General features: G+C 37.0%; 2 protein-coding genes and 1 pseudogene across 4 annotated transcripts; all 3 read left to right on the forward strand.

The window, feature by feature from the left end:
• Window positions 1–15,576: 15,576 nt before the first annotated feature.
• On the forward strand, window positions 15,577–15,675 carry LOC133813171 (small nucleolar RNA R71; annotated as a pseudogene).
• Window positions 15,676–35,817: 20,142 nt separating this feature from the next.
• LOC133794294 (zinc finger CCCH domain-containing protein 32) lies at window positions 35,818–39,463 on the forward strand. The gene is made up of 7 exons (XM_062231497.1): window positions 35,818–36,257; window positions 36,451–36,605; window positions 36,973–37,035; window positions 37,142–37,261; window positions 37,391–37,681; window positions 37,762–38,079; window positions 38,627–39,463. Exons 1-7 carry the CDS (start codon window positions 36,164–36,166, stop codon window positions 39,020–39,022), a joined length of 1,437 nt encoding a protein of 478 aa, XP_062087481.1. The 5' UTR covers window positions 35,818–36,163; the 3' UTR covers window positions 39,023–39,463.
• Window positions 39,464–49,570: 10,107 nt separating this feature from the next.
• LOC133794301 (BTB/POZ domain-containing protein At1g03010) lies at window positions 49,571–53,813 on the forward strand. Of its 3 annotated transcripts, none has more exons than XM_062231504.1 (4): window positions 49,571–50,057; window positions 51,385–51,451; window positions 51,861–53,057; window positions 53,151–53,813. In XM_062231504.1, exons 1-4 carry the CDS (start codon window positions 49,966–49,968, stop codon window positions 53,688–53,690), a joined length of 1,896 nt encoding a protein of 631 aa, XP_062087488.1. In that variant the 5' UTR covers window positions 49,571–49,965; the 3' UTR covers window positions 53,691–53,813. The 3 variants fall into 3 exon arrangements, with proteins under 3 accessions (XP_062087488.1, XP_062087506.1, XP_062087496.1); XM_062231522.1 differs by lacking the exon at window positions 49,571–50,057 and adding an exon at window positions 50,690–51,012; XM_062231512.1 differs by lacking the exon at window positions 49,571–50,057 and adding an exon at window positions 51,044–51,296.
• The last annotated feature ends 18,276 nt before the right edge of the window (window positions 53,814–72,089 follow it).

The raw sequence follows: 72,089 nt of genomic DNA on the forward strand, positions 1-72,089 counted from the left end.
AGGTGCTTACATGAGTCTCTAGAGCAATCATCGATAAAGGTGACAAAATACTCATAACCACCCCTCGCTTGAACATTCATTTTTCCCCAGACATTTGAACATACTAGCCCTAGTGGTTCTTTAGCTCTATCTCCTATCATAGAGAATGGATGCTTTGTCATTCTACCCTCGAGACTAGATTCACAGACAGGTAGGTCACCCTAGGTGAGTTCCCTCAAAAGCCCAACCTTTGTTAGTCTTTGAATCCTATCATAGCAAAAATGACCAAAGCAATGATGCCAAAGGTACGTCATTTCTAACATTGTTGACCTTTTGTCATTTAATGGTCCTAGACTTAGCTATCTTAAACAACTCATTATTTAGAACATAGGGTTCGTTTAGTTGTAATAGGTATAGCCCATTTTTCATACATCCACCCCACAATTCACATCTATTTAAAGAAATAGGATTTTATTACTTGTGAAAGTAACTACAAATTGTTGTTGATGTAATAAGAAAAACTAAAATTAAAATTTACACAATAAAGGGTAATATTTGGAAGTTACAAATTTGTAGCTGAATTTGTAATACCAAATATTTTACATATTTAGATATTTCTCATATATCTAAATCTTGTAACTCTCTATGATATGTTACAATATGTGATACTCTTTGTCACATTTATTTAATCTAAAATATTATATTATAAAATAATATAATATTACATTATATTGTAAAATAATATAACATTATCAACAATCATGTATGTCACATAATAGGTGCAATTTTCTTACCTCAAGCTCTTAGTGGTAACATCATGTATGTCACATATTGTAAAATAGATAAAGAATGACCCTTGATCACGATCCTGTCCTTGAGCCCTTAGTGGTAACCTAATCATAACCAAATATGAAATCCCATCACTAATGAGTAATTAAAAGGTTTCCGGACCAAGTCCTAGCCCCTCGGGACCTCGAATTCTACCAAACTGGGTAGTAGATTCGATCCTGAGCCTTAATGTTTAAAAACCCGCTCTTAAAACCATGCCTGGCCAAAAAGAAGCAGGTGGGTCGTGATCTGGCCCCAAGGGTCGCGACGTGCCTCCCAGATAGAAAGCCCCCTGTCTGGGTGCCAGGAGCAGGTCGCGACTTGTCCTTGAGGGTCGCGGCACGCTATACAGACAGAGCCTCATCAAGGCTCTGGGGTTCGCTCAGGTCGTGGCACCCAATAACACAGCCGCGACTTGACCCCGCGAACCCAGCTCCCCTGCATTTCCTTCAATCCAAACTCAACCAAAAACACTACCAAACAATCCCAAAATCAATACCAAACCTTAACACAACATTATCACCAAACCAGCAACAAAACCCAAGCTTAGAAACCCTCAAAACACTATCAAAAACCCAATTCCATGATCAAACTTCAAAGCTTATAAACAACATAAAAATAGAGGAAAACTTAAAGTTTAAGCTTAGAACCATTACCTCAACTATGAATTGAATCCCTCTAGTTGTTGCAATTAAATTCTAAACCTCAAGCTCTAGAATTCCAAGCTTGAATCCTTAACCATAGCCTCCAAAAATCCCACCGAGAGAGAGAGAGAGAGAAAGGGAATGGTCGAGAGAGATGAAAGAGAGTGCCCTGTTCTGATTTGCTTGGTTCTTTCTATAGCTTTCCCCTGGCTAAATCTATCTAATAACCTAAAATGACATAAATGCCCCTAGGGAAAACCTACTTCCTCTAAGCCACCCAAGGGCAATTTGGTCATTACTACCTACCCCGTTAATCATAATTAACGTCACATAATTCCTGTTACTCCCAATATCCTCAAATAATTACCTAATCATTTCCCATTACCCGTTCAATCCCGGTAATGTACTAAGCACCAAATTACCCCTAGGCTCACCCCAAGCCCGGTAATTAACCCCATTATGACTAAACCACTAACTTGCTTTCTAGGATCGTCTCATGCAAATATATCCACATAATAATGTGGTCTTACCCATATATCACATACACGCACATAAATATACAAATACAATCATATAATAATACAACCCACATAATCGTGCATATAATCGCATAATCACACATTAAACAAATTATTGCCCTGCTGGCCTCTTAATCCAGGCACTAAGCCATATTAAGGGATTTGGGATGTTACAGCCTCAACTGCAACATTACCCACATTACCCAAATTTCCTTGATTAACATTGTTGTTGGCACCATTATTCGCATTCTGAGCCATTCTCTCCAACCTTTTTTAGTTTTCTATTCCTCTTACAAGTATTCTCAATCTCAGGATCAATAGGCACTAGTGACACCAATCTTTAACGTCACATACACAAATTAACCCTGAAATCACGAGGCAAGCAAGGAAATATATTAACTAAAATGTCAAAGATAAGCCAAATTAGAACAAGAATCAATTATTTGATATTGATCAAATAATCCCCGGCAACGGCACCAAAAACTTGATAATGAAAATATAATGTGCAAGTATACACAATCGATTCAAGTGATATAGATAGTAAATAAGAATCGTTCTCACGGAGACTATCAATCAAGTACCAATAACCAATTCTATCTTTCTATTTGGCTGTCGAAAATAGAGTGATTTTTTAAACTAAGACTTAAAATTGAAATAAAATTTGCAATAATTAAGATTGATTCAATAATTAAAACCTAGGGTATTAACTTCATCAACTTTTCATTCTATTAGCGGGTTAACAAAAATAGATTCCTATTCTTTTTCAAGATATAAGATCTCAACATATATGTAGGTTTTCTACATCTCTGTGATAAACTTAAACACATAGCAGGCATTAAGAATGGTAACCTTATTACTACACAAGTCATACAGGTACTCTCGTCCAATATTGTGACGCCCCACATCACTATGGCTGCTTTCTGGAATGACGACTGGCCCTACAAACCAAGACAAGTCTTTCCAGTGTGCTTTGTCCTCACTTGCACACTTCTTGGGAAAACTTCCCAGGAGGTCACCCATCCCTAGATTACTCCAGGCCAAGCACGCTTAACCATGGAGTTCTCAAGTGATGGGCTACCGAAAAGAAGATGCACCTTCTTGATATAGGTAGTACCCATCAATCCATTTAAGCCCTCTTCAACTGTGTAGTCCCATACCTACACAGTCTTAGAATCATTACACTTGACCTTCCCCAGGCGGTGTGGGATTGCACAACTTACCCGGTCTTTCCCCTTACGGATCACGGGATTTTGACTGTCACAAATATGTACCCTATGTCTATATAACGATAGCATATTCAATTCGCATCTTTCGAATTTTGAATCAAAATCATAAATCAAGCAAATATTGATCAAGTATTTACTAGCATTAGACAAGCATCATATAGATTAGAATAAAGAAGAAGAATTAATAGAACATCATAATAAAATTAAATTGAAATTCAAGCGACTACATTAACCCCTAGATAGAGGATTTAGTTCATATCAAACATGACTACAATCATAAAATAATTATCCATACTCATACAATCCAAAAGCTTGAAGAAGAAATAAAAATATGAAATTGCAGAAAATAATGTCTCAGAATAAGAATTATCTCCAAATTCTTAAAAAAAAATCTGACCTAATTCCCTTTTTAAAACCTAAAGTCTGAATTTATATATAAAAAAACGAATTCCTCTATGTTGGCAAAGGCGGGCCGCGACTTGGCCTTTCTTAGGTCGCAGCCCGTGTCTTTTTTAAGGCACTTCAGCATTCGTTAGGATCTTAAGGCACCGCGGCCCTCTTCACCCAGGTCGTGGCCCGTGTCTCCATGCACCTCCTGGAATTGCCTCTATTTCTTCTAGTGTCGCGACTCTCTTGACCAAGTCGCGACCCTAATTCCTTTTAGCAAGTTATGCAACCTCTAACTTTGCTAAAGTCGTGACCCTTAAGCCCATGTCGCGACTCTAATTCTATTTTTTTTTCCAAAATTTGACCAATTGAAATCCCTCCATCAAAAACTTCTTGTAATTCCTCCTTAATGCCAATTTTACTCAAACAACAACCAAAAACTCCATTTTTTCACCATTTCTTCTTCTTTTCTTGTTTATCTCATGATTCATAGCGCCGACCTACAACAAAGACAAACACAAGCGTAATCTTGCACAAAACAAACAAAAAGACTCAAGATTACCACAAAAATACATCCTAAAACAACACTAAAATGGAGTTATCAAGGATTAAGATTATAGGGAACAAATTTAAACAGTTCACAGTAAAACAAAGTTATATGGAATATTTGGATTAAATAATGTAAGTACGGTTCACTAGTATTATGAATACATATAATCCAAATCTGGATTATTGATGTAGTAAGACATCTTAGTGGAGGTAGTTTGTATAAAGTGGTTATACATGAACGGGACCCGATATGTTATTAATACTTAATTATACTATTTACTTTATAAGTATTAATTAAACATATCAACAAGATGATCTTAATCCTGAAGTTATTATGAACTCCTGTTTATGTCATATGAGTTCTTTGATTCACTAGCTACGGTTTGTCAAAATGATCAGGCTGAAAACTTTTGTTTTGGAAACTCGTTGATGTAAATGCCTGGGGACATAATATATAAATATAGTATCTATATCTTTCCAAGAGGAATTGAATAATTTTTCTCTTGAAGGTTGACTTTTGGAATTGAAGGTTATTAAGCTCAAATTCATAAATCAGTTTATTAATTAACCTTCACTAGTAAAGTTAATGGTACTTAAGGAAACAATATATAATTAAAGAGGTTAATTCCTCTTTAATTATGAACCATTAATAGATGATTTAATTGTATGTAGTGATTAAATCGATGAACATTTTTTATACTTAAAAGTACTCAATAAATAAATGTCTATAATTACAAGAGTGCAGTCTCATATTTTTAGTTGAATAATATTTAGATTAATAAATTAAGGTTATTATATTAAAGAGTTTTAATTAATAATCTAAATTTATTATAGCTTAAAATTAAGTAGTCCTTGAAGACCCTATTCATCAAGTCCATAAACGCGGTTGGTGCGTTGGTAAAACCGAAAGACATAACTAAGAACTTGTAATGCCCATAACGAGTTCTAAAAGTTGCCTTAGGAATATCTTCTCCCCGCACCTTGAGCTGATGGTACCCGGACCATGAATCAATCTTTGAAAATACGGTCGCACCTCGGAGTTGATCAAACAAATCGTCAATCCGGGGTAGCGGGTACTTATTCTTGATTGTTACCTTATTCAGCTCGCGGTAGTCTATGCACATCTGCATAGTTCCGTCCTTTTTCTTCACAAATAGAATCAGTGCTCCCCATGGCGAATGGCTTGGCCTAATAAAACCCAAGTCTAGGAGTTCTTGCAGCTGCGTCTTTAACTCCTTGAGTTTTGTAGGTGCCATCCGGTATGGTGCCTTGGAGATAGGCTCGGTGTCCGGTACTAATTCTATTATGAAGTCAATTTCCCGAGTCGGCGGCAATCCTAGTAAATCATCGGGAAATACTTCTGGGAATTCTCTTACAATGCGGACGTCTCCAACCTTAAGCGGTGTTTCCTTTACTACATCTGTGATGTTGGCTAAGAATGCTTGACACCCTTTTTCTATCATCCTTTGAGCTTTGAGAGATGATATTAGCAGTGTACGTAGTCCGAAAACTTGTCCTATGAAGCATAATTTATGGCTGTTAGGAGTCTTGAACATCACCTTCTTGCATTTGTAGTCGATGGTTGCACCATGCTTTGCTAGCCAGTCCATGCTCAGTATCACGTTGAAGTCCTTGATCTCCAATTCTATCAAGTCTCCTTCTAGTTCTATGTCCTCAATCTTGATTGATACGCCCCGTACTATCCGTGATGATAGAACTACTTTGCCCGAAGGCAACTCGGTTACAAACCTAGTTCTAAATATTTCACAAGGTTTGTCTAGTTTTTCTATCATTCCTAACGAGATATACGAATGAGTGGCTCCCGAATCAAATAATACAGAACATATATTATTGAGGATAGAAACCCGACCTGTGACCACCTTATTGCTGGCATCAGCCTCTCCTTGGGTTAAGGCAAAAACCCTGGCAGGAACCATCTTATCTTCCTTTTTCCCCTCTGACTTGAGCTGAGGACATTCTTTCTTTCGGTGTCCCTCTTGACCATAGTTGTAACATCCTTTGGTGTTTGCCCGGCATTCCCCAGGATGTTTCCTTTGGCACTTAGCACATGGCGGGTATTCTACATAACCCGACCTACTACCTCCATTATTTGTCTGTGCCCTTTTATCGCTGTCGAACTGCTTATTGTCAGGATGCCTTCTTTTCTTACCGTTGTTGTTGTTGTTGCTGGACTGATTGTTGTTGTTGTTATGGTTGTTGTTTTGACTTGTATGAGATTAACCCTGCTGTCTAGGCTCAGGCTTACTGGCTTCTTCTTTACTAACATTAGCCTGCAGCCTTTCTACTTCTATTGTCGTCTCTAGAACATCGGCATAAGTAGTGTTTCCTGGGTTTGCTAACTTAACCCCTAGCTCAATCTTCGGTCGAAGTCCTCTAACGAACTTAGACACCCTTAGATAGTCAGTTGGAACCATTTCCGGTGCGAACTTAGCCAAACGGTTGAACTACCAAGCATACTCTGCCACTGATAAACTTCCTTGCTTCAGGCCAGCGAACTCCTCAACTCTTGAAGCGAGTACAGTCGAATTATAGTTGTTGATCCCAAAAGAAGGTATGTTTTAATAATTAAACTCGCAAGTGCACGAATCGTTTCAGAATATAATATTCATGTAAGTACGAGGTCGAACCCATGGGAGTTGACTAACATCAAAAGAAACTATTTCAAACAAAGCAAGAATATTCTAACCTAGTTCCAAATATTTGGTGAGATTTTGTTTTAGAAAAATAAAAGACAAGTAATAAAAAGATGTAAGATTAAATAGAAATATATTTTTCAAATGAGATATGTAAAATAAGATTATTAAGATATTAGAATCCACAAAATGCAAGTTCAATAGTATTTATAAGTATATTGATTCCCAAGTTTAGATATAGTTGAAATAAATCACACTATACTTTTTTTTCAAAATACATTTTCTATTCAAGCACAAGTTACTTTAAAAAAGGTAGGATTTTTCTTCACTTATAAAAGATATAATTTCTAAGCATTAGTTGTGTTACAACCTAATGAAACTACAAAAAATCAAAGAGATTATGTTTAGGCAAAATATGATACTTATGCTCTAAGAATTAGATGTGAACAATTTAATGAAAAACATTTAATCAAAGAATATCATATTTTTGCATAATGAAGAACTAAGTGTAATATGCTTTAACAATCAACACTAGATGAAAAATGCATATCTTTGATAGAAAAATCCATAAACAATGTTGTACAAATGGGAAATCAACATACAACAAAAAAAAATACTATCTAGTTACATTTTGCTTCATCATCATCTTAATAACCTTTGAAAAAGATTAGAAGCTCATAACTAGATTGAAATAAAAATTACAAAATAACATACTTGACATGCTCTTCAAAAGATGAAAATGGTAGAGAAAATAGTGAAAAGAAGAGAGAAAAATATGTGTAGAAGATGTTGAAAATATGAAGAAGAAGAGCTCCCCAAATGGTCTTACAAGACTCTATTTATAGGCAAAATATGGAGATTAAATTAATCAAATTAAAATAAATAAATTGATTAATTTAATTGTGTTGGGAAGTGGTAGGATAAATAGAGTAAGTGTAAGAGTATTGGAAATATGAAATGTTTGGTTGGGTAAAATATTAGTGAAAAGCTAGGGTAAAAAAATGAATTAGGAATGTTTATTTAGGTAAGAAAAATAGGAAAAAGTAAATTGATATTTGAGTGAAAAATATTGGGAATGATTTTTTGGTCTTATTTTTGTGGCTGTGGCAGCTTGGTTGACTTGGGCCATTTGGACTATTGAAGCTGATGGGAGAAAGACTTGGGCTGGCAGATGAGCTTCAGGCCCACAGCTGGCATGCGTGATGGGGCAGCAACTGAATGAGGGAGTGTTTCCTTGCATATCAATATAATTCTGTTGCATATCAATATAATTCTGTTGTGGGAAGGCAGCTGGTGAAGTGTCGTGGCTGATGATGCTATATGCTGAAGAGGAGAGCTGGACAGGTGGCGGCATGACATGAGGCTGGAGTTGATGCATGGCTGGTCAGGCGTGGGAGTGCTTCAGGAGGCGGGTGGGCTTTGGTGGGCTGGGGCAGCTGTTGAGCCATTGAGCAAATACCATTTTCCTTTGTTTCTTTCTCGAAAATGCCACATTTTACCTTTCTTTTTTTCAGCTTTAAAACTTTTCTAACACCAATCAAATAACATACTCCCTACAAAATAAATCATAAACTAAATCATAATAAAATATTTTCAATTATAAAATAAATAATTTTATTTTTTGAAAATATTAATTATAACTTAATTTATATTTTACAATTAAGTTCAATAATACAACATTTTTTACCACTAACTTAACAATAATAATTCAATTAACATTTTACAACAAAATACTTATAAAAACACACAAAATTATATAAAATCATGATAGGACTACTAACTTCAAAATTACTTAAAAACTTAATAAATCAATTAAAAACTCAAGAATTAAGCAACAATTAGCACATAAAAAGTGGTAAAATAACTCTATTTTGTAGAGTTATCAATAGTACTTTTTGTGGAACAACTCCACAAATCGAATCCAAGTCATGGTGGCAACATCATGCGTCTGCTGGACTAAGTCCCACCATATCCTGGCATCTTTCTTGAGTAAAGACGAAACGCAGGATATGTGGTCCGCGTTGCTGAGGTTCATGTGTGTCAGAATTGGCTCCACGTTTCTCAGCCACTCTTCTGCCTCGAAGGGGTCTGTAGTCCCTTCAAAGTTCGGAGCGTGTTGCTTATGGAACCGCTCATAAACTGGCTCCATGTGATGTACTAGATATGGCGCATAATTCGCCACTGGCCATCCCCCATATGGACCAACTTGTTGGGGTGCTGAGGCCATTTGCTGTGGCTGTGGCTGCGGCGGAGGCTGAGTCTGAAGCTGAGCCTGTTGTCATTGTTGCTGCAATAGTTCCTCGACTTACTATCGCAATCTGGCGATCTCCGCAGTGTTGTCAGCTAGTGGCGGCGGCGCGTTGCGGTTAGCAGTAGCACGCACTCCCCTTCTGCGAACTGGAGGGGCTTCATTGTTCACCGGAGCAGCGTTGGAGGCGTTTCCATTGGTGCGAGCAGATCTTCGGAGCGACATCACAGCAGATTTCTAATATTTGAGAGAAACATGTCAGAACTTTTCCCTAATAGGCTCTAAGGCAAAAACTTAATCTAAACAAACATAACTCGGACCTATTAATTATGACTTCTTATGAAAATTATATAAGCCTTCTTTATTATTAGAGTGGGTTTCTATACTTAGAAAAATAAGCCATCTTTATTATTTTCTAAGTTTGTTTCTAACCATCCTATATGACTTAATTCTCAGGCTCGAAACCCATCTTTGTTCAAAAGTTAACCATATTGAGGGAGGGCTGGGATCAGTAAAATCGTTCCCACTACTATGGCCCCCTAACTCTCAACATAGAAACTTGGTTCATTGATTTGTATCCACCCTCACCGAACTTAGTCATTATTTATTTTTTTTATTATTTATTATGATTGCAAAAGAAAATCAAACGCATATATGATAACAAAATAATCATGATATTAATTTGTAAAAAGAAAGTTTTTCACTATTTACAACCATAAAAGAAAACAAATAATAAGTTAAAACAAACAATGAAACTAATTATTCTAAAAATCTGGATCTTCTATATCTGATCCTTCATCTAGCATATCATCATTTAACTTCTCATAGTCCTCATTATCATGTGCCTCAAAATGCCCTCAAGGAAGGTTCGTAAAAATTCTATGCTTTTGCTCATTTGTAAAATGAAATTCCATTATTGAAGTGAACCTAATTAAGAGAAAATAATATCTCATTGCTACCGACAATTCATCTTCATCATCCATTGATTCCCATATTTCCTCTAAGGCTGCAATTACAGTATGATAATATCTAAATAGTCTAATTACTAAAACATATTGCTCTGTTGCTCTCATCATGATCTGCTTAGATTCTTGGAGGTGACCTATTTCTCTGTGGAACAAAAGCAATCTCCGAGTGATTCTTTCTAGCACTCCTACGGTGTTTCTCAATTCTCTAATTCTTTTTAAAGCCTTAATGGCTCGGATATCCTCATAATTTAATGCTCCGTTCATTCTTAACTAAAACATAAAGGCTAAAATCGTTAGTTATACATATAAACATAATAACTATAATCATAAACAGTTGGCGGTCAGATTCGGAGCTTTGAGTGTGTGTGTATCGAGGAGAACTTCATGCGAATGAACCGTTTCTCTGATTCCAACTGTAACGACCCAACTTATTCTAGACCTTGGACCATTAATAACTACTATATACAGACACTAATCTTAAGAAAACATACATATGAAATAATCATAACTTTATTATAAACTATAAAGCAAATGTTAAATACATGAAAATTCATTTAGGATATGGGATCCCATTGTTTTGAAAATATTAAAATAATCATAACTTTAAATCTTAAAATTCGTTACAAAACAAAGTGCGAAAAATACATGTAAAGCATAATTTTTAAATGACTTAGAAACAACTTCATCCTCGAATCGTTCACACAATCCACCGAATCCATTCTCCCTCAATACACATTCCCAAGCTGCCAAGAACCTTCTCGCTGCCATAACTATTTTCCTGCATATATAAAACATAAAGGAATGAGCCTAATGCCCAGCAAGGAAAATCTACTACAAGCATGAAACATAATCATACACATAAACTATGAACATATATCATATACTATAACACATATATCATAATTCTAACCCATGTACATGGTGACTATTGGGGTTTGCTATGTAAGCAACTATAAGCCCCAACTACAATGAGGTTTGCTAGTTATGCAACTATAAGCCCCAAAAACATAAAAGTGTTGGGGTTTGCTATATAGCAACTATAAGCCCCAAAACATAAAAGTGATAGGGTTTGCTATATAACAACTATAAGCCCCAAAACATGCATATATCATAACACATAAAATCATACTATAGCATAATCATAACACTTTTATATAAACATAGCACATATCACATAAGAACTATCCTATTTTCCTTACCAAAATACCGGGATGATGAGAACAAGGTCGGGATTTTGGAACACTCCTAAAAAACATTAATAGAGAGGTGAGTATTCTAAAAGAAAAGAGATGAAAAGAATGAACTAAACCATCGGGAAGATACTTACCAACAAGAACCTCAAGTTCAAAGAACTTAGATGCCTAACCAAGAATAAAGAATACTGAGTTAGGATTTGAGTAGAGAAAAACTATAAAAACTAATGAAACAATACTGAAAGGAACTAAGAATAGGAATACCTTTGAATGCTTCTATGACCGAACTACACCTCAAAACCGAAATACACTATAATTCTTACTTACCAAGTGTTTGATAAGCTTATAATGATAAATCTTATAACCCCAACCCAAGTGTTTAGCACTCCAAAGTAAACCTAGCAGCTTGTAGACTCTGAGCTCAGCTTGATGAATGAATAAATGGCTGGGTACTAGGTCCTATTTATAGAGTTCAAGAATGAAAATATCTTCATTTAACTTGAATAAAATAATTACTTTTTAATTGAAAAACATTTGAATAATCGTTCAGCAGAGGCTGAAGACTCGGTCAAAAAGATTTTGGACTTATCAAGAGGTTAAGGATTAAAATGAGCTTGGTTTCAAAATCATTTGAAAATGCAGCCCTAGAGCTGATATATCGCCTACCATAGGCGATATATCGCCTGGGCTCATATTCTCGAGGCTCGTCGAAATGGTCGTGCGAAGTTACGTATTTTCCGTATTCCCGTATGACGATATATCGCCCCCTAGAGCTGTGATATATCGGCATACGCTGAAATATTATACACGTAATTACACTTTTTTAGCCTAATTTGAATTGAGTAAACAACCTTGACTAAGTCCTTTAACGATTTCAAAGCTGCTGGCAGACTCTAGGATTTTTAAACATTGTTCTTAATAAACTATTCCTCAAAAATACTTAATTTCTCATTAAACATACACATGACAAGTGTTATTATCTTATTGGGTCTATCTAAACCTTATAGTATAATAAATATCATCTTCATAATCAGTCATATTAATAAAACCTTAGGTTATAATTAATATTCTTAAACTATAGGTTAAACTTGTAAATTCTACAAATGTTGCTACGAGTGTCCAACTAAGTCCCGGCTTGAACCAAAATCCACAGTAATAAACATACTATAACTACTACTAGATATTACTATTACTACTGTAGCGATCCAAATTTGCTAATAAGGCTTGGAGCCTAGATTAGTGTGCCTGGAGGGCAATAATTGTTATACTGTGTTAATTTATGTGAATTTAATGATCATGTGATTAGAATGCATGTTTAGGTGGAATAAATATGTATGTGGGCCTCGTTTGATTGTTAGGGGTAAATTGGTAATTTTAGCCAGCTGAGGGCATAAATGTAATATATATGGGAAATTTATGATATAATGGTGATATAACTGTGATGCATGTTCCGAGACGATCCTAGGGAGCTAATTAGTTTAAAAGTCACAACGGGATTAAATACCTGGCTCGGGAGGAGCCTAGGGGTATTTTGGGAATATTATAACTTGAGATTGGGAATTTGTAAGTATTAGTTAATGGTATTTTAGTGGTTTGAGTAACCATTGGTAACCAGTGAGGATAACTACCCTAAGTGATAAAATGGTATATTTGTAAGGGATGTGAAATGTCTAGGATGGCCTTGAGGTTTAGTTTGAAAAGGGAATTAGATGAAAGGGGTAAAATGGTCTTTTGGCAAGGGTTTAGATAACTTCATCTGAGAAGAGAAGTCATTCACGTTTTACACTTAGATGCTCTTGTTCTTGCTGGAAGTTGGAGGAGAACCTAGAAGGAAAGGAGGAAAAAGGAAGGGAGCTGGAACTGTGAAACTTAGGAGGAGAACTAAGTTGGTTTGAGGCAGCCAAAACCAAGTGTAGGCCAAGATTTATTCAGAGGTAAGAATTTATCTCTATTTTTTTAAGTTTCTAAGCTTGATTTTTAGAATGTGAGCATGAAAATTGAAAGTTGGTTTGTGGCTGGTTTGTGTGGGAATTCAGTTTGAGAAACAAGAGGATTTAGCTTGAAGCTGGAATTGAAGGAAGCTTAAGGTCGAATTTTCCACTTGAGGTAAGAATTCTATGCAATTTTGAGGTTTGTTTCTAGTGTGGTTTAAGAATTTTGAAGCATGGTTTAAGTTTCTGGTTTACTGGTTTAAAACTTCTGAAATTTGAAACCAAAGTGTGAATTATGGGTGTGATTATGTGTTTGTGCTTGTTGTTGGTGTTTATAGGTTGCTAGATGGTTTATTTGAGGTTTTGGATTGATTTTGGGGTTTAGGTATGCATTGGGGTTGAATTGGGAGTGTTATGGCTTGGGGAAAATGTAGGGGAAAACCTAGAATTCTGGGTTCACGTAGGGGCGTCGCGACTCTGTTCTTTGGTGCCACGGTGCAAGGCAGCATCAGGCATCAGGAGCCCTTCTGGGCGCCGCGGCCCTCAATGGGTAGTGCCGCAGCGCTAGGCTATTTTTGGGCAGGGGAAATTTTCCATTTTAGGGCTTTTTCCCAGGGGGCTCGGGGGATGTTTCCTCTACTTTGTTTTGGAAAATTGGAGGTCCCAAGAGTACGGGAAATGGTTTTGGATTGGTTAGTATTAAAGAATGTTTTAAATGTGTTGTGACTAGGTTTTCGGAGAGGCTCGGGTTAGGGGACCGTGCTCGTGACTTTGGTGCATAAGAAGCTCGAGACACAGGTAAGAAACTACTGTTTCCCGTAGAGCATGAGTTGCAGGGCTCGGCCCTATATGACTGTGTTGTGGTGTTTTACCCTTTGATTGAATTTATGTATGTTTAGCTTGTTGATTAGCTTTATCATATGTGAATGTGTTGATTGTACAGCATGAGCCATGAACGGTGAAGACCGATAACGGCAATGGGCCGGGAACGGCGATAGGCACGTGGAGTGCAAGGTCGTGTGCAACAAGGTGCCAGGGCCGGAAGCAGCGTTTAGCATGCAGGGTGCGAGTTGCTAGGATAGATACTAAAGGATACCTGGGATATCCTCATGGTATAGACCGCGAGTCCCGGGCATGGTAAGGCGCCTGGGACGGCGTGGCCGTATGTGTTTAGCCAGTTGATGGCATGTTTAACTGATAAGTGTTTGATATGCATATGTTGTCTGTTTGTGAGTTTTCTTGCTAGGCTTCGGCTCACGGGTGCTCTGTGGTGCCGGTAAGGGCAAGGAGAAAGTCAACCAATCATGAGTATGGCGAGCGTGAGGTGGCGTGTACATGTTTGGTCAGCGTGACTGCCACGGTCAGGGGCATTTTGGGAGATAAATGTATAAACCGGGTTTTGTCGTTTAGTCGACTGTGATTATACTTTGAGTTGTAAATATTTCTAAACTACACTTTGGGATCCCAAATGTTAAACTCTTATAATTTTCAATGAAATGAGGTTATTTTCAAAGATTATGACTTTGACTTTAGCTTAGTCACACTTTTGTTCCAAAACCTCGATTAGCAAGTTAAATGCACGTTTTAAACTCACTTAATAACGACTCTAAGGTAGTAGGGCGTTATAACTACTATCTAACTAGCTAAGTAAAGTTCTTTGACTCTACATGACTAGACTTTCCTATCTCATATTGACCTTTTGGATTAGGGATAGGTTGACTAGGGAATGTTCCTTTTTCTCTATCAGCTAAAGCAGTGGCGAGTTGTCTTACTTGGGTCTCGAGTTTGGTAATTGATTGAGACTGATTTTGTAGGATTTGTTGAGTGGATTGCATAAATTTTTGTAAAGTATCTTCTAAGGAAGGTTTCCTTTGTTGAGGATATGGTTGATTTTGTGGTTGATGAGTTTGGTTTTGCGTGTTGTATTGGTGTCCTTGATTCATTTGAGGTTGGTTTTGTCTCCAAGAAAAGTTTGTATGGTTTCTCCAATTTGGATTATAAGTGGATGAAAATGGGCTATCAATTGGTTTTCCATAAGCATGAAGAGCATTGGCCTCCTCAGAAAAGGCTTCTTGGTAGGAAGGACATGATTGAACATTATGGCAAGGACTAGAACATATAGAACAAACATCTTTTCTTGGTTGTATTGGAGAATTTATAGTTTGGCTTATGGCTAAAGTTTCTACTTTTCTCGCTAATTTGTCTAAGGATGTTCTTAAGTCTAATTCATCTTTTACTTCATACCTTCCACCTCTTTTTGGTGAATTAGTTGACCTAGACCTAGGATCAAAATAATTCCATTGTTGTGAATTGACAGATAAATCTTCAAGGGCGTCCCAAGCCTCTTGTCCTTGAAATTTTAAAAAAATTCCAGTATGCATAGATTGAATCATTTGACGATTAGAGGGAGTCAAACCATCATAAAAATATTTTACAAGTCTCCATTTTTCAAAACCATGATGAGGACATTTTAATAATAAATATTTCCCAACATTCATAAAACTCTTCATTATCTTTTTGGAAAAACTCTGAGATTTCTCTCCTTAGACTATCAGTTTTAGACATCAGAAAAAATTTCAACAAGAATTTATTATAAAGTTGATCCCATGTAGTTATAGACCCCATGGGAAGGGAATTTAACCAAGCTTTTGATTTGTCTTTTAATGAAAAAAGAAACAACCTTAGTTTGACCGACTCATCAGAAATTTTTTGAAATTTAAATGTTGAGCAAATTTCTAAGAAATCTTTGACATGCATGTAAGGATCCTCTCTATCTAACCCATAAAAAGATGGTAACAATTGAATGATTGATGGTTTATGCTCAAAATGGGTAGCAGAAGTGGTAGGAAGAACAATACATGAAGGAGCATTAGATGAAATAGGTGCAAAATACTCAAGCAATATTTTTTCAGGCACAACATTTTCATCAACAGTATTTCCAGTAATATTAGCAATTGGTTCCATAATGCTCAAATTTTTACTAACACTTTCAATTTCAAACAAAGATAAACGTCTTTTTACTAATCGATTTTTAGAGTTACGTTCCCAATGATGCATACAATTTTCACAAAGCAACAGAGATAATCTCAAACAAACAATTTTATGATGTGGAAGATTAGTAAAAACCGCAACCACAGAACATACTTATAATTTTTGAGAGATTTCACAACAATATAATTTTTATGGTTCACTTGTCCCTAGGCCTATTTGATTCCACTTACTCGCACACTACTAACAACTCCCCGAGGTTAATTAGTAGAGGCGGGTTGGGAATTTTGTTCAAATTTTCTTTAAGCAAAAATTGATATGGTGAAAGGACAAGATTTATGTTTTTTTTTTCAAGTATTTTTTAACAACTACACACTATTATGACAAAAGACAAAGAAAATAAGGTAAAATTAAATAAGACTATAAAAATTAGGCAAGAGTAGGGAGGCATAGCATTCCATCAACCATAACAAAAATAAGGTAAAAATTAGGAGGCACAAGTGCCATCAACTAAAACATAAGATAAAAGACTAGGAGGAGCTAGGAGGAAAATTGCCATCAACTAGTAACTTGCAAAAATAAAATAAAATAAAAACTACAACAAGATAAATAAATAAAGTTACAACAATAGGTTAGGAGGCACAAGTGTCGTCAACTAACAAAGAAATGAATGGAAACAAAATTAGGAAGCACAAGTGTCATTGACTATAAAAATTCAAAAGATAGAAAGGAGGCACAAGTGCCGTCAACTAAAAAATAATAAATATAAATATATAAGTAAGTTTTTTTATGGGTGGTAGAACCGTCCCAAATTTTCTTTTTATCTTTTTTTGTAGTTTTATATAAATATATATTTTTTTATATTTTTATATATATAGTTTTTTTTAAGTGCAAAAATTAAAATAACTAGTAGAAGAATTCACTAGCCTTGAGATAAATTTTGTTTCTTTTCTTGCAACTCCCCGGCAATGGCACCAAAAACTTGATGGACCCAAAACGGGTATGTTTTAAATATTTATAACTCGCAAGTGCACGAATCGTATATGAAGTATAGTGTTTGTGTAAGCACGAGATCGAACCCAAAGGAGTTGTCTAAAATAAAAAAGAAAACTATTTTTAAATTAATAAATTCTAACGTAGCTCCAAAAATTGATGAGATTTAAGGTCACGAACATAAAATAAAATATTTAAAGTAAAGCTATTTAAGAGAATAAAAACAACCAATAATGATTTGAAAATAAGTGTTAAAAGGAAAGATTATTAAGATACTATAATCCACAAAGTGTAAGTTTAATAATACTTATTAGTATGTTGATTCCCAAGTTTTAGTGATAATTAAAATAAGTCAAACTATCATTTTCCAAATAGATTTATACTTTTAAGAACAAATTATTTATAAAAAGATAGAATTTTTCTTCACTTTTCAAAAAAATATAATTTCAAAGTATTTAATGCGAATCAACCTAATGAAACAAAAAAAAATGAAATAACATTATTTATAAGGCCAAACATAATATTTTTGCTCTAAACATTGGATTTATACAATTTAATGACACATCTTACACAAAGAATATTATGTTTTGCAAAATGAAGAACAAAGTGCAATATTATCTAACAATCCAAAATATGAGATATTAAAGATGAAAGACATATATGAAGAAGAAAAATCCATAAACTTTGACATTACAAGGGAAATCAACATACAACATAAATATTATCTAGTTACAAGTTGCTTCATCATGATCTTAATAATCTTATGAAAAAGATTAGAAGCACATAACTAGAATAGAAATTACAAAATAAATAAAATACATACTTGAAAATGCTCTTGAAAAACACCATAATGGAATAGAGAATGGTAGAGAGAAAATGGTAGAAAAGATTATGGTTATCCAAAAATTAAGCACCCTAAAATGGTCTTGAAATTGCATGTTTATAGCCAAAATGAGAGCATTAAAATAATCAACTTAAATTAATTAAATTGATTAGATTAATTAAATAAAGTAATTATGGCAAGTAGGGGTAAATTTTAGGATGTCGTGATGAATTTTTTAGTGAAAATGTGTAGATAAGTTGGGTAAAAAAATGGTAATTTTGGAAAAAAAAAAAGGGACAAGGGAGCATTGATGTCTTTGTTGGGCTCAAGGGAAAAGTGTTTGTGGCTTGTTGGGTGGCTAGTGGCAGGTGGCTTTTGGGCTGGGCTGAAGGTGGAGAAGGAGGCTGGCTTCGGGCCTTGGGCTAGATGACTCCGTGGGCCTGGGCAGATGGGCCAGGCGGCTGAGGGGGCAGCTGAAGGCTTCGGCTGGGCAAGGGCTTCTGGTGGGCTGTGTGGGCCAAGGGGCTGAGGCAGACGGACCCAACTGGGCTGGGAAGGCTGGGGGAGCACAGGCTGGGCCGAATGGAGAGCTTGGGCTGGGCTTCGGTTGGGCCGAAGGAAGAGCTGGCAGGCGTGGGCCTTTGGGTGGCTGGCTCATGGAGCTTCAATTTCCTCATTTTCTATTTTCTTTCTTCAAAAATGCCACTTTTGATTTCCTTACTTTTCAAAGCCAAAAATACAACATAATTCCTACAACATAAAAATAAATTAAATCACAATCAAATATTTCTAATTATAAATAAATCATATTAATTATTTGAAAATATTAATTATAACTTAATTTAATGTAGCATTTAAGTTCAAAAGAATTACATTTTTAACTTTTAATAAAAAAAAACACTAATTTCAAATAATTAAGCTACAACATATTATAATCAAATATCTATAAAAACACACAAAAATCTATAAAATCAAAATAAACCCAATAAATTTAAAATTACTTAAAAACTTAATAAATTAATTAAAAACTCAAGAACTAAGCAACAAATAACAAATAAAATATGGTAAAATAATTCTATTTTGTGAGTTATCAATGGCTATTTAAATAATTAAGATAATTAATTTTGAATTAATTAGTTTTATTTATTTAAATAATGTGAAAAGATATTTCTGATGATTCAAATTGGATTTGAATTTGAAATGATATTTATTCTTTAATTAATATGATAAGATAAGTTATCAGGTTTAGATATTTTTGAATAAATGATTATTAAATAATAATTAAATAAAAGTTATTAAGACACATATCCCTGAAATTGGGATATGCTACACGCCAATCACAGTGCAAGACTGATTGACGCGTGACTAGGTGCAAGACTGAGTCTTGCATATTTCTTTTATTTATTTAATAATTGGTTTATAATTTGAATTTTGAATTTAATTAATTCTTTTATAAATCTATTAGATGAAATAGTTTCAGAATACACTTAACAAAGAGAATATTCTAGAGAGAAAATTCTAAGCTTTTCATAGAGAAAAATATATCGTATTATTTTTCTCTATCCCTGAAAAGTGTCTCAGCATAATATTCCAAGATCTCATGAGTTGGGTACATCTTGTGAATCAGAAATTTTCCCACCATTACTCTACGTGCTCACACACGTCTTGAGGTGTAGAGATACATCTTGGAAGATTTTGGTCTGAGTATTCAAGAGGTTGTTTTGGATTGTATGTTCATTTTCTTTCTATATGATTAAGGATTTGCATATTAATGGATCTGTTATTTAAAGATTTAAAAAAAAAAAATTGAAATCTTTGGACTCACCACCACGTGCTTTACGCTGCGCATACCGATTACCAACACTTTTTCTTTCATTCCCGTATGTGACCCATTCACTCATACCAAAATCAAAATAAGACTCATTTATCATATTCTTCTTCTTCTTCACTTAAAACTTGTTGAAAGAGAAATAGAGAAAGCACCTGCAAAAACTTAATATCAGACCCAGCTTGTTCATATGCCTGTGAAAAAACTTGCCCAACCCCTTTGCCACTTTCGAAGAACACTGTGAATGGAGAAGAGCACCTTCCCAGATCCATCTCCATCACTGAGTACCCAACGACCTACAAACCCAGATACATTCATGTCCTTCGCAATTTGTCAATCATCAAACCAAAATCTATGTTGCTATTCTTTCGTCACCTTCATTTGCTGCCCAGACCATCAGCACCGTGGAGCTCTCCATCTAAAAACCTACAAGAAAGAAAGAAAGAAGAAAAAAAGAAGAAAGTGGGAGAGGGCTTAGATGAACGGAAGATCGGGGTTTGGGGGATTTGATTTTTTTTTTTACTTTTTTCATTTTTTCATTTAAGTTTAAAATCATGTTTAAAAAATCATATATAATTTTAATTATTTTAAATTTATTTTTCATTTTTAGAATTAATTAAACTTAATTTTAACATACACTAATACTCACTCAAATTTATCACGATGATGATTAATATTTAGTATACTTTTTGTTGTACCTACCACGATGTTTATAGGCGAAATCATTATTAAAAAGGGGTTTTTTTTTATATATACACTAATATTCACTCAAATTTACATATATACTGCCACACGTCTATTTTAACATTTATACGGTACTAAACTTTATTTTTTTTCAAAAATATTGTTTGGTCATGGTCTCACACGCGGAGTGATTTCCTCCTTCCCTTATTCACCGACAACAAAAATTAAGAAGAAGGGTGTTGACAAGACATAACTGGAAGAAACATAATATGCTAACATCTAGTAATCTTGGAAGAAACAAAAGTCATGATACAACTAGCTCACTCATTGCATGCATTTCCAATTACATACACTTTATGACCAAGTGTGAGCCAATAACATTCATTTAGTACCTTATATAATTTTATATAAATTAGTGTTATTTCACATTTGTAAAATACAACAACTTAGACATATGTTGGAGAGGATCATAGAGTTATAATTATGCTCCTTTTATCTTTTCTGACGACAAAAAAGATCAGAGCAATAAAAAAGCTTCATGAACGCCAATGGCTTGTTCCTCAAATCGACATACACACTGACGAACAGCAACACGAAATCAACCATCACATTGAAAATCATTGGCGACCAGCAACGAAAAATCACCATTTTCGGCCATTATCAAGCAATCTACTAAAATTAAATTGAAAAAAAAATCAACCACTTTTCAGTTAGATTTGAGCAAAAATGGAAGAAAAAAATATATAAAAACAACTTCAAATAAACGAGGTAAGATAGAAAATATAGTGAAAAAAGGAGATTATTTTAAAATTTATATTTATCAAAATGTTTATGTGGTGTTGTTGTTGGGTTGTTTTTGTGTTTATATTTCTGAACCTGAGATATAAAATGTATAATTACCACTAAAAGCATTCTATTTTTTTTTTATATAAAAAAAAACTAAGATTATTTACCTTTCAGAGACTGAAAACCAATACCAATTCTGGTAAAAAAAACAATGGATACTATGATGATGAAAAATAATTATGTTGATTTTGAAGCAAGTGAAGAATTGATGCCAAATGATTGAAAATATAAAGACACAAGAAAAGAATATATATTTGCTGATTAGTAGTTGTTGTTTCTTAAAATTTGTTGTTATAAATTATTTGAAACAAGTTGATTTTTTTATATTTAAATTGGAAAAATCTACGTTATTAATAAGGGGAACAAGTTTGAAAACATAATCATTTTAATTCTTAAAAGGTTTGTGTGGTGTTGTGGTTATTTATAAAAATCTTGAAGGAAAAACATTAAATTGAAATTCTGGGTAATATACTGAAAATATGGAGAGTATTTTAAAATTTCAACTAAAACACTGTTGCTACCAGGTTGTGTTGACGTTGTTGTCAATGATCCTAGCATACAAATTGTATAACAAATACAACTTCAACACAAAATCAATAACAAAACAACATTGTTATAAAAAAATTTGAAGAAGAAGAAGAAGGAATGAAAGAAAGAGTTGGAAAGAAAGGTGTTGGGCACAAGAAACGAAAAAGGAGAGAGAATGAGCAGTGTATCATCAACAACTTCTTGAGTCATCTCATCTAAATATGAATAATTTTTTTCTTGAACAATAGGATCACCATTTTTATCATTTTCAATCTTAAAAAAGAAACCAAATAAACTTAAACGCTTAAAGCAACTAAACAATAACTAAAAAAACATCTTAAAAAATATATATCTTTAGAATATAAAAATGATATTCATATGCAGAAATGAAACACAACAACTAAATAACATGGCACACAAAATGAATTAATTCATGAATGTGAAAAACAACACAAGATCGATCTTGGATTAACACCATAACAACTATGGTCTAATTCAAAACATGTATAGTCAACGCAAGAGCAACACCAAAGCAACAACAAGTCAACGCAAGAGTAAATATTTGAAGAAGAAGTAGAATGAATGAATATAGAAAGAGATGGAGAGAGAGGTTTTGAACTCGAGAAACAAAGAAAGAGAGATAATGGGCAGTGTATCACTGTCCACGTTTACCACTAACTTATTCGAAAAAATACTCAACAAATGACGCTACAAAAACACCACAATCACTATAGAGCAACATAAAAATAACATACAACTAATCAAAAAAATGATAAACCAACAAAACAAAATAAAACTTGAAACATAAACAAAATTCAATAGATACTTGCTTATCTATTGCTTAGGCAAAACCTAAAACAACAACCCAACACAACCTAAACACCGAAAGAGCCTGACACAAACCCTAAAATAACACTTAATAAATTGAAAAAAAATTAACATACCAAAAGAATTATAAAAACTAACACTAAAAAATATATCTCAGTCATTCAAGTATCACATCAAACACATTGCATGCATTATGAAAAATATCACTAATATATGCAAAAATAGAAGGAAAAAAAAAGCAACATAAACATAAAAAGCAACAAGACAATAAAACACACTAACAACTAGGGGAGTAAAAAAAAATCAAATTAACAAAAGAATAACAAAATGAAAAAATATGATTGCATAATGGGTCACGCCGACGACTGAGAAAAGTGGTTGGAAATTGGTGCGATGTGGTGACCGGAACTGAGAAGGACGAGCTTGAGAAGAGGGCAGATGGAGGTGATGGAGGAATAAGATGAAGAAGAAAAAGAGAGAAAAAGTAATGGAAGAAGAAGAAGAGAGAGAAAAAGTGATATGTGAGGTAATGTGTATGTTAGTAAACAAATAGTATTTTTGTAAATTAAAAATTATAAATATAGTACAAAAATAAACAAAAACAGTTAAACAAGAAAAAATATTTGTCTGTCAATAAAAATGTAAAAAAGTGGGCCATTTAGTCATTTTGTGTAAAATTCTCTATTAAAAATGATGTATTTTTTTATTCAAATCTTTATAATACTTAAAATATTATCACGAGGAATATAATTTTGACAAAAATATTTCTTATAATAATTTTAGTTAATGGTAGTCTGTAGTGCTCTGCTCAGCATTGCCCCCAGTATAACTTATTAGTCATTACTACTATTGTTGACGCGGTTATTCGCCAACAGGAAATTAAGAAAAGGAGAGAAAGGGATTAGTGCTTATGTTGAACCGAAATGGATGAATGATCTTAGAAATGAGTTGGTGACACAATAATGCGTTTTTTGAGTGGTTCAAAGGTTAAAATCCTTCTACTCCACTAGTCAGTATTATTGATATATACTAGATATTTAATTACAGGGTATTTCTTACAATAAAGAATCCAACCTCTATTAACTCCCAAGGTCTCCATATTTATAGGAGAAGGCACCTGGGAGTTGGTAAGAAGGTCATCCCGTGACCTTCTTACCTATCATGTCAACTCTGTGACATTCATGATTAATTCCTAAACCTGACACATAAGTGTGGTCAAATCAATAGGTAAGGAGATAATGGGCCGCACGGCCCAACCCAGTCGTGGGTGTCTGAATACGCACGTTCCTGCTGCATGTCCGAGAAGTCAGGGATATATCAAACACGTGATGTCTGATATATGCACGTTTACCTTGCGTGGTTGACTTTATAAAAGGTCACAGCCTCCAACTCTAGCTCGTACCATGAGCTGGATACTTAACTCGACCTTCAATCTTCAGAGCCCGGACTCAGTCCTTAAGTAACCAGAGGCGAACCCTTAGGTTACCTCGAGCTAAGGAGGTATGATCTTATGACGGCAACTTCGGTCTTGGGGATGTCCACAAGATAAACATGATTAGGCCATAGCTCAGCTTGCTAATCAGCTCGTGGGAAAACCAGGGCGTACATCTGCCCCCCAAGCCCCTGCTCGTGGTACACGACGTCGTGTGAGGCCATAGTAGGGGCTTTTAGGCTTCCCTATGAACTCTTCACATTCCACACTTTACACAGGCACCTAGTACGTGGAGCATTGTGGTTAGTGACGGTACGTCTTCCGAGAACTGCATTTAATGGCCTAGCCTATGCCCAGCCGACGTTTCGTATTTCGAGTGGAGGGCCTTGGATCCCACATCAGGGCCATCCAACGGCCCTCTTTACGTGACCCTTCACGTATATAAAAGGGGTGGCCACCCTACGCATGGGCCACCCTTTCATTTGAAATTTCTCAGAAACTCTCTCCTTCTTCTCTCTTCATCTCAGAAGAAAAACCCTCTTCTTTCCGATTGCCATTTTCAGCGTTCAAGAAGCTCAGACGTAAGGAATCCTTCAAAACTTTGGAAACAAATACTCTGACGAAGCTCCCACCTAGGCGACACCTTCACCCACCTCCCAGCCAAACACTCTGTAAGTCTCCTGACTATGCATGTTTTGAAAATATTTTTCATTGTAGCTTAGGTAAATATTTACTGTAGCCACATGCAAGGGTTTACTGGTTTTTGTGGGTATGAAGGTGAAAGCCTTTTAGGTTAGGGTATTTTTGCTGTAGGAAATCGTTTAGGAGTATGGTTTACAGGATGCATTTTCTGGGGATAATTTCTGGGTAGGAGTTTTGGAATTTTGGGTGCAAAACCGGGTAGCTTAGGGGACACGCTTCACAGGCGGTTTTGCCCTCTTTGCCTACTGAAACTTTCCTTCCAAGGCAAATTCTATCCTGACCCTCCTGACACACGAATTTCGAGTAATCGGGGATCTGTTGGGAGCACAGGCGCGTGTTCATAGAATCGCGTGGTCTCACTCTCCACGGGCTGGGCTTACCTCAACTCGTGCAAATAACACTTTGATTCTTCCTCATGCTTAGGTCGCCTTTTTTGAAATCTTTTCTTTTATTCGCTAGGCGACCAGATGGCACCGAAGAGGAACGCTCCAAAGAAGACCGTCGGCAGCTCGGCCTCCAAACAAGACAAAGGAAAGGCGGTGATGCCGGAATCCTCGATCCCCCACTTTGGGCCGGCAGTGGAGCAGAAGCTCGAGGTGGCTCCTGACGCATTCTTTGAGGCGGAGAGGATCGTCTCAAAGATTACTGATCAGACGAAGATCAACAAGCTATTCCTCTCCCACAACATCGGGCTGGGGAGAGCGTCAGTGATTGCCCGACCTCCCGCAGAAGGCGAGCGGAGCTGCGCGCCGCTCGACGAGGAATTCGCGGCCTGGAGCGGCGAGCATTTCAAGGCGGGGGCCTTCCTCCCGCTGGACCAATATTTTGCTGACTTCCTAAATTATGTGAAGTTGGCCCCATTCCAGCTCCCCCCCAACTCTTATCGGTTGTTGGCGGGGTTGAGATATTTATTTTTGAAGCACGAGTGGGAGGTCCCCACTTCTGCGGATATTTTGTACTTTTTCTGCCTCAAGGCCAGCCCAGATCAGCGAGGTCGAGGTGACGGGTTTTATTACTTAACCCAATTCCCCAACACGGCTGCGGTCATCGAGCTGTCCAGCCACCCCAACGACTTTAAAGACCAATTCTTCATGTCGACGGGGTTCAAAAACTGCGAGCTCCACTACTTCAATCGCCCTCGTAAGTGCTTTTCATCCTTAGCTCGTAAGTTAAGTATCGTTTAGCTCCGCCTGTATCCCTTTCTGACTCAAATTAATCCTGCAGCTATCTTCGTGAGGACTGAGAAATCTATGACCCTCGGGGCCCAGTATGAGAGACTGGCGGGCTTGCCCCCCAGCGAGAAGGATTATCGCGTGCTCGTAACAGACGAGACGATGGTGGCCTGCAAGTTGATTTTCCCAAATCAGACTCTAAACCTAAGGAGGCCCTGGGGGCTTCCCCCAGCCCGCGATACCAGGCCCATCATCGTGGAGGAGGTCGCGGGGAATGAAGATGAGGAGGACGAGGAAGATGAGGTTCCCCTCGTGAGAAACAAGAAGCGGGCGTTGGAGGTCGCCCAGACATCGGGCGAGGAGCGGATTCTGTTCGAAGCAGCCGCGGGTCCTTCTGGCCAAGGTAACCCTTACTTGTTTAGGAGTTTAAATAGGGCCACAGCAGACCCCTGGCTAGCTAGGTTCAATCCTAGGCAGCTCGTCCATCATCACCGAAGTGATCCGGACCTGGACACCACCCTGCTCCACTGTGTCGACCGGCTTGTGTTGGACTACCAAGATAGCTGGCCTAAGGGTACCGTAGTAGTAGAAAACACCCTAGCCTTTAGGTCGATCCTATTCGAGGAGTATGGGACCAACCTTCGGTCATGGCCATCACTCCGGAGGGGTGCCGTAGCTCCGGGGCTTAGGCAATATGTAGAAGAATCTAGCCCTAAATCAGCCTCGGACCCAGAACTTGCGCCAGCTCGGGAAGTAATTGACTTAGATTCTTCTTCTAGCTATGGGGGTAGGATTCCCTTTAGTATACATATACTTGAATTTCTCTTTTTCCCCCTTTGTTTTTGTTTCTGTATGATTTCCAACTCTTGTACTAACCATGTCTTTGTTTTGACAGAAGAGATGTCTCAGCCCGAGGAGAGCCTGCGAGGTGTGTTCTCTGGGGGGAACCCCTCAGCTGGGGCCGCTGGGCCCAGAATGAAGAGGCTCCGGACGTCTCGGCAAGCCGTCGGGACCCCCGCCAAGTCTCCTGCAAAGGAGAAAGAGCAGCCCCCAGCTGCCCAGGTCGTGGGAGCGGTTCCTCCCGCTGCAGGGGGAAGCAACATGCCCCCACCCCCTCCGCGAGCTCTGGCCGCCGCCCGGGACGCAGGAACGGAGCTCGAGGCTTCGGCAATTGTACCCTCTGAGGTATGCATCCCAATTAATCCCCAGGACCTGGAGAAGATTCCAGAGGCCTTCCGGGGAACGGTGTATGAGTTGGCGAACTACGCCGTCAGCCACACCTACAAGTTCAACAAGAAGGAGCTCCGGGCCATCGAGACAATGAGCCCGGTGGGCGTGCTGGAGTCTTCACCGGGCATGACCCTAACGGTAAGCTGACTTTACCCTTTTATGGCTTTTTATTATTACACTTTGCCCTGTTTTTTCTTTCTTCTCTTTTTTCTAAGGCAATTGCCTTTCCGCCTTCGCAGAGCGTCGTTGCCCTTCATCGGAGCATCGCCAAGACCAAAACTCAGCTCGAGGATATGAGGAGCGAGCACCAGACTTCTCTGCAGGCGGCTAAGGATGCCTTGGCGGCCTCGCAGGCCGAGTTGGAAAAAACCCGCCCAAAGGTTCAGGAGCTCGAGACCGCCCTCGCCACCGCACGGACCGACCTAGATGCCGCGAAGGCTGAGGCCAAGGCCGCCCTGGAGGCCGAGCGGACAACTTCGGAAAAGGCCCTGGAGGACCTGTTTTACCATTGCTGGGCCTAAATCCAGACGCTGACTTCTCCTTCCTGGCAGCGAACCTCTGGGAGCGCTTCCTGGTGAAGTTCCAAGCTCGCCTTGATAAAGAAGCGCCCTCCGAGGCTGGGGAAGGCTCCGGCGCAGCTGAGCAGGGCGAGACGGCGACCTCCAAGGGGCCACCTGGCGGTCCTGGTCTAAGACTGGACCCTATGCGAAAGCACCTTAATTTCCACGGGGAGGACTGCCTCACTCCCAAAAGTTAGGGAAAAAGGAGTATGACCCGTAGGAGTCCGATGCGAGGTCCGGTATGCCCATAGGACCTGGGAGAGCTGTTCTGGCCAGACCCCCTTCGCTTCATCTAATCTCTTCTTGAGGCTCGCCTTTAGAGTCTTGTTGATAGCTTCGACCTGGCCATTCGCCTGAGGATAGGCCACGGAGGAGAAACTTTTCACAATTCCATACCTTTCACAAAACTCGGTGAACAGGTCGCTATCGAACTGAGTGCCATTATCGGAAACGATCTTCTTGGGCAGGCCGAATCGACAGACAATGCTTTTAGCCACAAAGTTAAGCACTTTTTTGGATGTTATCGTCGCCAAAGGTTCTGCCTCAGCCCACTTTGTGAAGTAGTCGATGGCTACCACGGCGTAACGGACCCCGCCTTTTCCAGTAGGGAGGGCGCCCACCAAGTCGATCCCTCAAACTGCGAACGGCCATGGGGATGAGATCATCTTCAGCTCGACTGGAGGAGCGCGGGCAACTGCGGAAAATCGCTGGCACTTGTCGCATTTCTTCACGTATGAGATCGAGTCTTTGGACAGAGTTGGCCAGTAATATCCTTGCCTCAGGACCTTTAAGGCCAAGCTTTGCCCCCCAGTGTGGTCTCCGCAAAAACCCTCATGCACCTCCTGCAGGATGGCCTTTGCTTTGCTTGGAAGAACGCATCGTAGGAGAGGTAGGGAATGCCCACGCCGGTATAACACTCCATCTACCATCGCATACCTGGGAGCTTGATAGAGTACTCGCCGTGCTTCATTGCGTCCTTCAGGCAGCTTTCCCTCGACGAGATACTCAAGGATGGGGGTCATCCAGGTCGGCCTGGCATCAATCATCTCGACCTCCGTCCTGACTACTTCTATACTTGGTTTCTCCAAGAATTCTATTGGCACTAACCCCAAGGTCTCCGTCTCCCCAGAGGTGGCGAGCTTGGCAAGAGCATCTGCGTTAGCGTTCTGCTCCCGAGGTATCTGTTCGATCGAGCCTCGCCTAAACGCGGACAGCTCACCTTTTACCTTTGCCAGATAGGCGGCCATCTTGGGTCCCTGTGCTTGATATTCGCCCAGAACCTGGTTTACCACGAGCTGGGAATCACTGAAGCACTGGACGGAGCTCACCTTCAACTCCCGGGCTATCCTCAGCCCGGCCAGCAGAGCTTCGTATTCGGCCTCGTTGTTGGAGGCCTTGAACCCGAATCTCAACGCCGAGTGGAATCTATGTCCCTCGGGGGATATCAAAATGATTCCAGCTCCGGAGCCGTTCTCGTTGGATGAACCATCCACAAAGATCCTCCATGACGCCTGAGGCGAGGTGACTTGGGGTGAGTCTTCTGCGGGATCCTCCTGGAATCTCGTGCATTCTGCCATAAAATCGGCCAGGGCCTGACTTTTTATAGCAGTTCGCGGAGTGTACAAAATCTCGAACTGGCTGAGTTCGATTGCCCATTTTAACAAACGTCCTGATGCTTCAGGTTTTTGCAAAACCTGCCTTAAAGGCAGATCGGTCATGACGTGTATCGAGTGGGACTGGAAGTACGGCCTGAGCTTTCGCGAGGCCGTGATAAGGCAAAACTCCAATTTCTCCATCAACGGGTACCGGGATTCAGCCCCAAGAAGTCTCTTGCTGATGTAATAGACTGGCTTCTGAATCTGGTCTTCTTCCCGAACCAACACGGCACTGGCTGCATCCTCAGTGACAGCCAGGTAGAGAAAACGAGGCTCTCCTGCTTTTGGTTTGGATAGTACGGGCGGCTCGGCCAGATGTGCCTTCAGGTCGAGGAATGCGCTTTCACACTCTTCTGTCCATTCGAACTTCTTGTTTCCTCGGAGCAGGTTGTAGAATGGCAAACATTTATCGGTGGATTTCGAAATAAACCGGTTGAGGGCTACCACCCTTCCTGTCAGGCCTTGGACGTCCTTGTGTGACCTGGGTGAAGGAAGCTCAAGCAATGATCTGATCTTGTCGGGGTTTGCCTCGATTCCTCGGGTATTGACAATGAACCCCAGGAACTTCCCTGATGCAACTCCAAAAGTGCACTTCTGTGGATTAAGCCTCATGCCATACTCCCGTAGTATCTTAAAACATTCTTCCAGGTCAGAAACATGGTTATCGGCAGTCTTTGACTTGACTAGCATGTCATCAACGTACACTTCCATGTTTTTTCCGATCTAGTCTGTGAACATTCTGTTTACTAACCTTTGGTAGGTAGCTCCGGCGTTCTTCAGCCCGAACGACATGACCTTGTAACAATAAACGTTAGTCGGGGTCATGAAGTTGGTGTGTTCCTGGTCCGCCGGATTCATGGCGATCTGATTGTAGTCTGAGTACGCGTCCATAAAGGACATGAGCTCGTGCCCCGCCGTGGCATCCACCAACTGGTCATTCCTTGGCAATGGAAAGCAATTCTTGGGGCAGGCTTTATTCAGGTCGGAGAAGTCGATGCAGGTCCGCCACTTCCAGTTAGGCTTTGGAACTAGCACGGGGTTGGCGACCCAGATCGGAAACTTGGCTTCACGGATAAAGCTGCATTTCTTGAGCCGGGCTACTTCTTCTTCTAGGGCTTCAGCCCGGGTTGTTCCTAAACATCTTTGCTTCTGGGACTTGGCGGGAACGCTTTTATCCAGATGAAGCGTGTGCATGATGACACTCGGGCTGATTCCCACCATATCTTCGTGTGACCATGCAAATACGTCCAGGTTATTCCGCAGAAACTCGATCAGCTCCGCCTTCCTCTCGCTACAGAGATTTTTCCCGAACTTAACCTTCCGCGAAGGGTTCTGCGGATCGATGCTCACTTCCTCGAGCTCCTCAATAGCCTGGAGCTCGGATCTGTCCTCGCCTATTCGGGGGTCAATATCCTCACCTGAGACGACATTTTCCCCTTCGGCGCTTTGAGGTTTTTCAATCTCAGGATCAGCTAATGGTGTCTGAGATTCCTCTCCACCACCTTGAATGGCCATTGCCAGCTGCCCGGGTTTAGATTTTCCCTTCATGGAAATGCTGTAGCATTCCCTGGCAGCGAGCTGATCGCCATGGACAGTGCATATTCCTGTGGAAGTAGGGAATTTCATCGCGAGGTGGCGAATGGAAGTGACGGCCTCAAATGCCATGAGTGTAGGTCGTCCCAAAATTGCGTTGTACGCAGCGGAGCAGTCAATGACTACGAACTCGAGGAGTTTGGAGACTGTCCGAGATCCTTCTCCTAGGGTGATCACCAGCCCGATCGTCCCTATTGCTGCTGATCCTTCTCCCGAAAAACCATACAACATCATGGAGGTCGCCTTCAGCTCGGCGACGGTCAAACTCATCTTCTCCAACATGGACCGGAATAGGAGGTTCACCGAGCTCCCGTTGTCGATCAGCACCCTCCTCACCCTCCGATTGGCGAGCTGAACTGCTACGACCAGAGGGTCATTGTGAGGGAACTGGACATGGCCCGCATCTTCCTTTGTAAAAGTGATTGGTTGCTTCTCCAATCGCTGTTGCTTTGGCAGGCGCTGCTCCGGGACGAACTCTACTTCGTTATGAGCCTTTAGTTCGTTCACGTACCTCTTCTGGGCGCCCCTGCTCGTGCCGGCCATATGCGGACCTCCAGAGATAGTGGATATCTCCCCTCCAACCACGGGAGGAGGGACGTCCTGATCTACCCGAGACCCGGGCTGACTGGTCGGGACCTTCGGAGCAGGTCGACTTGCTGGAACCCTGTTCCGTGCGTATTGAGCCAAGGGGCCGACTCGGATGAGGGTCTCGATCTCATCTTTTAAATGCCTACAATCGTCGGTATTGTGGCCAACATCGTTATGAAAACGAAAAAACTTGGAGGTATCTCTCTTCCCCTTGTGGTGCTTTAATGGCTCCGGCCTCTTCCAGGGGACTCGAGTAGAGTTAGCTAGGAAGATATTCTCCCTAGACTGGGTGAGCTCTGTATAAGTCACGAAGACAGGCTTAAACTTATCTACGGACTTATTCTTCTTTTGGCCGTGCTGACTGCCCTCGCCATTTCCCTTTCTTTTGCCTCCACCGAGCTGGTTGTTCTGTGTGACATTTTGGGCCGCTGCCACGACCTCCGTCCCCACTCCAGCGGGCTACTCAGGGACCTGGCTGGTTCCTGCAGCTGAAGCTTCGGCCTCCTCCAAGTTGATCCATTCTTGGGCCCTATTAAGGAATTCGTTAACCGAGCTGACTCCCTTTCTTTGTATGTCTTTCCAGAGATCCCCTTCTACGAGGATTCCAGTTCTCATGGCCATGAGCTTGGAGCTATCATCCGCGTCTCTGGCCCGAGCAGCGACGTTCGCAAATCTGCTCAGGTAGGCCTTCAGAGTTTCACCAGGCTGCTGCCTCACGTTAGCCAAAAAGTCGGCCTGAACGCAGGCAGCCTGGGAGGCTCGGAATGCCCTTTTGAAATCGGCAGAGAAAGTCTTCCAGGAGCTGATTGACTGCCTTTTGCCTTGCTTGAACCACTGCCTGGCTGGTCCAGTAAGTGTGAAAGGGAATATCAAGCATCTCAGCTCGGGGCCGATGTTGTGAGCCATCATCAGGGTGTTAAACATCCCTAGGTGATCCGACGGGTCTCCGTCTCCATTGAACTTAGACAGGTGCGGCATACGGAAACCAGGTGGGTAAGCCGTTGCTGCTATGCTGGGGGCGAAGAGCTCCATCTCGTCCCCAGAATCATATTCATCTTTTTCTTTTTCTGACAGGAGCTTCCTCATCAGCTCCTCCATCTGGGCTAGGCGCTTGAGGGTTTTGTCCTGTTGTCCTTGGTTATTCCGGGGCTGTTCAACAGCTCCGGATCCACTGTACACATTTGGTAGGTTATTGCCCCTCCTATCTTGAGATAAGTTATTTGGGGCATTCCCTCCGTTACGTACTTCGGACAGGGCCCCCCCTGAGCGAGCATGGCTGTCTCCTCCTACCTGCTCCCCTCTATGGGAGTTAAGGCGGTCCCGCAGGTCGCCCCCTGGTTGGCCTGTGGGCTCTGCGCCGAACTCAAACGCTGACGCAGGTCCCCGCCAGAAAGGTCACTCCGGCGACTGCCGGTCTAGTAGCTCTTGCTAGAGAGGCTTGGAGCTCGCCTTTGGTGCTGAGGACCTGGGCTTTCCCTTGGCGTCCTGCTACGCCGGGAATGTCCAGCTGATGGCGGATCTCTCCTGCTACTTCCGTAGGCTGGAATATCTCGGACAGGCCGAGGAGGAGATGGATATCTGATTGGAGACGGAGGATGCCTGACTGGAGAGGCGATCCTGGTCCCGTCTGGACGGATCAAGTTCGGTGGGGGCCTTTCGGCCCTGCCAACCTGCTGGTCCCGCTCCTGGCGATCTGGACGAGGCGCAGGACGGTTGTTGGGGACGGGCTGATGCTGTGAGCCCTCCCCGGATCTCCTTTGGGAATTTCCTTGGGCTCCCCTGGACGCCCTCAAGGATGGTTGGGAGCTAGGAGTCGACGTCCTGATCGAACGGCTGTACTGTTGTTGTCCGGCTCTAGGCACTTCTTCGAAGTTTGCCTCTCGATGGTGTGATGAAGGAGTGGAGTTGGCTGTCGGAAATCTGTCCAAGCGGCTATGCCTGGACTGGTTACCCCGGCGAGACTTAGTAGCCTCGCCTTGCCTCTCTCCGATGGTAGCATCGGTTGTGAGAGGGGGTAGTCGGGCCAGCACATCCTTGATCTGATGGCTAGCTATTGCTAGATGGCTCCTCAGCTGAGAATTCTCCATCTCCACTGCAGTGTAATAACACGGGTTTGGATTAGGTGGCCGGGGTGCCGAACTTCCGGTGTCATCTTGGCCCACCGGCTGCTTTCCTGGCCGCTGCTGGGCTTCAGGAACTTGTTCACCAGGGGTGGCAGTATGATGAGCCTCCTGCTCATCATGCTGTTCTGTCTCGTTACCGTGCCTGGATCGAGTAGTCACCATAGTTGGATGTTTGCGGCAGCACTAATCGAACTTGCTCTCAATGAAAGCACCAAACTGTTGACGAGGTTCTTCGCCAACAGGAAATTAAGAAAATGAGAGAAAGAGACTAGTGCTTATGTTGAACCGAAATAGATGAATGATCTTAGAAATGAGTTGGTGACACAATAATGCGTTTTTTGAGTGGTTCAAAGGTTAAAATCCTTATACTCCACTAGTTAGTATTATTGATATATACTAGATATTTGATTACAGGGTATTTCTTACAATAAAGAATCCAACCTCTATTAACTCTCAAGGTCTCCATATTTATAGGAGAAGGCACCTGGGAGTTGGTAAGAAGGTCATCCCGTGACCTTCTTACCTATCATGTCAACTCTGTGACATTCATGATTAATTCCTAAACCTGACACATAAGTGTGGTCAAATCAATAGGTAAGGAGATAATGGGCCGCACGGCCCAACCCAGTCGTGGGTGTCTGAATATGCACGTTCCTGCTGCGTGTCCGAGAAGTCAGGGATATATCAAACACGTGATGTCTGATATATGCACGTTTACCTTGCGTGGTTGACTTTATAAAAGGTCACAGCCTCCAACTCTAGCTCGTACCACGAGCTGGATACTTAACTCGACCTTCAATCTTCAGAGCCCGGACTCAGTCCTTAAGTAACCAGAGGCGAACCCTTAGGTTACCTCGAGCTAAGGAGGTATGATCTTATGATGGCAGCTCCGGTCTTGGGGATGTCCACGAGATAAGCATAATTAGGCCGTAGCTCAGCTCGCTAATCAGCCCGTGGGAAAACCAGGGCGTACAACTATATTTCCATGCTAAACTCATTTTTTAATTAATACATTTTCTGCATAAATATATTTTCTTCTTACAGTCAAATGTTTATTAAAAAAAATGGTTTATATTTTTTTGGACCCTGTGTTTTGTCCCATTATTTGTTTAGACTTTGTGTTTTGGCAAATTACTTTTTGGACTCTATGTTTTGTAAAATAGTTAAAATAGAACCCTAAACTCAATTTTGATGAAGAAAAAATTGAATATAACAAAACAGTTTTTAAGCAGAATGATTTTATTTTTGTTCTGAATTGTTAGTTTGGTAAATTATTTGTGATTTTAGTTGAGAAAACATTGACTAAAATCGGGTTTAGGATTCTATTGTTAACCATTTTACAAAACATAGAGTCTAAAAAATAATTTGTCAAAACACAGGATCCAAACAAGTAATGAGACAAAATACAGAGTCCAACAAATTATAAACCCTAAAAAAAAAAATAAAGGGTAACTTTAACTCACCTGTCGAATCTCAAATGTAGAAGTGAGTCACGCGACATTACATTACACTTACAAAAAGTACTAAAATAATAAACATTTTCAATTTTATTTGTAATTTTGCATGAGATACATTCATTTGATAAGAACATTCTGTTTGGTTAGATGTTAAACAGTATAAATAGTCTCGTGACAAAACTGGTAGAACCCAAAAAAAGAAAAAGAAAAAGAAAACACCCATTTAATGTTTCATCATTAGAGAAATGAATTAAGAAAATTAATTTGAATTAGTTGTAAGAACATTATGATATTTTTGCATAGAATGAGAATCCCTTTGCCCAAACGAGAAAATCGTTAGGACACACCACAACACAAACCCATTGTCTCCCAATCAATTCTCCCATCTTACTCTTCAAGCTTCCTCAACAACATAAAGACAAAATATCATTATTTATATAAAAACACTTCCCACTTACCACTTTCTCAAAAGACACATTTGTCCCCACCAAACTCCGATTCCATTAAATGGCCTACGCAAGGGCCATTTCGTAATTCTAATCCCAGTGTCGGTTTCCAGTCCTCAGCTTCAAAAGGGGACCGGAACTAGTTCTTTAAGAACTATTCCCATGCCATCACACGAAACGAAACTCAACCCTTCCCACGTGCGAGACATTTGGCGGGTACGGAAAACACAGTCCCGAATAAAAAAATTAAATTAGAAAAAAAAAAAGAGTGTGAGTGAGTGAGCAAAGCCAAAAAGCCCAATACCAGACCGTACGGTCTTGGTGAGTGAGGGAGAGCGAGAGCGAGCTTAAGCTCCATTTCTACTGTAAGATTATTATCTCTTCTGTCTCGCTAGTTCGCTTCGCTGAAAGCCTCACTCGATCGAGCTCTTGGATCCTTCTCGAAGACTTAAAAACTTATTAGAGTACTGTAGGAAGTTCCTCCTTTGTTTCCTGTTCGTACAGTTTGGTTTAGTGTACAGAGAGAAGAAGAAAAAAACCCCAAAAAATAAAGCTCATTTCCATGGAGTTGTACGGCCGGAGCCCCGCGAGGAATGGGTCAAATCCCGGGCAACAGCCGGAATGGAGCCCGGATGTTGGCGAAACCGGGCTTGAAGGTACTATTATGGTTACTGTGCGTCTGTGTCTGATTTTTTTTTTTCAAAATAGGTTCTGTTTATAACGTGGGTTTTCTAGGGTTCTTATTTTTTTATTTTCCTTTTCATTATTATTGGTTTTGAAAATGTGGGGGGTTTTGATTAGGGTTTTTGATGTGACTTGGGTTTCGTTGTTTGGGGGCGAAATTTGTAGAATCGATGTGGCAATTGGGGCTGACTGGCGGCAGCGGTGGCGGCGAATCGTACCCGGAGCGTCCCGGCGTGCCGAACTGTGTGTATTATATGCGAACTGGTTATTGTGGATATGGTAACCGGTGCCGCTACAACCATCCCCGTGATCGTGCTGCGGTAAATCCTTGTTGTTTTATTGAGTATTCAATAATGAGGATTTATTTTTTATTTTGTTCGACATTACTCTGCTCAGTCATTTAGTACTAAGTTGTACCTCGAATAACTTGTTCTGGTTTAGTGTTTATTCACGTTAAGCTTGTTTTTCATGTTCTTTATTAATGTAGTAAGGAAGCTAAGGAAATGGAAATGATATATAGGGCTCAATGTTCTTTTGGGTGTTACTGTTTTCCTGTGTTAAGCTCAAAATGTGTGTTTTTGACCCTGTCGAGTGTGTGTTTTTATTCTTATCGACATTGAAGAATGTCAAACTTATCAGTTTAAATAATGTTTTGATTAATTTGGTTTGGTTTAATATTTACTTAAGGTGGCAGCAGCTGTGAGAGCTACCGGGGAGTACCCAGAGCGAGTGGGAGAACCTGTATGTCAGGTAAAGTCGTTTGCAAATTTTAATCAGTATCGTGAATGTAGATTTTTTATATATTTTTTTCTTAGCTTCCCTCTAATTTTATATGGTCTTGTTGCGTAATGTTCAGTATTACTTAAAAACTGGGACCTGTAAATTTGGTGCGTCCTGCAAGTTCCACCATCCGAAACATGGAGGTGGATCTTTGAGCCAAGCTCCACTAAATGTTTATGGATACCCATTACGACCGGTTTGCTCTCTCTCTCTCTCTCACAGACACACATTTAATACATGCATGAACAATATTAACTTTTTTTTTTTGGATGTATAATTTTGTATAAATTCATAGCATATGGCTCATACTTCTCCATCTTAACAGGGTGAGGCAGAGTGCTCCTACTATTTGAAAACGGGGCAGTGCAAATTTGGGTTAACTTGTAAATTCCATCATCCTCAACCTGCCGGCGCCTCAGTGACGGCTTCTGCACCTCAATTTTATCCACCGGTGCAATCTCCTTCAGTTCCCATGCCTGATCAATTTGGGGGGCCATCCACCAGCTTGAGGGTGGCTAGGCCTCCGTTAGTGCCTGGTTCATATGTTCAAGGGGCTTATGGTCCTGTTTTATTTCCTCATGGAGTTGTTCCTTTACCTGGGTGGAATCCTTACTCGGTATGGGGAGACTTATCTGAATGACATTCTGCAAGAAAAATAATTCTTACTAATAGCGTTCATTGGCTTATTTGGTGCAGGCACCTGTAAGCCCAGTGCTATCTCCGGGTGCTCAGCCTACTGTAGGAGGAGCTTCTGTGTATGGAGTAACACATTTACCTTCTTCTACAGCTTCACTTGCAAGACCTTACTCCTCTTTACCCTCTTCTATTGGTGCCTCAAGCAGTAGTCCAAAGGAACAAGCATTTCCAGAGAGGGCTGGAGAACCTGAGTGCCAATATTATTTAAGAACAGGGGACTGTAAATTTGGATCATCATGCCGTTATCATCATCCACGTGATCGAGCTGTGCCAAGGACAAATTGTCTCCTCAGTCCAATGGGCCTCCCCCTGCGTCCGGTAGCATAATCTATTCACCTGCTTATGCTATTCTAAGTGTTAGAACTTGTTTGTCTCTGTCTTGTGTATTTTTTTAATTATATTCTAATAGACCTTATATCTTATGTAAAATATAAAACACAGGTAGGGTGCAATATGTCTGACTGCTAAGGTTATGTTACAGAACTGAAACAAAATAGTAGATGAGGCATCTGCTCTTCTGATGTTATGTTTATGTTCTATGTTTTAAAACACCTGTTCTGTCCTTGAGGCATCATATTTCCAAACTTCTATGCTGATGATTTAATTTGTAGACGGATGTTAAAGCTGATGGCTACGAGCCAGAGGCTCACATTAATGAACATTATGTTATTAGTTTTTTGTTTCCTTTCTTTCTTTCTTTCTTTACATGTATTTAATGTAAATCATCCTTGCTATGTAGTTGGCACGTTCAGTTGTTTGTGTCTCATCCGTTCTTTGTGAAGTTGTCTGTGTGTTTATGTGCCTTTTATATTCTATGCTTACATTTGGGGCCTTATTGTATTTGATTTATGTTCCTAAACAACAGGGTATGCAACCTTGCACTTTCTATTTGCAAAATGGGCAGTGCAAATTTGGTGCCACATGTAAATTTGATCATCCAACTATGAGATATAGTCCATCAGCCTCGTCTCTAATTGATATGCCAGTTACTCCATATCCAGTTGGGTCATTGCTGGCTACTCTGGCTCCTTCATCCACATCGTCAGAGCTTCGACCTGAACTAATATCAGGATCCAAGAAGGAATCTTATTCAGCTAGAATTCCTTCTTCTGGGAACACCTCAACTAGTTCAGTTGGTTTAATATTCTCACAGACTGGGCCTGTTTCACTCTCTGATGTGCAACTTTCAAGTCAGAGTTCCGTTGCTTTAAGTAGTAGCAGAAGCACTAGACAAGGTGGTGAGGTTCGTCGTTCAAGCTAATTAAACACAAGCCATTCTCCATTATGTTCTAGGTGGGGGAATTTCACCTGCCTGGTATTATGTATGCTGTTTATATATGTCGGTAAATGTGTAGTGGTCAACTGTGCAAAGGTTTTTACATCTCACATTCAAGGTCAAGGTCAAGGTCAAGGTCTTATTATCTCTATCAAACTACTCTGTTTAGTCTATATAATAGGTTGTGGATCATTTATGCTCATTTCATCTATATGCAGCCACCAATGCTATCTCAAATAAGCTGCAAAGGCAGATCTCTAATGTACTGCTTCTCACTTCCAAGTATTTATGATAGAATTCATTTATATCAGGTAATGCATTGTCTTATATAGAACTACTCTGGTCATTGTGTAATTGAAAGAATCTCTAGTTAGTTTGTTCATGTCTTTTTCCCCTATTTTAAGAGTGGATATTCTGTTTTCATCTCGTTTGCTTGTATGCTTCGCCCTAGTTTTATTTTTACTTCTGAAACATTATTTAAATTTTCATTTTAGGATTTGATATAGAATTGTTAGTTCATTCTTACTCTCTTTGAACTTCAATTTGTTTCTGCCAATAGTACTTGAGCCCTTTACTGTGATATTAAACTTCTATAACCTCACTTTCATAATTAATGGAAAGCATATAAATATGTATATAAAATAATAGGTTCAATAGCTGAAGTTAAAATACGTTTATTTACATATATGAAAAAAAAGTTTTTCATTTAAATTTCAGCCTACTGTTCATAGTGCTAAAGAGGGTACACGTGTTGGTGGCACTAAATACACATGTTTTGCAAAATGTTATTTTTTTTTTAAGAACTTTCGAGAACTGTAAATAAAAAATATATACCATAAAATTGAGAATTAATATTGAGCACCCATGATAATGTTATTGATTTTTACAAATTAGTTATGATTGTTTCTCTAAAATAAGTTAACATTATATATAGCAAAGTTACCCGTATAAATGGAAATGAATTGGCCGACTTATTGCGGAATCCTTAAAATGAGAAAGTAGTTAAGTCCAGTATAATCAACTTGGGGACAATGTATTTTTGGAAAGTTATGAATGTGCAAATTAAATCTGACTTGCATGCTTTTTCGTTTTTAATTACTTTTAAATTATAAAAGTTATGCCATTGAGCATGCTTGTTTATTTCTTTTATCAATAAATAAATATGTAGACTGAAATCATGAAAACTTATTTTAAATTTTCGGAATAAATTAAAAAGTACACCTTGACAGTTGACACATTCTATTCTAGTCTAGGTAAATGTAGCCCTCTTTATCTAAAAGCTTAAGAGAATTTTAAACCAGCTAGATATAATAATATAAGTTTATTACTTTAAGATCTGTACAAAAAGCCAGGACGCATAAATGTGTTCTTAATTACAAAATTGATTCCTCCCCGATTTACAATCTTTCCACATAAATAGATATAGTGTGTGTTGCATTGATTTCATATTTTGGAGTTTCTTTAGTCACATTGAAAATGTCACAGATGGGAAAGTATCCATATTTTTTTTGTCTTTAAAGAACCAGAAAAAAAAAAACAAACAAACAAAAGAAGAAATTGGTGTTTCTTCTAATATTAATACCATCACAAACAATGTTACCCGAAGTAAATCAGCAAAATGAAAAGAAAAAGAAAAAGAAAAGGAAAAGTATAACCATCTTAATTCTTTAGTACAAAAATTTAGTGATGTCCCTTGTGATGTAAGATTTTTAACCTGTGTCGTGAAATGATATGAAATTACTTAGAAAAAAAATTACATAATACTTTTTTTTCTCTCGAACTATAGTACCCGTAGATTTTTGCCCCCCAAATTTTTTGCTTGGCAAAAATACTCCTCAAACTATAACCCTTGTAGACTTTTGCATCTTTCATCCAAAATAGTAACGGATTAATGACGTGATAGTTAAAAAAATATTTTTATTAATTAATTGATTTTAAATTAAAAAATTTAAATAAAAATCATTTTAAAAAATAAAAAAATTATGACAATTTATTTTTAAATTTATTAAATTATATAAAATCTAATTATTAAAAAACAATAAACATAAATAATTTTTAATCCAAATATAATTTTAAAAAAACTAAACTAAATTAAAATCTTTATTTTTTTGCTTTATTAGTTTCTAAATGTGTTTAATTATCTACATTTGAAATATAGATTTAGTTGAGTTTTTAATTTAATTAGTTTAGTTTAGAAATATAGATTTTAGTTTTTTTAAAATTATATTTGGATTAAAAAAATTATGTTTATTGATTGTTTATTTATTGGATTTTATATAATTTAATAAATTAAAAAATAAGTTGTTATTAATATTTTATTTTTTAAAATGATTTTTATTTATTTTTTCTAATTTAAAATTAACTAATTAATAAGAAATATTTTTTTAACCGTCACTTCATTAGACCATTATTATTTTGGTTGGAACGGGCAAAATTTTATAAGTGATATAGTTTGGAGTTATTTTTGCCATTCAAAAAAAATTTAGGGGCAAAAGTCTCTACTATATTTCGGGCAACATTTTATAAAAAAAAATCAGTTCCACTTTCGTATTTCAGTTATCAGACTAGGCCTTTTTTTTAGCTCTAATAAGCTGAGGAAAGCTTTGGTGCTGTTCTCTTTCTTAAAAGAAAGAACAAAAATAAAAAAGAAAAAAGAAGTTTGCCTAAAATGCGTTTTTTTTGGTCCTCACTCACTCCATCTAAATGATGAAAATCCAAAAAGGTCATCATGTCCAAAAGGGTCATCATTGAACATGGTGAACCACGGTTTCCAAACGTCAATTTGGTTATATCTAAAAAAAAATGTCATTTTGGTACAACAATTGGTCGCACTCCAACTATCAACTATCACATTCCTTTTGAACCACTTTGGGTCAAGTTAGTGATTCGATTTGGTCTTATTATTCCTCCTTAAGAAGAGGAGAGAAAATAAAGAAAAGAAAACCACAAGGACAATTTGATTTTGATGGGACTTCATGGGCATCTTATGCCAATTATTTCAAATAACATGGGCTCTAACCTTAATCCTTGTATTAAGCAAGCCAAGTATCTCTTTGACCGAGCATTATTGTCTCCATCTTCATTTTGATGGGCTTCTTTAGTTAGTTGAAAAGCATTATTGGTACAATACAATCTATAGCTCCATACACAACAAGTTTCTCTACATGCAATAATATATGTGATTGAACTATGTGTACATATTCTGCTTTATTCTCAAAAAACGTACATGCATATTTTTTTTTTTGCCAAAAAAATAAAATAAAATCAAGGGCAATAGACCAATACAATTCACTCACATCGAATTAAGAAAACCCGAGTAGCTTATATTAATATATCATTAATTTCTCCACAAGTTTCAAAAGGGTGGGGCTTTGTCGTTCCTCACTTGCACTAATGATTCAAAGTTCTTTTTCCACCTTTTGTGTGAGAAAAGAAAAACATTGCTTTAATTTTTGGTTCAATTTTTGTCCTTTTTCTCTCCTAATATTTGGTTAGAGCTTAGGCCATTTCGGAAAGAAAACCAGCATCTCTAGTTTAATTTGAGAAAAAGTTTCTCCAATGCATGAGGCTCCAAGTTTTTTAATTAAATGAATAGGGAATTCTCCTATAGAGCTTCACTTTAAGCCCTACCGGTGGGACTCTCAGTGTTCTCGATCCGTGAATAGTTTTCGGCACGATTTTTGTATGACTGTGTATATTATAGCTATTTAGGGCATCCTACAAATTTTCAGAAAATTCTTAATAATTTACAGTACCGAAAAACTAAATTCAAACATGTTGTTGCACTCGTGACTAATTAATTTTATGCGCATGGAAATCAACATGTTTGAACATAGTTTTCGGTACTGTAAACTATCTGGAATTTTCTGAAAATTTGCAGGAAGCTCTAAACAACTACAATATACACGGTCATAAAAAAAAATCGCGTCGAAAACTGTTCACGGGTCGAGAACACTGAGAACCCCACCGGTAGGGCTTAAAGTAAAGCCCCTATGGAAGAATTGTCCATATAGGGGAAGTCTCCTATAGAGACTTCACTTTAAGCCCTACCGGTGGGGCTCTCAGCATTCTCGACCAGTGAACAGTTTTTGGCGTGAATTTTATATGACCGTGTATTTTAGAGCTATTTAGAGCATCCTGCAAATTTTCAGAAAATTTCGAATAGTTTACAGTACCGAAAACTAAGTTCAAACATGTTGTTGCACGCGTAACTATTTTATTTTACGCGCGTGAAAATCAACATGTTTGAACTTAGTTTTCGATATCGTAAACTATTCGGAATTTTCTAAAAATTTGCATGATGCTCTAAATGGCTACAATATACACGGTCATAAAAAAAATCGCGCTGAAAACTGTTCAAGGGTTGAGAAACATTGAGAGTCCCACCGATAGGGCTTAAAGTGAAGCCCCTATAATCATTTTTAATAATGATTATAAATTTTAGGAGAATTCTCCTATAGGGGCTTCATTTTAAGCCTTACTGGTGGGACTCTCAGTTCTCGACCCATGAATAGTTTTCAACGCAATTTTTTTTTATGACCGTGTATATTGTAGCTATTTAGAGCATCCTGCAAATTTTCAGAAAATTCCGAATAGTTTACAGTACCAAAAACTAAGTCCAAACATGTTGCACGCGTGACTAATTTTTTTTATGCGTGTGGAAATCAACATGTTTGAACCTAGTTTCGGTACTGTAAACTATTCAGAATTTTCTAAAAATTTGTAGGATGCTCTAAATAACTACAATATACACGCTCATAAAAAAAATCGTGCCAAAAACTGTTCAAGGGTCGAGAAACACTTAGAGCCCCACCGGTAGGGCTTAAAGTGAAGCCCCTATACAAGAATTGTCCATAAATTTTATATATTCTGTGAGAATTCTCCTATAGGGGCTTCACTTTAAGCCTTACCGGTGGGGCTCTCAGTACCGTGTATATTGTAGCTATTTAGAGTATCCTGCAAATTTTCAGAAAAATTTGAATAGTTTACAGTACCGAAAACTAGGTTCAAACATATTGTTTCCACGCCCATAAAAAAAAAAATAGTTATGCGTGCAACATGTTTGAACTTAGTTTTCAGTACTGTAAACTATTCGGAATTTTATGAAAATTTGCAGGATGCTCTAAATAGCTACAATATACAGGGTCATAAAAAAATCGCACCGAAAATTGTTCACGGATCGAGAACACTGAGAGCCCCACCGGTAGGGCTTAAAGTGAAGCTCTTATAGGAGAATTCTCATATATATATATATATATATACTAGATACAATTAACTTGCAATGCAAGTTTACTTACTTTTATTTATAGAATTTATTAATTATTTTTATTAAATTTATATTAATGTCATATAAATTTTAAATAAATATTTTATTTTAATTAAATAATTTATTTATTTTTAATTAAGTTTATGTTTGTTCTGGTTTTTGAATTTGAGAGTGACAACAATAGATTATATATTATATGTTTAATGTAATATTAAATATTATACGTGGATTTTAAATTTAAGTTTTTTGCTAGTTTTTAAAAAAAAGTAATTTTTTGCTAATTGACAGCAGATTATATTATATGTTTAATATGATATTATTCTATTAAGTGAGTTTAAGTTTAATTAAATTTTATTTAAATTATAAAACGTATGATTTTATTATTTTTAAATAATTATTATTGTAAAATATCTTATTTTAATTTATTTAATTATTTATTATTTTAAAATAATTATCATTATAAAATATATGAAAAATGTCATTTTAATTTGTTTAATTATTTATTATTTTAAAATAATTATTATGGTAAAATATCTCAAAAAAATCTTATTTTAAATTTTCTAATTATTTATTATATTTAAGTTTAAGTGTTTACGAATCTTATTTTAATTTTTCTAATTATTTATTTTATTTTATTTAAGTTTAAATGTTTACAAACCACTGTTAAGTATAATAATATTCCATTAAAGTTAATATTAAAAAAATAAAAAACCATTAAAACAAAAAATTTCTGTTATCAACCCATTTATTGTATATAAGATATATATATATACTAGATACAAGCAACGTGCAATATGCACGTTCGCTTGGTTTTATTTATAGAATTTATTAATTATTTTTATTAAATTTATATTAATGTCATATAAATTTCAAATAAATATCATATTTTAATTAAATAATTTATTTATTTTTGTTTAAGTTTATGTTTGTTCTTGTTTTTGAATTTGTGAGTGACAATTATATATTAGATGTTTAATGTAATATTAAATTTTATACATGTATTTTAAATTTAAGTTTCTTGCTAGTTTAAAAAAAAAGATTTTGTTACTAATTGACAGTGGATTATTTTATATATTTAATATGATATTATTCTAATAAGTGAGTTTAAGTTTAATTAAATTTTATTTAAGTTTTTAAAATAGTTTTATTATTTTTAAATAATTATTATTGTAAAATATCTAAAAAATATCCTATTTTAATTTGTTTAATTATTTATTATTTTTAAATAATTATTATTGTAAAATATCTAAAAAAAAATATCACATTTTAATTTGTTTAATTATTTATTATTTTTTTAAAATTATTATTGTAAAATATCTCAAAAATATCTTATTTTTATTTTTTAAATATTTATTTTATTTTATTTAAGTTTAAGTATTTACAAACTACCGTTACATATAAAAATATTCTGTTAAATATAAGAATATTCTGTTAAAGTTAACATTAAAAAAATAAAAATCCCTTAAAACAAAAAATTTCTATTATTTACACACTTATTATATAGAATAGATATATATATATATATATAAAAGCATTAAAAATAAAATTAAGGGTCGTCATAATGAGATTCCCATTGAACACATGATTCACTTAGGTCCACATGAATAGGTATCTTCACTTCTAAAAAAAGGTAAGCTAAAAGTTAAAAATGTAATGAGGCAAATTTCAATTTTATAATTTGGGTAAGCTCTTGATTATTGATGAGCTATTAAGCTTTGTAGAACGACCCATTTGACATAAATTAAAGGCAGTCTTTACAAGAACTTTTGTAAAGATAATGTTTATTTAAATCCTTTTTTTTTTGGCCAGACAAACAATTTTAATTCAAGTTATTAATACATGATTTTAGCATTCTCATTTCCCAATGATAGAATTAATATTACGGAGGCACTTATTGTTTCGTAATCTTTCCTACAAGAATTGGACAAAATAGAATCTAGACCACTATGCTAACTCTTCCAAAAGAAAAAAAAGCCTTAATTTCAATTATTTTGGCAGCACAGCTGGTAATAAACTACGTAGTTAAAGATCTAAGCATAAAATTACCCAAAATTTAAAAGGGTAAATTTAGGGCAAGAAATGATAACATAGCAGTCAAGTAAGAGGAGAGGAAAAAAGTAATTTGATGGGAGCATCATTACCATCCGATCGAGGCAATCCTGTGATATGATTAGTCCAACAGATGTTTCACTAAGGCAAGTCATCTATTGCTATTTGCTAATTATATAGTCTTAGGTATAATTAATTAATATAATGTGGGTATTAGGATATCATAAGAGCTAAAATGAAAAGTGGAACTAGCCTAAAAACCCCTGTTATGTTATGTTGGTTTTTGTAACTTTGATTTGTAATCCTAATGATGCTCTCTCACTGTCACTGATGGGTTTAGCCCAAATGTTAAAGCACTTGTACATTCCTGTTATAATTTTGATATATTTTTTAAATAAAAGGAATAAAAAGTACATGGAAGAATTATGATATTTTCCATTTCAAAAAAAAAAAAAAATAATGATATTTTCTTTCCATATACTGTAGTGTAGTCGGGCATTTTCATTTTTAATAACGACTATAAATTTTATATATTCTGTCTTTGTAGAAGAATATATTCCAGTAGGGAATTTATTCTGAGGCAGTTCATATAAAATTATTAATTCCTCCATAATTAGTTTTGTGTGGTTGTTTTTCTAGTCAATGTCGAATCTCTAAATTTTATGGGTTTATTTGTACCATTAATCTCAGTGCTTATATAATATGTTGGCAAATTATTTCCATTTTTTTTGGCAAATTGGTCATAAATTTTTAAGTTTTGATACAAACAACATTAATAACATGTATAACAAACAAGATTACATATAATTTAGCTCCCATAGTTTATGTATATTGGTAAATTTGTCCCCAACTTTCTTAATATATTTAAAATTTTTAATTTTAACAATAATATTAACATTAAATGAAAAATATGAAATAAAGAGGAAAAAATTAAAAATAATTAAAAAAACTATAAAGTTAAATTGACCAAAAAGAAATTCATTTTAAAATTAAAATAGTAACGAGTATAAGTAACTATGATCGTAATGAATAAAAATTATATAATGAAAAATCATTGAATAAGAATTAAAAATTTATAAAATTTAAATTAACAAAAAATAATATTATAATTTAAACTTTATTATTTTTGTGTGGTTATGATGATAGTATTGATTTTTATTTATTTATTTTAAATTTAATCTCATAAAATTATAAAAGTTTATTATAAATATGATCTCATAAATATTTACTTTATAATTCCTATTAATTTTTTTTATTATTTTATAACTTTTTATATGTTGTGATAAATTGTATTCTATTTTTAACATTAAAGTTTAAAATATATTAAAAATAAAAAGGTTATACACAAATAATGGGAACGAACGGTATATAATCGTCTTTATTGTTATGTTTATGAAATTGTCATGAGCATTAGTCAAAAGAATGTTTTCGTATTAAAACTAGGATTTTTCAAAAAAATTATGCAACCCGCCTAATCAAATTAACTCGCTCAATTTATATATAACAAAGATATAATTTAAATAATGAGATTTTTTTCTTAAATACACATTTTATTTTTATTTTTTCCTGTTCTTACTTTTTTTTTAAAATTCACATTCAAGTTTTCAAAAATACATTTTTCAAAATTTTATAATTATAAAAATATGATTATTGGAAAAAACAACTTGAAAATAGCTTACTAAATCAACAAAAAAAATAAAAAAAAAACAACATATATATCAGAACAACTAAACATCAACCTAATAAAATCTAAAAACAACATAAAAAAAACTTGAAAAAAAAAATTATAAAAATTCTCTTAAAATCGTAAAATTGAAACAAAAAATGTTCAACTGTAAAAAGTAAACTTCTAACAAAAATAAGTATTTTATGTAAAAATCTCTTAAATAATTAGATCACTTTTCTAATTTGTCCAATTACTATGATGGGTAGGTTGAAAATCAAGCTTACTATAATCCAACCTACTCAAATTAAGCTTTTTATTTATGTACTTTTTAATATATAATTTATATTTCTAAATTAGTTGGCCAAAAGTTTAAATATTATTATTAAGTTGTAATTCAATTAATATCTTAAAATATTGTTCAAATATATAAATAAATTAAATTTGGACTTGTATTAATTTATAATATGTTTTTTATAATAAATCTAAATTAATTTATAAAAGAAATATCTCTTTTCTTTGTAAATTTATCTCCGAACTTTTAAATTATTCTTTAATATCTTAAAAAATACATTTTGTATTGAATTTGAACATTAAAATATTTACTTAGATATTTAGACTTTAGTAAACAAAAACTAAACGGGTTAAGTGAGCTCAACAATAGATTTTGGTTAATTAAGCGGGATTTCAGTTAACAAATACCAACCTGATTTTGAGATTGGGCGGTTTCCCTCCTTCCCGACTATTAAAATACTCTTAATTAAAACAAAAAATTTGGAGACCAATTAAAAAAAAATAAAGACCAACTTACCGACATTAAAAAAAAAAGACCAAAGTATTAATAATCCAATTTTATTTTACTTTTTATAAATATATATTTATTGAAAACTATTTTTCACGTTGCTAAAAAATAACATAAAAACCAGTATATTTATAAATTAACATTTTCGTAATATTTGATAACGGTTCAACACGTATTCGATGTATGGTAGTGGGTGTTTTTTTCTTTCATTTTTTTTTTGTTTTTTTTTTGGGACAATATCATATTTTTAAAATATTTAATTCTAAGTATAATTTTTTAAAATAATATTTATAAATAGTAAACGACAAAATAGAGAGTGGAGTGGAGTAGCCAAAAAGCAAAATATTGCTCGAGTTTCATCCCAAAAAGCAATTAGAAGGCAAAGCATGTAAGAGTTGGCCACTTAAATTAAATCGCTCTCCTCTCTCTTACTATCCCTAAACTTTAGCACCAACAATCTTACTTAATATAAGGATTTAATTTTAATGTACCCAAAATAAACAAACATAAATATAAAATTATGTGTAGTGATGGTCTATGGTTCTCATTGCATCATGTAATCCTATCCAACTCACCCTTCTAATCCCCACTTTACACATAATACGGAATTAAATTAAGCGAATCTTTATTAGGGTAGCTTTCACTAGCCATGATGACACCCCCCAAAAGCACTGCAACTCTTCACAAATCCTGCAATATTTTCTCAATCTAAAAACCAAAAACCGTGTGAAAAAACAGAGAGGAGGGTCACTCACTCACTCACTTTGCCTCATTACCTTTGGCTTTCACCGAAAAGTGTTAAGATGCTTTACAGTTTCATTGACTTTATATATATTAACCAATAAGTTACATTTATAAACACCTAACTATAGTAACAAATCCTCCCTCCCTCCCTGCATGAGTTCATGAGACTTTCTCCTCACTCCACCATAGCTTTCTAGGGAAAGAGAGAGAAAGAAAGGTCCTCAAACAACCTGTCAGCAGCAGAACAATGGGACTGAACTGAAAACTGGGCTGTTAGAACAGTTGATGCAATCGAATGTTTGGCACTTGTTTCGAAGAGAGCAGAGGTTTTAAAATCAAGAAAAGAAGTCTTTTGAGGCTGAAATCCTAAGTATTGGCAGCCTTTTGGTGTTTTTTAAGCTGAGATGGGAGTTGTTACTGTTGGTGAGTTGAAGCCAAGCATTTCAGGGAAAAGGTCATTTCGTCCAAGTTCAAGTATAAGGCATGCCACTGAATGGTTATACCTTCTCTCCTTTTGGCTCCTTTCTTGTTTAATATAAATGTCTCTTAGCTGTTTGTTTTTTTATGTTCTATACTAATCAAACTTTGCTTGTACCTTTGTTTGTTAAGGGTTTTAATTCTTTTCCATATAGGAATTCAACCCAATTACAAAAGGAAGAAAAATCAATACTTCTTTTCAGATTCGTTATCTTTTTTAACATCCCCTACTCAACTATTTAAGGTATAAGACAGATTTGGCAATATTACACATTCATTTAGTTTAGGCTAGAGAGTAGAGAGTAGAGACTAGAAACTAGAGACTAGAGTCCCACCACCATTTTGATCAGAATTTTTTTCGTGTGTTTTTGTGGGAGTTGAATTGTCACTATCAAGAGCCTGCAAGTAGCTGAAGCCGTGAGATCCCATTTTTGTCAAGTGTAAGTTTTTCCACAATTTCTCAACCTCAAGTTTCTTTAATTATGTAGGTCCCTTTAGATAATTGTTTTCACATAGGACATACAAATCAACAATTGAAAACAGCTTGAGCTGATGAAATAAAACAACAGCTACAACAACAGCACATCAAAAACCTGTGACTTTAGACTTCGACAAATCCACATCCAAACGACAAGAGCACGGGACTTTAGCTAGAAATCAATGTTCATATTCTCTGTTTTCTTGGGTGTCAACGAAAAGACAATTAATGGTTGCCCATCAATTATTTTTGTGTTTTTACCATCTGTAGCTGCCTGAAAATAGATAATATGATATATAAAAAGAACTGTACTGTACAGTGAAGCTGTACGATAGTTCACCGAGTATGACAAACCCAGTAGCCTTATTTTGAACACAACAAGAAGATATATCTATTTCATGAATCCAAAAGGGGCCCAGATGATGCATTTAGTATCTATGCATATCTGTAAACTCAGCACTCATCTATTTGATCACTGAAAGCACAAACCAGTCATGTAATCTTCTGAACAACTTTTTATTTTTACCCTTAAAGGAGTCATCTTTTTTGCTTGCAGTCCACTTATTATACAATTATTGTTTACTTATTGTCCCACCTGGGGTCATTTGTCACATCGTTAAAACTAGGAGGGTCATAATGTCCATAAATCTAAGTTGTTCCGGCCTTCAAAGTAGATAGACTTATTTTGAACGCCCAAATTTTGTGTGCATATAGTGATATGAAAGTCTGTAGGAGGAGGAACACTTGCAAAGTTTTTGATATGTTAGAAACGAAAAACATGTATGTGTGTGTAGTTTTATGACTTGTTGGATTTTCTTCTCTTTCTGCAATGACCCCTCAAATCAGTTTCTTTTTTATATTCTTGCAGGCCTATCTCTGATGTTTCCAGCGATATTACTATTGAAGTAGGAACTTCAAGCTTTCCACTTCACAAGGTGAGGAAAACATGGTTTTGTTCTGTCTAGAAAATGACTGTTTAGTAGTAAGCTTAATAATTTCAAGTAAAAATATACATGCATATGTTTATATATATTTATATATTCCTTTTCAAAGTACTAACGGTAAGTTGTATGGCTGCATACTAACAGTGACAGTCGTCTGAAAGTTTGACTTAAAATGTTTTGGGGTACTACCAAAAAAAAAAGAAAAAGAAAAAGAAAAAAGAAGATGATAAGCCTGCAAAAATATTTTTATCTTCTTTCCATTGTGGGCAAGTGTCCATGTTTGCGATATCAAGGAACTATGCTAAGTTGATAAGTAAATGATGTATGAGTTTCTTTTTGTACTTGATGATGAACAAAAGGAATTTTCGTTGAGTTATGGCTGTGTTGTTTTATCTTGTAGTTCCCTCTTGTTTCTCGAAGTGGAAGGATCCGAAAGTTGTTGTTGGAAGCAAAAGATTCTAAAATTTCAAGGATAAATCTTGCTGCTGTTCCTGGTGGACCAGATGCATTTGAGCTAGCTGCGAGATTTTGCTATGGGATAAATACTGAGATAACACAATCCAATCTAGCCATGCTTTGTTGTGCAGCTCATTTCCTGGAAATGACAGAAGATTTCGCTGAAAAAAACTTGGAAGCCCGAGTTGAAGCTTATCTAAAGGAAATGGTGTTCCCCAACATAGCAAACTCGATATCTGTCCTTCACCGTTGTGAAACTCTCTTACCATTTGCGGAAGAGATCAACTTGGTGAGCAGGCTTATCAATGCAATTGCAAGTAATGCCTGCAAAGAGCAACTGACCTCAGGTTTGTTGAAACTTGATCATAACTTCCCTACAAAACCTGTCCAAAATATGGAACCCGAAACTCCCGCTGATTGGTGGGGAAAATCACTTGCAGTACTCAGTCTTGATTTCTTTCAAAGAGTTCTATCTGCTGTGAAAACCAAGGGTCTAAAACAGGATATGATCAGCAAGATTTTGATAAATTATGCTCACAACTCTCTTCAAGGTCTTGTCGCCAGGGACTCGCAATTGGTCAAAGGAAGTCTTCTGGATTTGGAATTTCAAAAGAAACAAAGGGTCATTGTTGAAGCAATAGTTAACTTACTACCAACTCAGTCAAGGAAGTGTCCAGTTCCAATGGCATTTCTCTCAAGTTTGTTGAAAACAGCTATTTCAGCGTCAGCATCTACTTCTTGCAGATCAGATTTAGAAAGGCGGATAGGTCTCCAATTGGATCAGGCAATTCTTGAAGACATCCTCATTCCTGCAAATTCACATGGAAACACTCATAGCACTATCTACGACATAGATACTATTGTGAGGATCTTTTCCATATTTTTGAACTTGGATGAGGATGATGAAGAAGACAATCACTTGAGAGATGAAAGTGAAATGGTTTATGATTTTGACAGCCCTGGATCTCCAAAACAAAGCTCAATCCTCAAGGTATCAAAGTTGCTTGATAACTATCTCGCAGAAGTTGCATTGGACTCAAACTTGATGCCAACTAAATTCATAGCACTAGCTGAACTACTTCCAGACCATGCTCGTATTGTGAGTGATGGATTGTACAGAGCTGTAGACATTTTCCTCAAAGTGAGCAACTCTCTCTCTTTCTATGTTAATAACTGTTCCCTTCATGATTCAATGAAGAGTCTGAGCTTAAATATGTGTTTTATATCTCTACAGGTTCATCCAAACATCAAGGATTCAGAACGATACCGCCTGTGCAAAACCATCGACTGTCAGAAGCTATCTCAAGAAGCCTGCAGCCATGCAGCACAGAATGAAAGGCTGCCAGTTCAGATGGCAGTTCAAGTGCTATACTTTGAGCAAATAAGGCTAAGAAACGCAATGAATGGAGGTCACAATCAATTCTTCTTTGGTGCAATGAATGGTCAATTCCCTCAGCGTTCAGGCAGCGGTGCAGGGAGTGGAGCCATCTCACCTAGAGATAACTATGCGTCTGTCAGAAGAGAGAATAGGGAGCTCAAGCTAGAAGTTGCTAGAATGAGAATGAGGTTGACTGACTTGGAAAAAGACCATGTTTCCATGAAACAAGAGCTCGTAAAGACGCACCCTGCAAACAAGTTATTCAAATCATTTGCAAGAAAGTTGAGCAAACTCAACAACTTGTTCAGGATTAATAGTATCAAGCCAACAGGGGGCAGAGCAAATTCAGAAACCAGATTCCCATTTCAGAAGCGAAGGCGTCATTCTGTCTCATGACTTTGTGTAATAGTGTGAATAGTCAACGAGTGTATAGTAATATTTATATGCAGTGTGAATGTTTCTAATGTCAAGAGTTGATAGTCTTTTTTGAGTGTTAATTATTGGTTTCTGCTATGTTAACGAGATCACTCTCTTGACTTCTTATTAGTCCAAAACTCCATTTTATTTGATTAAAATAAAATAAAATATAAAAACTGTATACTACTTGTCTGCTTGATTGACATTACATATAAAGATAATGGAACACATCGGCTTCCAAACCAACAATCTATTCTTAGGAATCACAACAAAATGAGTTGAAAACACTTAACATCACATATAAACTCCTTCATTCTCTTTGAAGTTTGAACACATTTCCTAAAGCAAAATACAAAATGAACAAAACCCCATTTAAACAGTCACTACAAACAATAATAGGTAAATAAGATTAAACCATGATTGATCTTCACGATGATGCCAATACCAGATATCTTCAAAGTGAAGGACGTGAACCACATATTTTTTTCTTTGCCTCAAGAAAGGTGGACATGCTTCATCATAAAACTTGTAAAGAGAAGGAATTCATCCACTTTAGCCACAAACATTACATGCCCCTGGTGTGTGTGAGAGTCGACATAATTTGTAACACCTCAGTTATTTGACATGACTCTTATCCATAATATTGTCCCATTTGATGCTTTGAGTTATTTTGGGGTTCATTGTAACTTAACTAACTTGGTATCTATCAATTAAAAATAGTTGAAATAAAAAGAAAACAGCTAGACATTATTGAAGCACACGCATGCGCAATTAGTTTTGTCAAGAAAATCATAGTGATCAAGTGATGCATAGTGTTAATATAGTGATTCCACTAACTTATGTCATGGCGTGGAGAGATATGAGTCATATTGGAAAGATAATTTGGTTTCCTAGAAAGTAAAAGAAAGGCATGAAAATTTAAGAATCTATAATTAGAGGTAGTGTTACATAGTATGGATTGCGGAAAGACTTATTTCATTTGATTGTTGATTAAAAAATGAAGTTATTTTAGTAGAGGAGGTTTTGAAATTTGAACTATTCTTATATTCTACATCACAAGTTACACATATCAGTAGGAATTTACATTAAACGAGGAATTACTGTACTTTTCTTCATGATTACATAAACTGAATTGGCATGTAAACCACTCGTGTAAACAGGGCATACATAATAACGACAATTATTTTTCTTTTCTTTTATTTTTCAAAAAAGAGGAGAGGTTGAAATTGATCATAAGATCAAAGATTACCCCATTTTTATTATATTATTGTTTTCTTAAGTTTTTTTTTTGAAATGGAATTCTTAAGAATTATTTTATACTATTTTACTCATGTTTTGTTTAAACACCCACTTACATCTATATAGTTTCAATAATATCAAATTACATTTTTATATTTTACCAAACAATACAGAATATAATTGAAGTGTTTTAAATTAATTATTTGTTAATTTTTTATTTAAAAATAATTAATTTTTTAAAATAGTTTTAATATAAAATTATATTTCATAAAGTAAAAAAACATTTTAAAATTTTAATTTCTTTTTATGTTTTATGTAAATATAATATATTTTTTTATAATATGTTAGAAAATAAATGAATAAAAGTAAATAAATAAATGGTATTATTATTTTATTAAAATTAATTTTGATTAAGATTTTCATTAAGGACGTATTATGTACTGTTTTATAAAACATGTGTGTAGTTTTATACTATTAAAACTACAAAGGTATAAGTGAGTATTTAAGTAAAAATCATATATATGTTAAAATTATATTACTATAAGCATATCAACAATACATCATTAACACATTCAATGCTCATCTTATCATCCAAGATCAAAACATTTATTTAGAGCATTAATTACATAATGAAGAACATACCTCCCAAGTTGTGCATTCCATCTCCTTGAGTCATGATGGTCTCTTCCAATCTTTAGAATAGACAAGAACAGCCACAAAGATAACAAATGCAATAGAGAATGCTTATGGAGAGCAACCCTTACCAAAATACCACCACACACACTAATGCAACTATATGCCCTCTTATTTATTATGCCCTCTTACCCTAAGGGGTATTAGTGGGTTAATTGAGTTTATTATGATAGTGGTGGTGGACTATAGTTTAATGGGCTAACATATAGTCATTAGTGGCACCATGTGCTTCTAATGCAATTAGAAAGTGTGAACCATCTCATTATGGTTATTAGTAATTAATAGGCACTTTAGTTAATGGTTGTGATTATGGAATAATGTTTATGATTATATTAGTCCATAACAATAATTCTAACATTCTCCAACTTGGACAATATAATCAAACCACTACAATATTGTCTAACACACATATGACAATCAAATAAATCATACATAATATCATACCGATAGGATACAAATATTACATATGACTTGGCCCTCTAGACATTAAATATCATAACAACCATTAACTATGAAACCAAACATGCGTGAGGTACGACAGATTGAGACTATGCGCATTCATCTCTTTTTGTACCTGTCACTTCGATGAAAAATAATATATATAAACATATATACGTAATAACAACAATAAGAAGTGACTTCAATTATCATTATGCATGTTCAGAACAAAGCACAAGCTATAAGAAATCCATACAAAAATACTAGCATGTTCAATACATAATTAACTACTCCTAGTGTTCTTAGAGAAATCTACTACTGCAGAGTTGTCACAATACAATTTTAGTGTCCTCGAAATAAAGTCTACAACATTCAATGCTGAAATGAAATTCTGCAGCCATATTGCTTGACAAGTAGCCTCATAACACGCCATATACTCTGCCTCCATCGTAGAGGAAGCTGTGAGTGTCTGCTTGACACTTTTCCAAGAAACAGCTCCCCCAGCCATCATATAAATGTAGCCTGAAGTGGACTTTTTATCATCCACGCATCTTGCATAATCGGCGTCACTGAACCCAACTATATCAAGAGTGTTAGCTCACCGGTAAGTCAACATATGATCCTTAGTACCCTGAAGATACCTCGTGACTTTCTTAGCTGCTTTCCAATGGCTAAGTCCAGGATCACTCAAGTATCTACCCAACACGCCGACAAGAAAAGAAATATCAGGGCGTGTGCATACTTGAGCATACATCAAGCTACCAAACCGTGACGCATAAGGAACGACTTTCATTTCATCTCTCTCTTTATCATTTTGTGGACATTGAGCCTTTGAGAACTTGTCACCCTTTGATAAACCACCAAGAAGATCCCAACACATCACTTGGCCAAATCAGAAGTATTTGGACTAAGTCCTAAGCACGTGATCTTTTAATGAAGTTCTAGTCTTATCTTTAGTGGAGTCCTAGTCTTCAGCAAGTAGTTATCCATGCAACGTTATTTAATTATGAAATAATATATATTTTTCTTAGTGGTCTTAAGAGTAGGAAGAGTTGTTAGATACTTGGTGTATATTAAACTCATTTGATGAGTATAGAAGGTCAGCTTTTGAGTCCAAACAATTGTGGTTAGTTTTCACCCGAAGAGAACAACATTATATATATACTTATATATTTATATATAGCTTTGATTGGGACCTATTAGTGGTATCAAAGATGGTTTCAATGACAACCAATAAAGAGAGAATTGAAGCATTAGAGGCTGGGCTCGCTAGAGTCCTCATGGGAATGCAGAGACTTGAGGAAATGGTCGGCCGATTATTGGACTTCGTTCACAACGATGCGAAAAGTGCCAACAACAACACCGACGGACGTGGACCAACTCGGACACAACGGGAAGAGAGTGATGGCACCCGGCAAAAGTTCTCTTTAAAAATGGCAAAGCTAGAATTCCCAAAATACTCTGGTGACGATCCCACGGAATGGTTCAATCGGATTGAACCGTTTTTTGAATTTCAGGGCATAGCAAAAAATCAAAAAGTTTCTCTAGCTTCTTTTCATCTTGAAGGAGAAGCAAATCAATGGTGGCAATGGCTATGACGGGCGCATGAAGAGGAAGGTCGCATGGTGACTTGGGACACATTTAAGGAAGAGTTGTGGGCTCGTTTTGGACCAACTGATTGTGAAGATTTTGATGAAGCTCTGTCCAAAATTCACCAAATTGGATCCCTTCGTGAATACCAAAAATAGTTTGAGAGGCTGGGTAATCGGGTTGATGGCTGGTCACAGAAGGCACTTGTGGGAACATTCATGGGAGGATTATGATGAAAAATTTCATAAGCTATTCATATGTTCAAACCAAAAACTTTGAAGGACGCAATAAGCTTCGCTCGCATGAAAGAGGAACAGCTACAACGCCAACAGAGGTTCTACCACGCTCCACCATCAACTTCTCGTCCTTCGCTCATTCTTTCCTCTACCACTAATACTTCGGCTATTAAAAAGCTGTCTTGGGATGAGATGCAAAGAAGACATGCACAAGGGTTGTGCTTTAACTGTGATGACAAATTCTCAGTGGGGCATAAATGCAAGGGGTCTCAACTTCTTCTATTGGAGGGGAATTTTGAAGAGGAAACTGAAGAAGACAATACAAAAACCAAATATGACTTTCCTTTCGACCCCGAGATCTCACAACACGCTCTAACAGGATGGACAGCAGCAAAAACCATGTGTGTAACAGCCGAAATTAGAACTTATGAGGTGATGGTACTAATCAATAGTGGTTCGACACATAATTTCATCAGTGACAAGGTTGCTTCATTACTGCAGCTACCTATAATGCCCACTAATCCTTTTAATGTACGTGTTGCAAATGGACCGCCATTAAAATGCCAAGGGAGATTTGACAATGTCAACATACTTCTACAGGGTATTCCCTTCACCATTAATATTTATTCCTTAACCCTAACTGGTTTAGATTTGGTTTTAGGTGTTAAATGGTTGGAACAACTAGGATCGATAATTTGTGATTGGAAGAAGATGACAATGGAGTTCAAATGGGCCAACAAAGCTTGAGTGCTACAAGGGACCAACACTCAAATCCTTCAGCAAGCATCATTGGAGTCACAATGCTTCTTTATTTGCCATATGTATACAACCAAGTGAGGAGCAACAACAACCCATTCAAAAGGATATGCAAACACTGCTGGAGACTTTTTCTGACCTTTTTGAGGAGCCAAAACAATTACCACCATCTAGAGAGGTGGCCCACAGTATTGCTCTTAAAGAAGGAACTGAGCCAATCAATGTACGTCCTTACAGGTATGCTTACTTTCAAAAATCTGAAATTGAAAAACAAGTTCTTAACATGTTAAAATTGGGGCTAATACGACCAAGTACTAGTCCTTTTTCCTCTCCTGTTTTACTTGTAAAAAAAAGGATGATACTTGGCGTTTCTGTACCGACTATAGAGCCCTTAATGCTGCTACCATAAAAGATCAGTTTCCTATTCCTAATGTTGATGATATGCTTGATGAACTTCATGGAGCCACCTATTTTACCAAACTTTATCTTCGTGCTGGCTATCATCAGGTACGACTGAAACCCACATGTATCTATAAAACTGCATTTCGTACACACAATGGTCATTATGAATATCTTGTTATGTCATTTGGTCTTTGTAATGCTCCATCTACTTTCCAAGCTATCATGAATTCCATCTTTCGTCCTTACCTTCTTAAATTCATTATCGTATTTTTTTTTTTATGATATTCTAATTTATATCCCCAATTGGAACATGCATCTTGAACATGTTCAACAAGATTTTGAAATTTTGTGGCATCATAAATTCTTCTTGAAATTCAATAAATGTGCATTTGGGCAATAAGAATTGAACTATCTGGGACATATCATAACGGCTACAGGGGTCAAAGTGGATCAAACAAAAATACAAGCCATGCTTGATTGGCCTCGACCTACTAATGTCTCTGAATTACATGGATTTTTAGGCCTTAAAGGTTATTATCGGAAGTTTGTTCGACACTATGGACTTTTAGCTCGGCCACTCACCAAACTCCTAAAAAAGGGTCAATTTGGGTGGACCGCTGAGGCCGACAACACCTTTACGACCCTCAAGCAAGCCATGACCACTACTCCAACCCTTTCCATGCCCAATTTTAAGCAGCCATTCACTATCGAATGTGACGCTTCCGGAGAAGGTATTGGAGTTGTGCTTACCTAATAGGGAAGACCAATTGCGTTTATGAGTCGAGCCTTAGGCATTTCTAAGTTATCATGGTCCACTTATGCTAAGGAGATGTTGGCAATCATTTATGCGATTCAAACTTGGAGACCTTTTCTTCTTGGTCAAAAATTCTACATTCAAACTGATCGCCGTAGCTTAAAGTATTTACTAGAGCAACGTGTGGTCACAACTGAGCAACAAAAATGGGTTACCAAGCTACTTGGATATGATTATGAGATACTTTTTAAACCGGGCAAACAAAACTTAGCAGCCAATGCACTTTCTCGCGTACCAGGCTCTCCACTCCTTAATGTTCTTTCAGTTTTGCTGGCTGGCATTTGGGATGATATAAAAAATGCCGCTGTTGGAGATGCATATATGGAACGAATACAAACACAAGCTACTGCCTCACCTGGCCTTTTGTATACACACAAAAATGGGCTAGTCTTATAAAAAAAAAATAGAGTTGTGGTCCCTCCAAAGTCTCATATTTCGCAACAACTCTTGCGAGAATTTCATGATTCCCCCATTGGTGGCCACTCCGGCGTATTGTGAACTTATAAACGCATCACTCAACAATTCTACTAGCCCTCCATGTACCGCCAGGTGCACGACTATGTTTCTGCTTGTGATGTATGCCAACGAGCTAAGGCGTCTACGTTGTCCCCTGTGGGTCTTTTACAATCGCTGCCCATTCCTTTTGTCAAGTATGGGATGATGTCACTATGGACTTCATTGAAGGCTTACCGCCATCTCAAGGCAAAAACACAATCTTTGGGGTTGTTGATCGACTCACAAAATACGCTCATTTCATGGCCTTGATGCACCCTTTTTCAGCCAAGATTGTAGCATAAAAGTTTGTCGATGGTGTCATCAAACTACATGGCATGCCTAGGTCAGTAGTCAGTGATCGCGACCCCATTTTCATAAGCAATTTCTGGCGAGAATTCTTAAAAATATCTAGGACAGAACTAAAACTGAGCATCGCATACCATCCGCAAACCGACGGTCAGTCCGAGGTTGTCAATCGCTGCGTGGAGCAATATTTACGCTGCTTTGTTCACCAGCAACCATGCAGATGGCATTCATTTCTTCCATGGGTAGAGTTTTGGTACAATACGACCTTTCATGCTTCCACCGGCATGATGCCGTTTCAAGCTTTGTATGGTCGACCATCACCGATGATTCCGCACTATCAGCTTGGCGCTTCTCCTGTGAATGAGATTGATCAAAACTTAGCTTCCCGAGATGCTCTTCTCAAACAACTCAAACTAAACTTATACGCCACTATCAACCACATGAAGCAGCATGCATATTCAAAATGACGAGACATTGAATTTAGTGAAGGAGATCATGTTTTCCTTAAACTACAGCCTTATTGCCAGCAAACTGTAACGACCCAAATTCACTAATAAGGCTTAAGGGCCTTGATTAGTGTGTCGGGAGGGCATAAATGGGATTAGAGTGAATAGTATTTATTTGAATGAGATATTATGTGATTGATAGTGCTTAAATGATATTATATGATAATTGATGATATTATGTGGTAATATGAAATAGATATGTTGTATATGTGAGAACCACATTATTATGTGGATAACTCTGTAGCCGGCGACTCGAGGCGATCCTAGGGCTAGATAGCGGGAAAAGTCACAACGGGGAATTATAATTGATTTTGGACAAGTCAGGGATATTTTAGGTATCGGGTAGTGATTTAGACTATCGGGTGATGGAAATAAATATATGGAGATATATTTGAGGTTAGAAAGTTTAGGCGGGAATATTGGGGAAATTTACTATTTTGCCCTCGGGGGTGTTTCCGGTACCCCGAGCTTTGGGATTAGTCTAATAATCTAAGGATATACTTGGAAGACTTTAGAAAATAGTAGACCCAAAGTTAGACCGACCCTCTCAGCCTTCTCTCTCTCAAGGAAGAAGAACAACTCTGATTTTTCAAGAGAATCAAGCTGAATATTTGGGAATTGAAGGGAATAATCTTGAGGATTAGCTCAGGAACTGATCAAGGATTGAAATAGAGCCAAGGTAAGCTTTGAATTTTCATTTCTATGGTTGGGAATTTTGAGGAAATGGCTGAGTTTTAATGGTTGTGGTTTTGGTATTCAAGGTTGGATTTGAGGCTGGAATCTTTGAAGTTAGGTCAGGGAACTCTTGGAGAAGTGTTTCTGCAGCTGAGGTAAGCTTTAATTCAAGGTTTGATGGTTGAATTTTAGAGTTTCCATGGCTGGGTTTTGTGTTTTTAAGTTAGGAAGTTTCAGTAATTGAAATGGGTCTTTGATGGGTTTCTAGCCTAGGATTCAGCTGGGTTGAGTTGTTGGAATCTTGTGGGAAGTCTTTGGATAATTGAGTTGTGGATTTGGGGTGGTTTTGAGTGAGTTTGCATGAGGTTTGGGAGTTAAAAATGGTGGTTTTTCTGGGTTCGAGGGGTTGGGCCGCATCATGGTTCTTGGTGAGCCGCGGCCCTTGGAAGTTGAGTTGCGCTGAGGAAGGAGGGCGGACCGCGGCATGGCCTAAGGAATGTCGCGGCCCTTACCTGTTTTTGTGCCCATGGAGGGTTCTGTCTAGGGCCATGCCGCGGCATGGATGGCCCATGCCGGGGCCCTTAAGGGATTTTGGGATTTTGAGATTTTAGGCTTGGGAATTTAACCTAGGGTGCTCAGGGTTGAGTCTTCTACCATATTTGGTGAAGTTCAATGTTCCGAGGACTAGAACTTGGTTTAGAAACTCATTTAATATTGTTAATGGTATCCTTCATCATGATTGTGACTAGGTGCTAAGCTAGGGCTCGGGGATCGGATCGTGCTCAAGGAGTATTGCCCGTAACTAATTCATCTAGAAGCTAAAGGTAAGAAAACTACACCCGGTTGAATATTTGAACGGGACTAAGGGCTCCCTGATATATATGATATAAAGAATGGTATTATGCCATGTAAATTGTAAACCAACGGCCTAAGCGTGCCACGGTTAACTTGTGCAATTGGCACGGCTCGGACACTGGTATCCGAGGACAGCTTATTATGCACTGAGCTCGGTTTAAGCGGGCCGGAGTCAGTGGGTTAAACAGAGGGTGCGACCTAAGGTGTCGGCTCTAGTATTTGTGTTAATTGATTATTATATTTGGCTATGAATGTGATTAATGAGAGTGTTGAGTAATCTAAGTATGGATGAAGTTATTTGTACCTTGGAGTATGCTTACATGCTTATTAGAATATTTGTTTGATAATATTGTATGTGCTGTGTATGTTGTTTTCTTGCTGAGACTTGGCTCACGGGTGCTGCATGGTGCAGGTAAAGGCAAGGATAAGATCGTTCAACCCTGATTGGAGAGCTCTGCAGGGTGACTGTACATGTCAGGCCGCTCAACCGCCACGGTTGAGGAGATTACAGGGACAAGAGGACCAGAACCTTGTATTTTGCCTTAGTATGGCTAATGGTTACTCTTAACTGTTGAATTTTGTAAACCGACTTTTAAACGTTGTACTTTTGGGGATCCCTTCTATAAATGGTTTATAATCTATTAAATGTTTCTTTTGTGGCCAAAATGTCTTTTAGCCCTAGGACACTTTAGCTAATGACACGTTTTGAGTAACGACTTGGTTAGCAAGTCTCACATCTTTATAAACACACAGTGTAGCGATCTTGGCTATCCAGGGCGTTACACAAACGGTGTTCAAACGAGCGTCTCAGAAGTTAGCTAATAAATTTTATGGACCCTTTAAGATTGAGAAATGCATCGAAAAGGTAACTTATCAACTCAAACTTCCAGTCCACCTGGTTTTCCACGCTTCTCTGCTCAAGAAAAAAATTGGTGAAACAAGTGTAAGATATAGAGAACTACCGCCACTGATCGATGATGGTTCAATCTATCTCGAACCTGAAGCTATCCTTGATACTTGTTGGCTTCGGAAGGGATGTACATTCATCACAGAACATTTGATCAAATGGAAGCGTCTTTTTCGTGAAAATGCCACATGGGAGTCGACATCAACTTTACCAGAAAAATTTCATGATATGAACCTTGAGGACAAGGTTCCAGTGAAACAAGGGAGTATTGATAAACCACCAAGAAGATCCCAACGCATCACTTGACCAAATTAAAAAGTATATGGACTAAGTCCTAAGCACGTGATCTTTTAATGAAGTTCTAGTCTTATCTTTAGTGGAGTCCTAGTCTTCATCAAGTAGTTTTCCATGCAACGTTATTTAATTATGAAATAATATTTATTTTTCTTAGTGGTCTTAAGAGTAGGAAGAGTTGTTAGATACTTGGTGTATTTAAACTCATTTGATGAATAAAGAAGCTTAGCTTTTGAGTCCAAATAATTGTTGTCTGTTTTCACCCGAAGAGAACAACATTATATATATACTTATATATTTATATACAACTTTGACTGGGACCTATCACCCTTCACTATTGGTGCCTTCCCAGGAGAACAAGCATGCATATTGAATCTTTTCAAGATCCGATCAATGTAAGTCTTCTGAGACAAACGAAGAATACCATTAGCCCTATCTCGAAGAATCTGAATCCCAAGCACATAGGAAGCCTCACCAAGATCCTTCATATCAAAATGGCTAAACAAAAGTTGTTTTTATCTCAGACAATAGGTCAGAATTATTAGATGCAAGCAGGATGTCATCAACATACAATACTAGAAAAATAAAGATGCTCCCATTGACCTTCATGTATATACATTGATCTACTACATTCTCCTTGAAGCCATTTGCAGTGACAATCATATCAAACTTGAGATACCACTGCCTTGATGATTGTTTAAGCCCATAGATAGACTTCTTGAGCTTGCAAACCGTGTGTTCTTTGCTAGACATCTCAAAACCAACAGGTTGAGTCATGTAAATATCTTCAGACAAATCTCCATTCAAGAAGGTGGTCCTCACATCCATTTGATTGAGTCTTAGATCAAAATGAGCCACTATAGCCATAATGATTTGCAATGAATCTTTGGTAGAAACAAGTGAAAATGATTCTTTGAAATCAATACCTTCTCTCTGACTATAGCCTTTAGCCACAAGCCTAGCCTTATACCTTTCCACTTGCCCATTCGAGTCACGTTTGATCTTATACACCCATTTGCATCCAATGGGTCTGCAACCTTTGGGTAGTTCAACCAACTCCCAAACTTCATTTTGTGACATAGAACTCAATTCTTCTTTCATTGCATCCATCCACAACACAGATTTAGGACTACTCATGGCTTCTTGATAAGTGACTGGCTCAGAAGTATCTCCCACATCAAACTCATGTTCTTGCAAATAGATAAGGTATTCATCAGGAATAGCAGGCCTGCGGGTTCTCTGTGATCTTCTCACCATAACTTCATCATCCCCAACATCAAGATTTTCACCTTGTTCTTGATTCTGAGGTTCATCACAAGTTTCTACTGGAATCTGTTCAATCATAGGGTCATCAATAGGAGCGGAAGCAATAGGTACAGGGATAAAAATGCGTTCTTCCCTTAAAATAATTTCTCTTGACCATTGACTTGAACCAAATTCATCTTCAAAATAGACAACTTTATCTGATTATATAACTCTAGTGGTGTGGGATGGGCAATAAAATCTAGAACCCCTTGATCCAATGGTGTAGCCTACAAAATAGCCACTAATGGTCTTCGGATCAGGTTTCTTAGATTGTGGATTGTATGGCCTCACTTCTGCTTTGCAACCCCAAACATGAAAATGATGCAAGCTTGGTTTCTTACTTGACCATAGCTCATAAGTCGTCTTTGGGACAGACTTGCTGGGCACTTGATTCAAGATATAAGCTACAGTCTTTAATGCCTCACCCCATAAAAACTCCGGCAAACTAGAATGAATCAACATACAGCACACCATGTCAAGAAGAGTGCGATTTCTCCTTTTAGCAATTCCATTATGTTGGGATGTCGCTGGCATTGTATATCTTGCATCAATGCCACATTCCTGTAAGTACCTGGCGAAAGGCCCGGGGTTCCTTCCATTTTCATCATAACGCCCATAATACTCTCCACCTCTATCAGAATTTACTGCCTTGATCTTCTTCCCCTTTTGAAGCTCAGCCTCTTCTTAAAAATCTTAAATGCATCCAAAGATTTAAATTTTTCACGAATGAGCTCTACATGGCCATACCGGGAAAAATCATCAATAAAGGTGATGAAGTATCTATAACCACCCATGGCAGGTGGAACAAATGGCCCACATATATCAGTGTGAATCAACTCCAACAATCCTGTGCACCTGTTTGTTTTACTCTTTCTAGCCTTGACAGTTAACTTTCCTTTAATACAATCAACACAGGCAGTGAAATCTGAAAAATCCAGATCTTGAAGTACCCCATCTTTGACCAACCTTTCCATTATGTCTCTAGAGATATGGCCTAAATGTTTGTGCCACAACATAGAAGATTTCAAATCTAATCTTGCATGTTTAGAACCAACAACAGTATTAAGACAAGAAGTAGAAGAAACAGAAGCAACATCATGCAAATCAAGTTTATATAAATTTCCACATAAAGTTCCATTTCCAACCAAAAGAGAGTCACGATACAAAGTAAGTTTTCCAGTTCCAAAAAGAAGACTATAACCTAGTCTATCCAAAATAGATACAGAAATAAAATTTCTCCTAATAGAGTGTATGTAAGCAACATCCTGTAACTCCAAAAAATGTCATGTATTCAACTGTAATCTAATTGTCCCCAAAAATTCAACTTGGACTTTTGTATCGTCTCCCATGTACACATGCTACTCCTGACTACTCGGTCTTCTTTGACTTGTCACTGCCTGCAAGGAATTCGTAACATGAATTGTGGCTCCAGTATCTAACCACCAAGAATTTGAGGGCACATCAATAATATTGGATTCTAAACAAACCATCACAATACAACTACCTTTCTTCTCTAGGTGAGCTTTGAGCTTTTGACAATCAGCTTTCTTGTGCCCAAAATTCTGGCAAAAGTTGCACTTCCCTTTGAAAAACTCATTCTTATGACCATTAGAGGATGAGCCTGACTGTCCATTCCCTTTAGGACTAAGTGCCTTTTTCTTGGGAGGTTTTTGGTTACCAAAGTTATTGGAAGTGAACTTTCTCTTGTGAGGATTGTTTGGATTGTTAGGATTTGTCACCATAGAGATGCTTCTTGCCCTACCTTTTCTCACATCCTCCTCTTTCTTGGCAAGAATAGCAGACATCTCCCCAACAGTTCATTGCTCTTTCTAAGCATTGTAGCTTGATCTGATCGCATCAAACTGAGATGGAATGGTCTCCATCACCAACCATACCATGTAATCCTCACCAAGGTCCATACCCATGGCCTTAAGTTTGATGTCATGATCTTGTCAATATGAGCTCTGATGTCAATTGAACCATCATAAATGGTGTGATGGAGCACGTTCAAGTGTTCATTCTTCTCATTCTTTGAGAATTTCTGGTACTTTTCCTTAATGGCAGCAAGAAAATCCTTCGCATTTTCAAACTTAGGAATACTATCACGAATGGATTCATCCATGTGATATCTCATGAGCATCAAGCAACAATGATTGGAGTGTTCCCGGTCCTCATAGAATTTCTTACCCTTCTCAGTAGCATCATCAACAGGCTTATATGGTGCGTCAATTCTCAAGGCCAATTCCACTTTCATAAAAGTCAAGTTCATCGTGATAAACTCAACCCACTGCTTGTGGTTGGTTGCATTCAGTGTCAAGACGGCAGAGGTTCTAGGATAGCTTAGTGCTGAATGAGAAACAAGAGCAATAACTATTAAATGCATGTATAACAAAATCATGTCATTTGTATTTTTTTCTCATAAATGATCGCAAAAATAACAAATGATCATTATGTATGCTAGAGTTCTTAAATAAACAAAAGATAAAACTCATTCACAAGTAAGAACAATATATTAAGCATTATAACCTGTTATCCCCATTTCCTGCATGGACTCGGGACCTTCGTCCAGGCCCATTGTCAGGGGCTGTGTAAGCATGCGGGCCCGGCCCAAGGCCTCTTGGTACGAAAATGTCCGAGAGGAGGGGTATGGGCCGTGGGTGCATGTCTGGGCCCATTGGAGGGGTCCGGCATGGCCCTCCGGGTTCCGTCCTCCGGGACGGTCGTCCGGGTGATGTGCAGATCATCCGAACCCCCCACGACATACGCGTCCTGGTCCCGAATCCTGGTACGGTCTGGGCCTGTGGTAAATGAAGAGGGAAAAAGGTAAATGAACCCGGATCACCTCATCCCCGGTTAGAGGGGTCAGGCGCCCAGGATCCTAAAGCCGACCCACTCCGCGTGGGCGTTGTCCCCACTTTTCACCTGCAGAAAAGGCCACCTTGGGATTGCACACCGTTGTTTCAGGTCTGCGCTGCCAAGTACTTTGACTGGTCTTGTCTCTTGAATCTGCCTCATAACTCGAAGTGTCCAGACCAAAAGCACCATTTTTTCGGGCAAGATATAGCTCTTGAGTCTACTTATTGGGCCTTAGCTGGTCTGGAATTCATGTATGTCGTATCTTTTGTATTGGGCTTCCACTAGAAAGGCCAAGAATATCCGTATCTCTGATGGGCCCGGGTCATACCCGGCCCAAACCCGGTGTTCCCATAAGCCTATAAATACAGGCTATAGAACACTGTAAGAGGGATCCCTTCAACTAAGAGACAGTAACTCTGTCAAAATACAGAGAACAGCTCCATTGTAAAAGGTTTTTCAAGCTCTAATACTAGAGACTCGTGGACTAAGGCTAGTTAACGCCCCAACCATGTAAAAACCCCGTGTTAATCTTCTGCTTTCACTACAATTACCCTTAAATAATATTTATTAATAGAGTTACCGAAAATCTCGGTTAACATAACAAAATACTTGAATTTACTATCTAGAGGATAGAAAAATTGTTGTTCATAAAATTCAATAGACTTTCTTCACCATATTAAGCATCCTTACTAAATAATTATTATCGATAGGATAATTAATTACTCATATGGAACTTAATGTAACTTTGGAGGAAAAAACACAAAATTTAAATAAAGAATTATTTAAATGTTCCTCATCACTACAAATTTTACATGCTTATTCTTACGCAAGCAAGAAAATAAGCAATAATTGTTGTCAATATATAATTATATTTATGCCACAAAAGATTAAATATAAATACAATTATTAAACAAAATCCATGAATTAATTTTGTGCATAAACATATACAAATGGTAGGGTATGAGAAGAGGAGTGAAATGGTAAAAATTGGCCCAAAAGGGACCACTCACGCGCCCCCACACGCCCAAAACAGTTTCTGTTTTTTTTTTTTATATTTCCATACGACATGTCGTTTTGGACAAACAATATGTCGTTTGATAGCAAAAAACGACGCCCCTGCCCATTAAAAATGACATGTTGTTTTGCCTGATAGAGGCAAAAATGACATGTCATTTTTCGTCGTCTCTGACCTATTGATTTGGGTGTATGGGTCGCGTTTGACCCGGTTCATCCCGCGGATCCAACCCCACTGGAACCAGCCTTTCCGGCCACCTTTCAAGTCGCCGTCGACTGGGTTTTCATCCCCTCTCCATGGCCATTTGATCCATGACCTCAATTTCACCCATTTCACCCAAAAAAAACTCAATGACACTATGGGACCCGAAAATGGGTTTTCACCATTGTTATGCACCAATAAAGCTTGGTATTTCAGTAGCCAAACACAAAGGAAAAACCCAAAACCAAGTTGAAACCCATTAAACATTATCAAACCCAATTTCTAACATGATCACAACATTATTTCGAAATTTTTTTGCAAAAAATCAGATTTGAAAAAAATGGGTTTTTGTCCAAATTAAGCCCTAAAATCAATGACCTTGGCTCTAGATACCAATTGTTAAAATTATATTACTAAGAGAATATCAACAATACATCATTATCACATTAAATGCTCATCTTATCATCCAAAAGCAAAACATTTATTTAGAGCATTAATTACACAATGAAGAACATACCTCCCAAGGTTTGCATTCCATCTCCTTGAGCCATGATGAACTCTTCCAATCTTTAGAATAGACAAGAACAACCACAAAGATAACAAATGCAATAGAGAATGCTTATAGAGAGCAACCCTTACCAAAATACCACCACACACACTAATGCAACTATATGCCTTCTTATTTATTATGCCCTCTTACCCTAAGGGGTATTAGTGGGTTAATTGGGTTTATTATGATAGTGGTGGTGGACTATAGTTTAACGGGCCAAAATATAGTCATTAGTGTTAGGAGTGTGTCCTAAAATCATGTAAATACATTTGTTTTTTCTGTGAATAAATAAATACGATGGTTTATTATTATTGTCATATTTAGATTGTTAAATTATTGTTTGAATAATTTTGAAAATATCAGAAAAATTCCATATTCATTATTGAGGATGTGATCTTGTATTAGTACGAGAGAATTAAGATCACATGAATGAATAAAAATAGTCAACAACAACAAATTAAAGTTATAGAATTCTTTAATTGGAGTTGTAAATACGGTTTATTGAGTATCATAATGATACATATAATCTAGATTCGGATTATTGATGTGGAAAGACATCTCGGTAAATGTGCTTTATATAATATGATTATATATGACATGGACCGATATGAATTAGAGTCTTTATCCAAAAACCATTTAACAATAAAGACTTGTAATTCATATCATAAGTGATGATCATTTATAGATCAACCTAAATCCTGAGTGTTCATGAACTCCTGTTCATGTTTATTAAATCTTTTGATTCATTCGTTAAGGTCTCTTCAAAGAATGAGGCTAATGACTTTTGTTTTGGAGATTTAATATCATGGATGGCTGGGAACATGTATCAACAATACAGAATCTAATCTTTCCTAACAGATCGTATATTAGTTCCCTTAAGGGTTAATTCTGGAACCGAATGATTTTGAGCTCAAATCTATAATTAGATTATAGATTAATTATTCACTAGTGAATTAATGGTACTTAAGGAATAAGAAGTAAATTAGAAAGGTTAAATGGTAATTCTCCCATTTTAATTTATGAACTAATTAATTAGAGGGTTGACCTATTGTAAGATGGTTATATCAATGGACGACTTAAGAAAAAGATTTTTGTAAAAGTATATCTATAACATAAAGAGTGCAATTCTGAATTTATAGTGGAGTAATATCAGAATTAATAAATTAACTATTATAATTAAAGAGTTTAATTATTTAGTTTCAATTTATTGGAGCTTAATGTTATAGGTCCATGGTCCCCGAAATGGCTCAAACAATCACTGTCAAAGGGAAATACAAAAAATGGGCAAAAAGGACTTATGTGATAAGTAAAATATTTTTCTATGTATCAAACATAATTATTGTTTAATTATGTGTAATTAATTGATTAAGAATTAATTAATTATTTGATTTAACAAAAATATAATTAATTTATTTTTGGGATTTTTGGTATTTAAATAATAATAAAAATTGGGAAAAATCACATGCCATCACAGGCATGTGGTACACGTGTGGCACAATGCACAGGCATTGTGCCACACGCATAAGAGAGTTTACTGAGTCTCTTGATTCCACAATTTTAGTTATTTAAATATTAAATAAATAATGAGATATTTAATATGATTAAAATATTATTATTTAAACAAAAATCTGATAAGTGATAAGTTATTTTGAATTTGTTTAAAATAACAAATATTTTAATATATTGGATATTATTAAATATTGGATATCAGTTTTTCATAGAACGTAACTTTTCAGGGATAGAAAAATATCTAGGAATCTCTCTCAGAGAAAGAGAATAGTGACAAAAACTAAAGTCATTGTTCTTCACAAAACCTTGGTCCAAACTTTATCAGATCTCATGTGTTGAGAACATCTGATAAATAGTTTATTGCCTATTATTTGTATAGCGAGCCCACACTCGTTCTTTGTGTGCCTGAGAACATTTTGGAAGATCTTGGTGTGAGATCTCGAGGATTTAGCCATACGAAAAGATAGCAGCAAGGAATGACCTGAGGTAATTTTTCTATTCATGTCCTTGATTCAATATATATATGCATGTGAAGAAGTAGATCTAGAAATCTAATGGGATTAATCTAACAATTTGATTGTTGTTCCGCTGCGCATACTCTCTGATTTGATCAATAAAAACCAACAATTAGGGTGTCACCATGTGCCTCTAATGCAATTAGAAAGTGTAAACCATCCCATTATGGTTATTGGTAATTAATAGGCACTTTAGTTAGTGGTTGTGATTATGGAATAAT

Source organism: Humulus lupulus, chromosome 1 (genome assembly GCF_963169125.1).
Source record: "Humulus lupulus chromosome 1, drHumLupu1.1, whole genome shotgun sequence".
In the NCBI taxonomy this organism is placed as follows: domain Eukaryota; kingdom Viridiplantae; phylum Streptophyta; class Magnoliopsida; order Rosales; family Cannabaceae; genus Humulus; species Humulus lupulus.

Bases quoted from the DNA above. Each gene is read 5' to 3' on its own strand.
- LOC133794294 (XM_062231497.1), top strand. From the start codon at position 36,164: ATGGAGTTGTACGGCCGGAGCCCCGCGAGGAATGGGTCAAATCCCGGG. The intron at 36,606-36,972 runs GTAAATCCTTGT...TATTTACTTAAG, and splicing joins ATCCCCGTGATCGTGCTGCG to GTGGCAGCAGCTGTGAGAGC. The intron at 37,036-37,141 runs GTAAAGTCGTTT...CGTAATGTTCAG, and splicing joins TGGGAGAACCTGTATGTCAG to TATTACTTAAAAACTGGGAC.
- LOC133794301 (XM_062231504.1), top strand. From the start codon at position 49,966: ATGGGAGTTGTTACTGTTGGTGAGTTGAAGCCAAGCATTTCAGGGAAA. The intron at 50,058-51,384 runs GTTATACCTTCT...ATATTCTTGCAG, and splicing joins ATAAGGCATGCCACTGAATG to GCCTATCTCTGATGTTTCCA. The intron at 51,452-51,860 runs GTGAGGAAAACA...TTTATCTTGTAG, and splicing joins CAAGCTTTCCACTTCACAAG to TTCCCTCTTGTTTCTCGAAG.